This window comes from Aythya fuligula, chromosome 2 (genome assembly GCF_009819795.1).
Source record: "Aythya fuligula isolate bAytFul2 chromosome 2, bAytFul2.pri, whole genome shotgun sequence".
Taxonomy (NCBI): domain Eukaryota; kingdom Metazoa; phylum Chordata; class Aves; order Anseriformes; family Anatidae; genus Aythya; species Aythya fuligula.
In genome coordinates this window covers 63922138-63983085 of record NC_045560.1, presented here as the reverse complement: position 1 = coordinate 63983085, position 60948 = coordinate 63922138, and the positions used below count along the sequence as shown (strand labels likewise).

The following is a 60948-nucleotide window of genomic DNA, read 5'->3' as shown; positions in this document are numbered from 1 at the left end:
GCACATGAATTGGAGGGAACATTGCAGAAACCATAACTTGTATTTCCCCAAGGTAGTACTTATCAATAAGTCCAATTAATATTTGTAATCCATTCACAGTGGCAGACGATCTCCCTATTAATAGAGCTCCCACAGGTTCACCATTAATAATAATTGGTCCAAAAACTCCTGTCCTTACCCTGGTGGGTCTCGAATCCAATAAAGTCACATCGACTACTGTTGCCCAATCCAGGCCGAGGCTCCCTCTGGTGGCTGGTCGGAGAAAGAGGGAGCCACTGCAGATGGTGCCGGTGCTGTTGCTGCCGTTGTCGCAAAAGCCGCTTTTTGTGTCGTCGCAGGGCGGCTCTTCCCGCTGCTCCGGCCGTTTCCCGACGCACCTCGTCGGCATGCCGAAGTGCTATGAGTATTTGATTGGCAGTTCTGGCACCACACTGATTCTGTTTTACACTCCCGTCTGATGTGTCCCGCAATACCACACCGAAAACAACGGCGCTGCGGTGCCGATCCTTGGCCATTAGAACATCCTCCGGGGGTTTGCAAAGGTGCAAGGGCGGCAGGCACTTTAGACTGCTCGTTCATGTTGTCACCTAATTGTTTTACTGCTTTTACTAACATAGCCTGTGGACCTACAGGTACCTGAGACATTCTTTCCAATCCTTCCTCTATTGTCCAAGTACTCGGCAATGTAGCTAATATACTTCGAGTTGAAGGGTTACAATTTTGGAGTGCACATTGCTTTAATATAGTGCCTTTAAGATAATCGGGAACTCCCGCGGCTTGTATTGCATTTGCTACTCGATCGATAAACAACCCGAATGGTTCCTCCCTACCCTGTTTAATTCCCATGTAGGATGGTATTCCCCCTGGTTCTCTAATTTGTTCTAATGCCCTTCTGGCTAGATTCATGGATACCTTAGCTTTGTCCGGTCCCAAAAGTGCCTGCGCCTCTGTTCTAAAATATGGTCCCATACCCATTAATTCGTCTAATGTAACACCATACAGGGGATCTCCAGGCGCTCGTATCATCGCTACTGCCTCTTGGCAAACACTGTGCCAATGTGCATTAAACAAAAGTTGTTGATGCTGTGTTAAGATTAATTTCATTGTGTTGCGAATATCTCCTGGGAGTAAAATATTTGTTCCCCATATATAGTCTAACATTTGATGAGTAGGTTCTCCTTTTAGTCCAGACTCATTTACTGTAGATCGTAATTGTGTCAATAATTTCCAATCCAAATTAGTCAACTGAGCCTGTACATTTCCCTGTGCATCTGGAGGTGAGTACACCACCGGGAAGGCTGTTGTTATCTGTGCTGCTATCTCGATATTCCCGTCCTTCATTGCCTCATGAGCTATTCTTTTCCATGTCTCCTCCCTATCCTGTAAATTGGATTTAAATGGATTTGTCGAAAATGAATTTGTTCCCGATTCCCCACCCACCCTTTCTCCATTCTCTAATTGTGCGGGTGGGGCTGTCGGTGGCTGTGAAGGTTCTTCTTCCCCTGATACGGGTACAGACGTTTCCCAGCCACCCGAGGTCCCCTGTGGAATTATAACTGTTCTATATGATGGTGGAGAGGGGTAGGACTGTTCCTCAGCTCTTTGTTGAGTAGAGGAAGCAGCAGAAGTCCCCCCATTCTGACTGGATGATCCTAATTGCTCTGTTATGGCAGCAGCTATTTTTTGTTCAGCTTGGTGTGTTGCTAATGCATTAGTTACCGCCCTCCATGGCTTCATTAATTTTCTCGCCACCTTGTTATCACTAATCACCTCATCAAATAGTTTGTCCCCGAACTTCCTCCACTCTGCTTGTTCAAACACCATATCAGGATTTAAAAAACAACCCTTAGCTACCCCACAAGCTAATAACTCTGGCAATTCCTTTTTACAATATATACACTGTGTGCTCCGCTTTTCTAAAAAGCATTTGAGCAAATCATACGCCGCTTGCCTCTCCATACCTTTATATGCGTCGGTACCGTTGCAGCCTTTGCAAGACCTCGGCGGCGCTTTCCGGCGGGACCCTCTATGGGCTCGTCCCGGGTGCGAGGACTCTCTTTCCGAGCTGCGGGTGCGGGGATTTCAAGTTTTCGTCCCTTTCACCTTTCAGGCCTCGGGTGCGGAGATTCAACAATTTTTAATCCTTTTCACCTCCTGAGCTGCGTTGCAGGACCGGTTCCCGTATCCCGTCCAACCGTGGCTCGCAGGTTCAACTCCAGCCGAGTCCCTGTTCGGGCGCCATTTGTTGTCGACGGGAGGAAGACACAGACGCTCAATACGAGTGAACAGTGAACTTCGACTTTAATGGATAGCTCAGTCGCCTTTTATCTAGTTCGAAACTCATAAATATTCTTAAACTAAACTTAGGATTGGCTAACATTTTCCCGCGCTTTGCAGTTGCTACCGTCCTGCCCCAGGGGGTCTACCCAATCGCCCAAGGGCATCGTGTCCTTGATCCTGATTGGCTCTCAGCCACCTGTGTACAGTGCCCAGACCCATGTAAGCTAAGTACGGTACTTTATTAGCTTATTGCCTCCCAACTGCCCCACATTCACATGTCCCACTTCACTTAACCATTCCTCAACATCTCACTTACCCACAACTTGCAGAAAAACAATAATCATACAAAAACACTTCTTCAGGCCTGACACATTAGGTTAGTTAAAATACATCACACTTAACTCTATTCTGCTTATTAGCTCATTGTTTTTCTGAGCATAGCTCACGTCAGCAAAAATGTCAACTTTTGAGAAATCTACCCTGACAGCCAGTATCGTACGGTCCCTGAATAATTTCATTTGTGCTACAAATAAAAGCAAGTAGCATTTTCTGGGGACAGCTGGTACAAAATGACATACTGCAATTGAGGAAGGTATTAAAGTCACATCTAGATAAAGGTTATTTATAACATTGGAACTGCCAGCTAGCCCAGCTGCATTCTCATTGAGATTAATATTTGATTAGGAACACTCCAACACTTTCAAGTGACAACTTCTGCTTGTTTCTTCTAATGAGTTATTACCTGTGTCCTTTCCAACAGATTTTGAACATTCTGAAATCATGCAGCCAAGAGAATTAAAAAATTTGGGACCAATTCAACAGTCACATTGGAGAATTTGAGAAACAGCACACTGAAGCTAATTTAACTACCTACTGCCTTCAAGGCATAATGATCTCCCATGTGAAGGAAGATGGGATACGTCATTTTTTATTCATACACAGTTGCAGAACCGTTATTTGGGGAAAAAAAAGGTGATGTTTTTAATTGTTAAGCCTTGGTAGCAACCTAAAGTGAAATAAGATAGGTCTGAAGATATTCTCAAATAACATGTTTAAAGGTAGCTACCGAAGTATTACAGAGCAGTGAAGTGCATACATCTGCGGTAACATGCGAGGAAAATGGTGGTACCTGCTATTTGCTGCGCAGATTGCTATCTGCATGCTCATGGTATCAATAAGAACTAATGGCTTTACAAAGAAAGTGACAAAACTTACAATCCCCTTTTGGGAGAAATTAGGTGTTACCAACATTTTTTTTGATCAACAAAAAATTTGATTGGTTAACACTTAAAATTTGTATCTGAAAAAAAAACAAACACATACCTACACACCTATATGTAACACTTGATTAAAGCTTCCCTTTTCTACAGTTCACAAAGGCTCAACCCACCTCCAGTTTCCTCCTTGAACTAGCATAACAACCACCACCAGACAGGAGAAGGAACTAAATTATTTCAGAAAGCTCCCTGCGTCCTTTTGATACCACATACGCAACTGTCAAAGAAATGCTGTTCTGCTAAGCACTAAGGCTGCATCCCTACAGGCAGCCGTGAACACATTCTGTACAAAAACTAGGCAACCCAGAATCCCCATTAGCCCTCAAGAAAAAAAGGAGTGGTATATGCTGATTTATCTGCTGATAAAGCAACAAAACATCATTGCATTACCTGTGTTTCACATTTTTATTTTAGAAAGTGAACATACCATTAAAAAAGAAAATGCACAGAGTTAAAAAAAAAAAAAAGTAAACATAAGACTAATGACAAATTCTCAAAAACATAAAATAATTTTACCTAGTGAGTCCCAACTGTTAAATATACTTCCACCATAGAGAAGTTCTACTTCATTATATTACCAGTCTCTTGATTAGGTACACAAAGGCAACACTTTCCAGTAAATTACCTAGTCATTAGAAGATCAACTTCAGGAATCACTGAATAATACATCATGGACAAATATTTTCATACCACCCAGGAGGCAATCTAATATACATATGTCACAAGGTACATCTTTGTGAGGTATTACAGTACATGGGAACCATTCCCTTTGCTTTCTAAGGAATAAATTCTCCTTCAGCAGCTCCACCAGCTAGCCAACTACAGACTGCTGCCACAGCTTCCAAATCCCATCAACTTTTCTCAGGAATTTTCTTTCTGTAACAGATGACACAAATCAAGATTAAGATGAGTCAAGACAACAGTTACTGAAGACAGGGAGGCTCAAAAGAAGAAGCTGCCTGCTACTCCAAATGGGCACTAGACAATTCCAAATCAGAAGCTTCAGCTGCTCAAGAATATTTAATATATTTAGCTTGAGCATTGCCATTTGTGGCAAAATGAAAGCATACAGGAAAATAATTCTGAAAGAAAATTAATTTCTAAAATTTCTAAAAGTCATTTCTCATTTAACCAAAGTGCACTGCACAAATCTGAAGACACAGCTGGTATTACGCAACCCACTTGTATTTTTAAACAGACTGCGGAAGGGAAATATCAAGTCGTTCTGTCCATGTGATCTTCCAGATTCATGTATCTGTCCTAGACCTAAACACTTCCTACACCTCCTGCATTCTCATCTCCAAAGAAATTCCTCTCATTTCTTCCAAACAAGGACCTTTTACACTTCCAGTCCATCACTTTCCTTCCAGGAAGCAAGAGAAGAAATGTTGGAGGATTTTCATTCCACAAAACCTTTCATCCCTTTTTCACTGTACGTTGGAACAGGTACCTTGGCCCTCTGGGACTGGGGCTTAACTCAGAAGTCAAAGGCAGAAGAGCCTCAAAGATAAACTCCTAAGAATTAGTTCACCATTCAAATTATTTGGGAAGGAGCTAAGAAGAAATAAATATCTTCAAGATTATTCTGGTTCTATACAGAGGAACTTACCTGCTTTTCCATATTTGCTATACAACTGGTTTTTCACTGTCTTGTTTTTCTTCAGAGTCTTCATCAGATCCTGAACAGGAAGAAAGGAATGTTATTTGAGAGAACTACCAGTAATGGCTCATCAAAAGGTAATTCAAAGTAACTATTTCTCCAAAATATTTAATTTTAGATTGCTTATTTTGTTTTCAGATGTTTCATCTTGAAGGCTTCCTCCCCTCCAGTTACTGAACCCCCAAACCAGCAGTGGGATCATTCCTGAAATACCTATCCTTGTCAAGGGATTCAGTTAGCATGTGCTTCAAGTTTTCTCTACAACACAATCAGGACAATCAACTCCTAAATAGGAGCTCACTGGGAAGCAGGTTTTTCTCACTTGGTGTTTCCTGCCCTTCAAAAGACAGCTATGGAAAACATGTGTGAAACACCAAAATACTCTGCTTTACAAAATTAATAATTTCTGTAACTAGTGTTCTTGCAAGAAAATGTCTCACTCTAAGCTCACTCCTTTACCGTTTGTCTTCTCTCCCCTTTATGATCCCAGCTCTTTTCTGTGACAAAGTGCTAGAGGGCCCCAGAAAGAAAATTTAGCTGACCACAACACCACACGCACAAAGATGGCCCCTGCAGGTGGCAGGGCTTTGCTGGACAGTGATTAGACAGATCAGTCATTTCAGGGAGAGCAAGAAAGTACTAAGCACGTGCAGTGAGCAGTGCTGAGCTGCAGTTCAAGCTACAGTCCAGACTGCAGATGTCTCTGTCTACACCTGAGGTGGCAGTCAGCCCCATCTAGGATGATAGAGGAAATTCTCACTCTGTGCATTGAACATGCATGTCTTGGGCAGTTCAAAGGAGTAGCTGTTTTCAGGCTGACTTTCCACATGCTACACCTGGAATGACTACTTGGCAACGAAGTGTTACATTGAAGATGAAGGGTCAACCCATACAACCAAGTGGATAGAAGAGGATGCTTGAACATGTGTACCTTCAAAGGAAGCAAACTCTTAACAGCCTGTTGTAAACGTCACCTCCTGACAGCAAAGATCTGTTTTTAGATGTATCACTGCGCAAGTGGAAGGGTTTATTTAGCCTGCGTGATCATGAGGAATAGTTTACCTCTACATACTTTTCCAACCAATACGTAAATTGACTAAAAATTGTTCTTAAAAAATTGAAAGTTTGTCTTATATAAAAAAAACACCATATAATTTTGAAGAAATTACTATTTTCAAGCCATGTTACTCCCCGTGATCGTGCTACTGAATAAGGATTTAACAATTTCCATGTGGAAGAGATTGCAAGTTTATGTGGAATCACTGAAATGGTTCTTGATTTACATAGTATGCTGGTACAACACAGCGTTATACTCAATGTTGTCTTAATGCTTTCTCATCCCTAGATGGAGCTCTAAGTTCTTTATAACACCAAGACATTCAGCAACTATAGAGGCTGCCACTAAACTGTGCGGTATCGCCAACATTTGTATCTCTATCATGCAAGACTGGCAGAAGTCTCTGTAGCTATTAGTGGATATTTGTATTTTAAATATATTACATAGCACAGCAGAGCTTTACCAAAACAAATTTACATTTTAAGGTAAGAAGACTGACATGGAATCCTGGGGTTCATTCTGGGTCCACTTAATTCAAAGGAATTACTCATTTCCTTGAAATGCCTGCAAGCACATTCTTAAATCTTGGAGTATTTCAATTTATTTTTTGATCACCTCCATTCAGTTGCTGTGCCATTTTATTTCAGAATATCTTTTTTGTAACGACTCTGGGGCACGTCAGAAGACCCACCAACTACCTATATTGTAATTCATCTGATAGGTCATTACTAAACTGAATTACTAAGAAGCTTATGTTTTAGGATTGTAAAGTACACTTTCCATTTAAAAAGGAAAATAGTTTCCCCCTTCATCCCCCACCACTTTACACTTCAAAAGAGGGGTGGAGGGAGGAGGGAATATGCAGAAGTTTAATGCCAGTAAGAACAACCATTCATTATACAGACATAACTACCTGCTACAGATTCAGGAGGAGAATAGAACTGCCCATCAGAGAGGACCCCTGGGTGAAGAAGAGCTGCTCGTTCAGAGGCATCCTGTGCTATCAAAAACCCTAAAAGGAAGAAAAAAATCCATGTTATTAGATAGCATCTTAATGATCAAGTCTTGATCAAGATCAAGCACCTTAAAGACTGATGTATTCTATTACCACTCCTAGTAAGTTACATGTACTTCTATAAATTGCTGAGAAAAATGAAAACTGTTCGTTTAATGTGCCTTCTGTACCTTTATGCATCTAAAGAAGCACACTACAGCAAAACATGAGTACTGTACACAAGTTAAGGAATCCTTCTTTCCACTGTGTGCATTAGGATGCATTATGTAAATTTAAATTCATCAATATTCACTGGCTAAGTAAAATTCTGAAATATATTTTTTTAATGCTCGGTGAGCTGCTATGCATAACCAAATCAAGTTCCTCATTTACAGCTTGGTTCCATTTATTTGTCTCAACGCACCTAGTAACTCCAAATCCTTTGGCTCGATTTCACCCCAAATCAGGAAAACACACTAGATCCCAGGGCTATTCTATTGCGTAAAATACAGGACAAAAAAGGGATTGGGAAAGAATGGAATTCATCTCATCCTTACTGCCATCAACAGGTCTTCTGATAAGTAAAGGGGCAAAGATGACGTTTTAGACCAACATAAAGCTATTGAACTTCTATTGTTTACTCTCAGTCATGTAAAGACTGATTGGAGAAAAACAACGAAGTTTGATGTTTAACTGAATCAGGAGAGTTATCTGAGGTGGCAAGCAATTATGTTGGAAAGATTTATTTTTAGTCAATCAACTATTTTTACATATAAATTTATCTTACTAACCCGTTGGAAGTCTCCAAAGGAGATACTTCTTTTACTTATATTTCCATTCTGTCCAAAAGAGGGAGAACAGTCTCCATACTTAACAAGTCACAAGACAATGGAAGACATTCTCGGAGGATTTTAGCTTTAAACCCTGCTCACAGAAGGTAATTTTTAGAACTGGAAATCTTTATCAATGGAAAGACAGGTGGTTTTTTTGGTTTGTTTTTTATTTTTTTTTTCCTTTAAAGGCACAGACATAATATCTCCAAATTGTGAACACTAGCATTAGGTTTGCTGTTTTCTTTTTTTCTTTTTTAAAAACAAACATGAAAGATGGCAAAATTTCAACTTCCATCCCCAAAGACAGTTGAGAAAAGTACCCGGTTAAAAAGCAAAAGCTTAAAATCTTGCTTCCTTACCTGCCTCAGACCAACTTAAGAGCAAATAAGACCCTACATAAATACCATCATCCACCACAATCTGCCTATGCTGTTCATCACGTCTGACTTAATTCCCTAAAACCTGAATTTTCCGGTGAAACCCTTTCTTTTTTTAAAAAACAGAGTTCAAATACAACGCATGTCTAAGTAAATACCATCTATTTGAAGCTTAGTAAGAATGAAGAAAGAAAATATCACTGATTTCCCACAGGATTACGAATATCATCAAGTATCTACATGAGTCATTTTCTTTGTCTATGAATATTTAGTATAAAACATGGAAAAGTCTCTGAGGTGGTTAGATTTCTTATTTCAGTGTAATGTAACTGTATTTCCTCACCCCCTCAACAAAATTTAAAAAACACAAATAAACAATATCCTAAGTTTCCCTTTCTCTAGGCAAAACTGAATGTACTCAATTCAACCAATTTCTACCTCAGAGTGGTAGAAAAGAGGAGGAAAAAGACTGAAGTAGAAAGACTGCATTTCCGTGAACTAAGGAATGACAGCATCCATACCCATGTAAAGGTTTTGGTTTTACCTAATAGATTAACATCCTTCCAGTGGCATTTCAGACTGTATTTCTGATAGCGATGTACAAGTAAGAGGTTTGCTGTACAATTACTTGCCTGCTGTTGAAACTAACAAAGCATTTGAGGCAGAAATCTATGCTTTCTTTTCCTCACCAACCAAGAAACATTCTCTTTCAACTAAACCAGTGGGTTTCCTCCATTTATTTGAATACATTCAGTGTCAGATGACCTGCTGCCTCATCTTGAATTCATACTTGCTCTGGTCTCATTCTGTGCATGAAGCAGACTCTCCATAATACTTTGCTTTCCCTTTTCCACCTCAAAGGAAGAGTCAGTGACACATAGTTAATTATTGTGCCTACCCTCTGCAGAAGAGGGGCCAATTATTCTATGCATTACTCAGAAAGCAAAATTTTACAAGCCCAAGCCAATTAAATTTTCATGTCTTAAACATACAGAATTAGATATGCTCTTGAAGTGTTTGTCAACTAACTGATCTGTCCCTTGTAACTTTGCCTCCTTAAGTTAATAAAACCCCTACTTCTTTGAAGACATATTTTCCTTTACAGAAAAGGAAAAAAATATGCCATATGATTTAATTTTTCCACAGCTCTTCAATTTTTTTGAGAAACTGAAAGAAGCATTCTTCTGCCAGACAATATGGAACTAAATGCTGCCAACTTCAGTAACTGATGGAGAAATAACAAAAGCTTACTGTTTTCTTCTTCAGCTTCTTGTGGTAACACTTTAAAGTCTAAGAACCAGGTTTCAATCCAGGCAAGTATGAAGGATATGATGGGCAGCACATAGCCAAAAGCACCCTGTGAGAACAGCTTGAAGGAAACAAAACCAAGCAGCATTATAGAAATTTACCTGAAGAAATTTGCTTTCAAAAACCAGCAAAGCAAAGCAAACGTTTGATTAGAATATATACCTGTGAAATAATTACTTTTGCTAATAAAAAGGCACTGGTCACTGCTGTTGTAAACTGAAAGAGACAGGGTAAGAAAAGTTAAGATTAGTAATTGGATTTACTTCTCATTTCTGCCATTGTATCAGTTGCAGCTTTAAATAATTTACTAACAGCAAGATTATAAATTAATTATATTATATTTGATATGTTTTTTAAGTGTTATTAAAATAGCCTCATTAATATGGATAGTCTTTTTAATACAGACAGCTCCAAATACATATCTGACTTCTATATAGCAGACAGGCAGTTTAGATGCTACACAGATGATGCATTGTATAAATTGTGACCTTACTCTATAATGAAAAAACAGTATTTTATTCATCAACTCCCTTTAAAAAAAAAAAAAAAAGAACAGTAAATCCAACTATTTGGGGAAAAGTGAATAGCAATTGCTCCAAATGTTTTTTTCCACTACCATCCAAATCAAAAGATCCATTTCAAATATATATTTGCGTGAGGGAACTTGAACTAATATTTTAATTCACATTCTGATATTATGAAAAAATGAAATCACTTTGAAGACTTGATATTCCCTGACATGATTGAAAAATAGCAGGTGACAAGCTTTTGAACTCTATTAATGTGTTTGAGTGCAGTGATTCTTTAAATAGCAGAACCTAACCAGGGTCTGGTAAGCACGAGCAGAATTTTAAAGACTACCAGCTTCTTCAAAACCTTCACTGAAGCAATAGCTATATTCATTGTTTACCACCACGTCATTTTTGCCCTCGTCACCTCACAACCAACTGTATCAGGTTGGAGGATATAATTGGAAGAAATACTCTAAAGCTACACAACTACGGACAAAGGATTTTTGGATACGTGCACTTAATTTAAAAAAATAAATCACAATCAGAGCACCAGTAACTGTTATTTGTATCATGCTAATACCACAATTTCAAACATATCATGACAATCTCAGATTACTAAAGAAACCACATACTACTCACTTGAAGAAGGTTATACATGAATTCATTCCACATGGACCTACTACAGTGTAATGGAAAAAAGTCTGAGATTGCTGGATTTCTGGTACCATAAATGTCAGTTCTTTTTGAAATACAGTTCAATACTTCTGGTTCAAACATAGCTCAAGCAGTAAGTCAGACATATCAAATGGTTATGACCAGCCTTTCATGCTGGATTCAGTTAGTTTTCAATTTGTGTTAACATGATATCTAATAAGGAACACACTCACTATACTATTAAATTCAGGTCTTTAGGCTTAAAATCTTCCACACGTTTTAGTCTGTTACTGTAAAATGAATTTTTATATACAGAATCAAGATGTTTTTTAACATACAAACATTAAGAGGCATCTAAAAATGTGTTTGATCCATTTTAGTTAAAACTCCATTATGCTTGGCTACTACTCACAGCTATCGCCCACCAATGGCGCAGTCTGCACATTGCATATGCAAGTATTAACACCTTAAATCGAAAGACTGCCAGTAGCTATAGAGAAAGGAAAAAAAAATGTTGGTTAATTCAGGAACACAGAAGAACCACAAGATTCTCAGCTGACTGAAAACACAACTGCTCACAAAATAAATTATAACAGGGCAATCCAAGTTCTGCTATTGAGAAACAAATTTGGAGGTGGTTTTGCTTATTAAAACAGAAAAAGAATATCATTTCCCATTTTTAAAGCACACAGCTGATGCTACTCACACGCCTCCATAGATTCAAATATAAAAGCATGTGCAATTCCACAAATATAAGTTAGAAACATAAGAAAGCTACACAAAACATATTTATGATTATTTTACCTGACTGGAATCTAAACTGTTAAATCTGGATGCAGTTAATCCAGCAAATACCTTGAATGTCACTGCACATCTCACTAATCTTACCAGTGCACTGCTGTGCCAATAGTATCATTAAGAACTGTAAAGATTTAAAAAAATGCAACGGGAAGATGGGATTTTTTAAAAACAATTTTCTGCTTACTTAATGTTTAGATATTTACTGAAATATCAATATTGCAATGATCAATTATTCTTTATGGAGATGCCTGCAGAAACAAGCAGTTACAAATATTTTTAAGGTGAAGATAAATTATGCAATTTCTCAGCCAGAAAAAAATGAAATCAATAGCAGACGGATGAGATTACTGACCCTAACCTTCAGTTTCCCTGTTTATTCTTTCATATTAGATTGCATCCAATTTTAAAAATGTGAAAACAAACACTAAAAAATGAAGAGAGGTCAGGGACAGATAGTGCCAGAGTTACAATAAATACATTTAACATTATGCAAATATGTTTCAGACATTTGTAGCAGAAACAGAAGAAATCCTGTATAAATCCACAACTCATTTTGCAGAATTCAATGACCCAGTCCTTTCCCAGGCAATAGAAATCTGTTATTTCTCCTTAGAAGTTTTTAACCCTTGGTTCAACTACAGGGCAAAATAATCTTCGGAGAATCGAGATTTACAGATAATTTTTTTTTTTTTTCATTTCTACAGTAGGGTAAACATCATGGAAAGCAGCCAGCAAAATAATGATGAGAGAAAAAGAGAGGCAGTATAGTTTGATAGCTTATGACATTTTTGTATCCAGTATCTCATTACATTTGACATGGCAAATGGTAAAAAACTTCCTTCTGCATCAGAAAACAGTTTCAAAGAGATATTCTAGATATAGTAATCAGTATTAAGTAACTAAAACAATTTATCTCTACCAGGCAAACAAGATCTGGTAGAGTTAACAATCATGCAAAGGAAATGGGGCGCTTTACAAGAAGCGTAAAGATTTAACTTTCACTTAGAGATCAGTAACTTGGTCTATGCAGTGCAAAACACTTTACAACTACAGAACTATAACCTTGCTGAAAGAGAGAAAAACTTACTGAGGCAGAAGAGCTTTTTCCATGCACCTAAGAAACTTATACATAGGAAAGGAGAACACCATACTTCATGTCACCTGTTTTTAGTACAACGTTAAAACCTTGAGTTAAAACAGAGAAGTCTGAAAGAAACCTGACCTATACAGGCCAACCTGGTAACAGTCTCCCTCCTCACTTCAGACTTATTTATGTGAAAGGACAAAAATGTCAGTTTAAACAAAATGATTTTACAGCTGAAGGACTACTGGTCTACAACTCTTAATGAATTATCGTTAGATTAGATTAGTCTCACATGACTTAGTTTTTCACTTCCCCCTCCTCCCCAAAGCAGAAGCATGCCGAAGCATCTTTATCAACAGGCTCCATGAAAACTTGCTGCCAAAGAAGGACCAAGAAACCCCAACACAGGTGAAATTTGGCACAAGCCTTTCTGGTTTTAATTATCAAGAAGAGATCGACCCTTTCACAGGACTCAAACTTGGGAACAACTGGGGAAGGAAGAAACTGGGAAAACTCTAATTTGCTTTTCTCCCCCCCCTCCCCCCCCTTTTTTAAGGATACTTACAAATATATCAAAATATGAAGAAGAGTAGTCATATTGTAGAACTTCTTTCTCTAATGTAGTTTCAATACCTCCCTTCACCTACAAGGGAACAACACCACACACAGCTTCAGAACAGAAGATACTGAAGCCAGAAAATACACAAATGTGAAGTGTAAATTAATAGTTTCTGATGGATGTACAAACAATCATGAAATTAAACAGAGGAGACAGTATGCTAAAAATATAATTTTAAAGATTATAATCATGAAATACAATGAGAATGCTTTACAAAATCAAAACATTTAGGATTATCACTGTTAATAACCTGACCTACACAAGCTACATTTCAGACTGTCCTATAATAAAAGCAAATGAGTTGCTGAGGGAAAAAGAAATTAAATATAACTTCTCCTACACAGATTTACTAAGCATTTTATGTCTCAGAAGAATCTAAACAGCTGATCAGAAAGGCACCCAGAAATTAGCTCATTAGTCACATGCTAGCAAATAGGAAATACTAAAAATCTCTGATGCTTTAGCACTTGAATTCAAACAACTGAATTAACACTCCAGACCTTTTCCTTCACAGCATATATGCTATTTGTTTCCAGAGAACTGAGCAAAACCAAAGAAATACAATGTAAAGAACACAGAAGCCGTGATCATTAGTTATTTGTCAGAGAATGGTTTAAAATCCAGTCTTAATTCTTTCATTTGCTTGAGGAGATTCATAATTACATCTTCCTTAGCCACCATGTTTCTTTCACATGGAAGCACTCATCACTTTCCTGTCCAAAATGGGTTACTAAGAGAATAATTTAGGATGCATTGGCTCAGAAAACAAGAGTGTCTTAGCTGGGAGTGAAGAACCGTAGTGTTCATATCAGATTCCAAAGGCTGTTTGAATTTAGTATTAAATTAGATAATTAAGGACTGCATGAAATAGTTACATAAAGCAGTGGGAAATAACATCAACAAAAAGCTTTAATCTGAAGTTTGATTTCTGTTATCCTTTCAAAGAAAGGAGGTACACTAAAGCATCCCAATATATGCTCACCATCTCAAATCAGAACAGCGTAGATACTTCAACATTCTTTTCCCAACTACATTGCTGGATATTTTCGATTTTTTTTTTTTTTCTGTGACTATACAAGCCAACTCCAAATTTATTCCTTTTTTTTTTTTTTTTCCTCTTTCTCCCTCTCCCCTCTATAACTAGCAGACAGCTTTTTAAATATAGCTTCCCATTGTTTACTCAACTGCAGCTGGTATGGTCATTTATTTCCACCATAAATAAGGAAGATTCTAGAGTGATGGAAACTGTCTGTAGACTCATAAGCCTTTGGAAAGCACTTAGGAGGAAATGGAAGGGAAGATACATGCAAAGTAACACACAGAACACTGTTGCATGGCACTTGAGGTCAATTTAAAAGAAAAGACTAGGCAGTCCCTATTCTCTCCAGTCGCAGACATGCTGTCTCAGCCCTCTCCTCCTATAACATAAAACAAAATACACCACAGAATAAAAGAACACAATACATCAGCACCGGCTGATGACTGAGTTCTGAGACAATTCAGCAAACTGTTCAACATATGGTTGCATGAGCACCATATTAGCACAAGGATGAACAGAGAACCATGACAGCCTTGATGCAGGGTTTGCTCAAACTACCAAGGTAGCTACTCCCTGAAGTGCATAAAAAAAAAAAAAAAAAGGTTTTGCTTAAGCGCATTGGATAACAGGGACAATAGGAAAACCAGACATACAGGCACTCTGGAAGCAATTCTGAAGTCCTATTAGTTATGTACCAGTGAAGGACAATCCTAACACAATGCTATTTAGCTTCCCAACAAACAAAACTCAGTTTAAAAAAACAGCACAACAAACTGTGTGTCAAGATTACAGATAGCTCTGAATATTATCACTTATGAAAACAAAACATCATTTTTCATTCTTGCTGACATTTGACACTACAAGGCTTAGGGTTCATAAATTTCCCCTAAAGCAAGGCTTTTCACAAAGAACTGCTAAGATCTTGAGATCCTTTATGCTGCAGCATTCAAAATACCAGGAGTTTATGGCATTTTCTATAGTCTTAAATATACTGAGAGCAATAATATGAAAATCTGTGTTCTAAATCCCCAACAAGAATTACAAAACCAGATTCTGCTCCTCTTAGTCAAACGTGCTGTTAAGAAACTAGCCTAAAACTAGCCAAAATGAAGTATCGGAATTCTAGGTTTTCTTTTGAGCCAGCTGAAATAATGCACCAGATACAACAGACTTTCCACCTAAGGAGATAACAGAAGTCAAAGCCACAAAATTACAGCATTCAGGCAGGCAAAGTTTGCTTTCTCAAATGAAATCAGCAAACAGATTTTTCAGTATATCAAATTATTTGAACAGATGATTCCTAAAACTTCATAATGTCAGACTAAGGTTATTTATTTGTGACCAAATGATGACAAATGTTAACTTGAGAACTTTATTATCTAGAAAAGGGATTCCTCCTATTTTTTCATTTGTGCCCTTTCATAAATGAATTTTTAGGTTATAGCTTAAAACTGAACTCCAAAACTGGAATGCTAGTGATCAAATACTAACAAACCTTCTACCCTACTTCTTTCCAGAAATTTCCTAAGAACTAGTTTGTCTTTCAAATTACAAATGCTGCAGTTAAAAGGTAGCAACTGCAGCAGTTTATATTGTTTCAATGTATCCTACCACAAACAACATACTTATACTAGGTTTCTCAGAAAATATAGCACTACATAAGAAAGGTTTTTGCCATTTAAGTCTTTTTAACACTTCAGTCACTGAAGTACTCAGGAGAACGAACACTCTTAATACTGATAAAATTCACCCTATTTGCCACATTCAAACAACCATAGTAATACTTCTGTTTTCTTGCTGCCTGAGAAGTTCACTGGACTTCCAATAGTTTCCTCAACACTGTTCATAGACTAGAGGAACATCAAAAGGTTTAATTATATGAATAAAAACGATATATTCTAATGATAAAAGTAGGTATCAAGTTCATAAAACACTAAAAATGAAAAACTGCCTTAGTTTCAATGATACGAATAGCATACAGTTGGGATAGAAAGCTTGTTAACCACTCCTGAAGCAAATAAAGTCTAGGGGTACTGAAAAGACAACTCACATTTAATTCTATTATCCACAGCAAGGTTATGAATAAGAGATCAAATGTAACGAACAAACAGAAAGTCCTTCTGACATCTGATATGCCTTTCTTCTCTCGTCCATCGTAGGACTCAATCCTTGCCATCAGCTGTGCCGGGTTGATAGAGTGGACATCTCGCAAGGATGGACAGGATTCCACGCTGCTGCTGTGAGCATTTTCTGCATCATTTGGCACCCTATTCATCCTGGGTTTGCTTAAAGTAGTCTTCTTCCAGGCTCACCATCACTTGAAGGATGATTCATATAGGAAGAATTTCTAAGTAAACAAAGATATCTAATTAGTCACTAAAGCACCAAAAATCCACTACACAATTTTTTGCTTACCAAGTCAGTTTTTTGTTTCACCATAAACTGACAGCTAGGAACATTTGGTAAGTAGATTCTAAAAAATGTTTCAAAAAGAAAAAAGATACACCTATGCCCTCTTCATTCGCTAAGATTTGTGAAACAAGAGAAATAAACTTTCATATAGACAGGTGGGAATAAGAGAGCACTGTCTAGATGTAGAAGACTCCATTCTCTGTGCTGCCGTATTGACATCAAACAGGCATAAATAGAAATCATGATATACATCTTTAAGATTTCTGACTTAAACACTCAAAAGTAACCCAGCTTAAAGGAAGTTCCACACAGCATGCGCCATTCCCACATGCCCTGGCACTGGTGACGAGGACAAGAGACAGGTGCTTGTCCTCCCTCTGCACTTCCCCTCCTTGGGATGCAATGAGAAAAGAGCAAGGATGTGGAGGAATGGTTAAGAAAAGTAGGTCATGTGAATGTTGAGCAACTAGGAGGTCGCGAGCTAAGAAAGTATCGAACGCAGCTCATATGAGTCTGAGAAAGTACGTAACGTCTGGGAGCTAATCAGGCACAAGGACACGATATCTGTTGGTGGTCTGGGAAAGTACTAACTGTGTTATTTCGGTTGATGGGAGTGAGAAACTAGCTGATAAAATAGAGAAATGCACTAACCAATCATGAGCTTAGCTTCAGCAATATGTATGAGCTAATTATATTGAATTAGATAAAAGACAACTGAGCTATCCAATAAATCGAAGTTCACTGATCACTCATATTGAGCGTCTGTGTCTTCCTTCCATCGACAACAAATGTCCTCGCAACACAAGGAGGTTAGGAGGTTGCCTCCTGGCCTCCTCTTCTCCAGGCTACACAACCAAGTGTCCTCAGCCTTTCCTCATGGGAGAGGGAGGAATCCTCATTGGACATGCTATCAGCACATCCCAAACTAGCATTACCAAAAGGTTAAAAATCCATTAAAATCCCTAAATACTGTAGTAAATATTCTACAAAGCAAGTATACAGATATCTGTTCTACAGATTAATTCATCTGCAATGCCTCTACTGACTATAAGGCTTTTGAAAAAAAAGATTCTCAGGTTCAATTTCTTATAAAACTGGAACAGACTAATATGCTCAATTAGAAACTCAACCCCCCCCCTCCTAGAAGGAGCTGATGAAGGTTACAAGTTTCAAGGAAATGCATAGAAATGTTAATTTTATGCAAACACTCAGAAGATTAAGCTATACATCCCACAATACAAATCACATCAGTCAAGCTTCTGTAACTCTGGGGTAGTAACTTCTTGAAATTCAAGAACACAAATTTGTCTCTTCCTGTGTGGGCTGTCTTTCAGTAAACCACAAAATGGAAACAAACGCTTCCCACTCTTCTATCCCAAGTAACAACATCGTTTCAACTCCACTAGGCAAGAAAACAGGCATGGCACAAGAGGAAAAGCATACGTGATTTGTAACACAGCACTAGACAAACCAAAGGATAGACAGAGATGTAGGAAAAGGAAAGGTGGGAAAGGGGGTCTCCAGTGCAAACACATCACTGCTGAGGAAAAGGCAGATACAAGAGGGATGGTTGAAGGGATGGTTCCAACCAGATTTAGCACAGTGCATCTTCACTGTCCTTAACTCCCCCTCCTGTTTGCCCAGCTTTTTGTGTGAGTTACTGCAATGACTCTCCCCAGTCAGTACCAGCCTCGGCTCTGGAACACAGCTCCCTCCCCTCTGAGTCACCGCCAAATTAGAAATTATAAACACTTAAGCAAGTGAACAAACTTGGAAGTTAAACAAACTTGCAACACATTTCTGTGCAAAACACTTACAATGAAGTACTGAAAGCACTAAGAAGCTTTAGGTTAAGAACACAAATGTGGAATTCTTTCACAGTAAGAATCACGGATGAACCCGCTTCTCCCCAGCTCTACTGTACTGATGAACATTTTCAGCCAGAAAATGCTTTGCAATTATTTCTATACCTCTGCTTCAAATACCAGCCACTAAACCTTCTACAAGTCACATATATCAGTTAGCTTGATAATAGCCACTTATTTTCTAAAACATCTGCCTACTAAAACAAAACATTTCATTTAGCCACTCTACACAAGGAAACATTTCAGTACAGGAACATAGCAAAGGCGAGAGGAAACCAGGTTCTCTCATAACAGCCTCCAGTAAAGTCCGTGCTCTGTACCCAAGGGTTCGTTTTGCTCCTTTACAGAAAGGAACAAGATTTTGAAACCAACTAAAAACTCTGCAAAAAGCTCTGCCATCTGTTCTGTCCTCTCTTCCCTTGAACAGAAACAATACTCATTGCCATGAGTTTCCTCTGTGACACCAGACTCACAATCCTCTTATTGTAAGTTTACTGAAAGGTTGAAACTTTTCATAGGGAAATATTTTTTCCTGAGATAAGAATCCACACTAGTAAATTTGTGATACACTTTCTCCTCATGCCTTCTGACTCTATAAGAAGTAAAAGGGCTTTTTGTTTGTTTTTGGCTTCTTAACCAATACATTCACATTCACCCAACTCCTACTGCTAAAGTAAAAACTTAGCTAAGTCAATTTTTTATACAGACCCATTAAAAGTTAAACACTTTTATTTTTTCCTGAAAAGTAGCCAAGATTTAAAATACTATTTATTTTTTTTTTTTAACACTTCACAGTTATGGCTGTAACTTAAGCTTCCAAACAGATAACTAAATACCCAAATTTATCCTGGAGAACTGAAGATTTTACTTGATTAATAGTATTAACTAGTATGGGTGAAAAGTAAAGGTTTCTGTTAAAATAAGCCAGGTTAACTGCTAAGAACTGTACTCCTTCACTGCCCTCAAGTCTAATGAATATTTTCATAACACATGATGAGAAGTACCCCTTGATTTTAAGGCTACGTTTACAATTAACACAATTATTTTCCCTTTAATATAAGCAGATGGCACATGTTATACATCTGCTAGTTTTGCATGCATATTAGAGATGGACGATCAGGATAGTACTTCTCTTTTTTTACCACTATACTATCCTTATTCTTCCATTCTACCATCCTTGTTTTAATTTATTTTTATGATTACTATACTAATTTATTATTCATAAGCTACAATGTAATTTGTTACCTTTTTTCTTTACAAGTAAAAAAAAAAAAAAAAAAAAAAACATAGCAAAACTTAACTGAGATAACCAGAATTGAAAGCAAAAAAATTAGAAAATAGCTCACTCAAAAGGCAATTAGCAGCTCATCAGAACTGAAAGTGAAAGTATCATGTGTAAGTGATTTTAGGAAAAGAAATACTAGCTAAAAGTATCAGAGAAACTACAAGAAAAACTACGTTAGCATAAAAGAAACTATGCACATCAAGTAATGTGTTATGACTGCCATTGAAACCTATAAAAAACTATAGTATTTTCTATCTATGTCTCTGACAACACAGAACACTCCCAAGAATTCCCATCTTTAATAGCTTTCCTGTGAAGGTTAAAAAAAAACCTGAAAATTATTTCTTTTCAATGAGTAAAACAAGATGACATCGCCAACACAATGGTCAGGATGCCAAAGTAGCACAAAAAATACAGGGTTTTCATTAGTAAATTAAAGTTTTTCCCTTTCTTGATGAGAAAGCTGAGACTGCAACAGTAGTAATATTCATTCATAAACAAACAAAAAGTACTTATTTGCCAACAAGTTTTCTCATATACCAATAAGAAAAAAACATACCAGTTCTTTACCTCTCCATCTCCTTATCAAACTTCATGCTACTTACAGTCCCTGTTTGTCTCTAGGAACAGTTTGTGACATCAAAAACAGAATTCCTTGCAATACCAGAGCTTAATACAGTAACCAGCATTATAATCGTAACACTAAAGCATTTAAGTGACACCTCAAGACAATCTTGGGTAATTGTAACACACATTTGTGTAACCTCAAACAATGATGAAGTGTCAGCCAACTGCCAACCTATTACCTGCAGTAAATGGTCTTGAAGCCAGCACATCCCGAGTCGGCAGCTTTCCAAAGGAACCAGACCCTGGGGATCTTTCCAAAGGTCCAACCCCAGGCCCCACACAGGCAGCATCCACCACAGATAATGAACATTCCCACTGGGGCACTCTAGGATTCAATGATTCAGCACAGCAAACTGTGCCAGGCTTGAGTTCTCTAAATAAATTCTCCAGAAGGAATAAGGGACCTCAGGGCCTGAGACTTAACTGTCATCCCTATTTGCTCTCCTACCATCACAAACATCTCCAACATTATTCTTTTTCTGCACATGGAGAAATGTTACTTTAGCCAACATCTCAGACAGAATAAGCAACTAATTGTAAAGAATGCATTCCCATAATGCAATATACAAAGGCTAATAAACGAGGAATATAAGGATAAATCTGTTTTATCCTCCAGGAGTATCAGCAGAAATCTCTGATGCTGTCTTCTGACAGCTCCAACATCAACCCAGTTAAGAGCTACCCCAGATAAAGCTAACTGCTCTGAAGAACAGGTAATGCCAACTAAAAATTAAATTAAAAAATCCCAAAGAGACAGAGATTGCTTCCAAAGTTTACCCGGACACTTTTTTACACCATTCTCTGCTAGAAACAAACCAAACCCATCCTGCTGACAGGCTCTCCCTCTATTTTGTATTTAAGTGAAAGAACCCATTTTTGTGAAGTGGGCTTGTAGCAGACACATTGCTAGGGACCTCCTGGTAGCCATTTCCCCTTTTCTGAATGAGCACTTGGAACCTTTTCAAGCTGCACTCATTCTATTTTTATCTGTAACATATCACTGCCCTAGAAGCATCTTAAGGATTCAGTATCTTTGAAAATGTCTCAGCCTGAAGTAATGTCCCTGGTAAGTATTTCTTACTAGGCATGAAAACATATTTAAAAAATAATTAGCATAGACCTTTAGTGAAATACACCAACTTAATTTTAAAATTGATTCAGTTAATAGATATTATATCCTGATCTTTGAAGCACAAAATTTGGAAAATGGAAATATTTCCAGATGCAGTTCCCTTCAGGAAATCTGGAGTTTAGCTAAACAAGAGCAGATAGTATTTCAATACCACAAGACTTCACTGGACTGGTCAACAGCAGTATATTACCTCCTTCACATTGAGTTGAATCACATAAGCAGAATAAAAAGACAAATTTGTATAAAGCCTGGCTGACGTGAAGCAGACACATAGCTACAGAAAATGGAGAGAATGGAAAAAAAAAACAAAAACACGTGTAGCCACAGAATCACAGAAATGTTGGTTGCAAGGGACCTCTAGCAGGACTAGCATTGGACTACCATCAACATTTGGTCAGTATAGGCTCTGTTTTACTGAGACTTGAAAACTTTTATGTTTCTCTGGGTAACACTTACCAGTACCACACCAACTTTCTAGAGAAGTCTTGTGGAATTGAAATTCCAGGGCTTTATAATATCTGTTCTTATTTAGCTAAACTCCAAATTTGCAAGATGAAACTGCATCAGGAGATATTTCCATTTTCCAAAGGTTTTCCTATGTTCATCCCAAGCCTCCCGAGGCATAGTTTGTTGATGTTGCCCCTTGTTTTGGCTCCTGAAATGAGTTCGGCTATCAGCCACTGCTTTAAGCCTCATGTGTAGCTGCATGTATTAGTTAGACAAAATCCAAGCATAAAAGGAAGCCATAAAGAGAAAAAAAAAAAAAAAAAAAAAAAAAAAAAAAAAAAAAAAGATTTGACACAGCAAAAATTAAATAGCAGATATTTTATGGTGATTCCAGCCTTTTCTGGACTTTCAGTTTCAGAAAATTAGCTAACACTTGTTGGGTGACCTTACTGGCATAACTGATTCCCAAAGATGCTTATTTTCAAAGGGTTTAAATGACAACCTGAAGGTATCTGCCCTTAATACAGTAGTAGCCTTTAGGGTGATGAGAAGTTGCCCAAGTGATTTATCATGTAGTTTATAAGACTGCTTACTTCTTGACATGATAAATCCAAGACACATCATCTGAACTGTGAGACAGATGAAAAAAAAACTTCATCTGGGTCAGCATGAAAAATCACATCTGTTTTGCCATTAATTACTTCACAGCGCATTTGAGAATTAAGACTATTTTTCTTCCTTTCTCCACAGATTTCTTATTCCATTTAAAGAATAAAGTTCACAGAAATACACACTTGTTTTTACAAGCTCTGGTTTTAAAATAGGGAGGGAGGCAGAAGTTGTTAAGCTATGCAAGTAGATACACCCTAATACTGGACATGTCTATTCAAAACTAAAACCCACTTAGTAATACAGAACTACAAAATAACCAAATATAAGCTAAAAAAACAGTGGTTAACATTTGGAAAGGAGACTGAAATAAAAAACATACACAATTTTCATTGACATGAGACATTCTAGTTAGCATGCAGGTCATATGATATCATCAAAAGGTCCAAAGGCAGAACCATCATTTACAGAATTAAAAACAATTGCTTCAAATCGATATTAAGTGGGTTGTATTGAAGGTGAAGCAATACTTAAAATGCATGGCTGCACAGTGCACAAAGAAACTCAGGCTCTAAAAAGTGAAAACAATTAGTACGGACCAACATAAACATATCAAAAACTACCTCGAGTCTAATGCTAAAAAGATGGGACCATAGATGCCAATTCTAGGAACTGTTCAGCACAAGGACAGTATTCTATCTATAGGAAAGCACACCTCCCTTCTCTGTAGTATAGGGTAAATCAGCTCCACAGCAACTACTGCAATGTTCTCCTTCTCCATCAGAGATTTTGTGTACTTACACTTACAGATGTACTTTATCTTGCAATCTATCCTCTATCCTATCCAGTTCCTTAGTGAAAGAAAAAAAATAATAAAAGCTTTTAGATACTGTTGTGTTCTACCTATTCTACCTAGGCCAAACACTTTAATCAACATAAGACAGAAAAATTCCAATGCTCATGCTCAATGCCGCATGCTCACAAAATTCCCAAATATAAGTACAAGATACTGCATATAACTTTTTGGCATTACCCTGCATGCCCAATGAAGCAACACAGCAGGAATCACAAGTTACAAATACACAATACATTTAGAAACCAGGACGTCTTCGAGTAGGAGGTGCAGGACAGTACTTTTCAGCGTACAGACAAACACCTTAAGAAGGGCTCAGCTGTGTCTGAGCATTAAGAACTAGAGTGGTTCTGCATGACCCTGAGGTAGAAGCTCTTACCTACCCAAGTCATAAGGAAGTTTCTCATTCAACGTACAAAATGAGTAAGCACAAACTATTTGAGTGCAGCCTGTACAGCATACAAATTATTCTTGTACTTATAATGCACATCTGGTTTCATACTGATGAACCTTGAAATAACTTATTGCCAAGATTTGGAAAGATACATTACCAAGCAGATAATTAGATGTCAGACAAAAGACAAAGCAAGAAGAGCGATGGTTGTTTTGGTTGAAAAATGCTTCCCAATTTCTTATGCTCTAATAGTGACCTGACAAAACTGACAGTGCAGCCACACACATCCCACAGTCATACTGAGCAGTATTTTTCTCAGTGTGGAAGAGTGCAGGACAGTTTACAAGCTAAAAGGAGAAATGGGGACAAAAAAAGTAAGTCAAAATATGGGGTCATTAGGACATCTGAGGAAACAGCAAAGTCATCTTCCCCTGTCCCAGGAGCGATTCTAACTGATACAGAAAGTCAAATCAAAGTGCTCCAAGCATGGGCTAATTTTTCCCCTGCTAGTAAGCGCTGCCCTGCACTACCACTTCACTTCTTGCCCTACAAGAGCTGAAAAAATTGCAAACAGCCTGTAAATTTGGTATTGGTGATGCCTTGCTTTTATCCCCATTGCCATTTTTACCTCCAGGATCCTTCCTAACAGTACATCCCAAGCATTTTACTTCTAAAATGACCAACAACAGCTTTGTGCCTTTACATGAGCGTGCTCAAACAAGACATGGGAAATGTCACATGAAGGAACAGTTCCTCAGAGTTAAACCTAAGCAAATCTGTTTATTTGTTTAATCAAGAGTGTGTCTTTGAATTGGCAACTCTATTCTATTTTAAGAAAAATATAAAAATCTGACATGTAGGGAAGATGCACTGTAACATACACTGAAGTTGTGGCTCAGATCTCACCTTCACTTGACATTTAACCACTTCAAACTACAGGCCTGACCTGCATGCATTTTGTCCCTGTTACAGTTAAGTCCTCAGAACATACAATGAAAAAGCACTTCAGTTACAGAATTGTTGATGTATTCTATTTGAAACCAATACATTTTGGTTTATAGTATTCACTTATTTAATTAACTAATTAGCAAAGCTAAATTGTTGCTTTCCTTTAAAGAAAAAAAATCACCTCTTTCTTGGTTTAGATGTTTTGGACTAGTTTTACCAAAGAAATGAAACTATTTCATTGTATGTTAAATGCAATCAGCTCACAGTTATATTAATTACATATATATAAACCATACAAAAGGTACTATATACATACCATATGCTGGTAACATACAATAGCTGTTGGCAACAGAAAACTCAAAAAAGAAAAACAAAAAAACCATCTGATTTCTTGGAAAAGGAGGGAGGGAGGAAGGGGGGAAAACTGACCTAAAAGGGAAGTAGTACAAGGATAGAGCAAAGACAATTAACCTCCACCACATCTTAACTCTTCTTCTCAACATTATCCTGTTCTCTGAAGCTGATGTTGCAGCCCACCCAACATCAGCTCTCAAAAATAAAGATTTCACTGCACACTTCACCACATTAAGCATTAAATAATAAGCAAAAAGAGTTTATAATACGTTCAGTTTACCAGTCTTATAACAACTGTAGGCCAAATAAACCTACTTCTGAGTTATCAATACCACATACAATTTATCCTGTCAGCATTTCTCTATAAATATAAAACACAAATCTTTAGAGAGGCCAAACATCTTACTGAGGTATCAAACATAATACTGGTTTACCACATAGAGAAAACAAGCAAATATTAGTAAGTGTCCTAACTGAACAACAAACATATGCCCCAAGGCTGCAATCTAGGTACTACTGGAACAAGAAAAGCTCAGGCATTTTATATACTAGTGAGAAACCACCAGGATTCCTTCACCCTCTCAAGAGCTATTCAACAAAATGGTGCGAAAGTTTTCTCAATGTGAATTTGATCCCTGGGAATTCCTCAGAGCTCTTAAGAAACACAGTATTTTAAGAACTTAATAACTGTGTTAAAATACAAAAACTTTTGTAAGATTTTTCAGTTTTAACTCTGATTTTATAGGTCATGAACACATTTCAAAGCAAAAGGAAGCATCACATTTTATGTTACCTCAACTTTTCTCCTTATAAGGCTTAAATGACACTGGAAGAAAATGTTACCTAGTCCAAGCTGCAGCAAACTCTAGCAGAGATCTACACCTGGGCCTTCAGCATAGAATATTTCTCCCAGCAAACTTCTGCATAATTTGTCTAGTTTTTCTCTCAGTGCTAGACAGAATTTAACTCCTGCTACCTGAGGTGACATGATTTCAGGACTTTGGATGATGACTGAATAGCTAATCTTAATATGTGAAGCACAATGTCATTATAAGATACTTGGTTATCTACTCAGATCTTTTTTTCCAACCTTTATTTCTAATCTCATACCTAGCTGAATTTAACCCAGTGAGGTGGAGAGGTGGGACAAAAAAATTGCCTTTTAACATGATCACTAAGAATTTCAAATTAAAAACAGATTTTTATCTGATAGTAAGATCAGAGAATATTTGACAAGCAACACACCTGTAATCCTTTAAACATTAAGCTGTTGGATGGTGCTGGCTAACCATCTGACATCACAGTCTGCTGATGCCACAATTGTCATTTATCATTACTTCACCAGACCCTTCTGCAAAAGCACTGATAGCATTTCACTTGTTGACTTGATTTTTGGATGAAATCCATTAATCTTGCTTATGAGAAATTTGGGGAGCCAGCCTCAAGAGGGCCTATAAAATATTTCAGTAAATATTTGGGCCTATGAAATATTTCAGTAAATGATGCTATTAAAGCATACGTTTAGCTATGATGCTATTAAAGCATACGTTTAGCTATGATGACCCAATGAAGTTTCAAATGGGAAAATCTAAATACATTCTTTCAAGCATATTGAAGCCTAGAATAACTGCAGAGTTAGTTTGGAAATGGTTGTGGCTAAACAATTATTTGAGAATTCAAGAAAATTATAACGCATTCTCGTCTAAATGCATCAAAAAGAAAGCCTAACGCATCTAAGAGTGAATCAAGCCCCAAATTTCAGTATCATTAGAAAGGTCGAGCATTTCTTTCTCCAAACACCAAGTCTACACAGCACATCCCCCCTGAAATAAACAAACAGATGGGCAGAAACACACGTGAGTTATTACAAAGATTCTTAAAAGGGTTTTATCCAAAGCGTCTGGCGCTGAACCCTCACCAAGAAAAATAACAGGTGAGCAAAACAGAGAATGCACCCTGCATCTGGCCTACGTAAAACTGCAACCACAACGCCCTGTGACCCCTCTTAGCCTCTCCCGGCCCCCGGGAAGAGGGAAAAAATATTGTAAATATTGTAAACATAAATATATATATATATATAATAAAGGAAGAAAACCCCGCCCTGCTGCTGCTGCTGCTGCTGCTGCTGCTGCACCACCACCACCACCACCTTTTCCCTCTCCTCCTCCATCTTTCCCCCCCGCCCAGCCGTTACCGTGGCCGTTGGCACCAAAGGCCTCCGCGCGCGCTGCCCTCCCCCCGCGCCCTGCTGCTCCTACCCCGCGCGCAGGGCCCCGGCCGTAGACACCCAGCGCCGCAGGCCCGGCCCAGCCGGGAGGGGCGGGGGCGGGGCTCGGGGGGCGGGGCCGCTGCGTGGGGGAGGCGGGGTTAGCGTCAGGGGGCGGGGTCAGGGGCGGGGGCGGGGCTGGGCTCTCTGGAGCCCCGTCCCCTCCGAGGGGAGCGTCTGAGGGGAGGCAGGGGGGCGCCATTTTGTTCTGTGGGAGCCGTGGCCTCGTGGCGGTTGGGAGAGGACCTCCAAGATCACTTGGTCCAACCGTACCCCTCCCACCACTGTCACCCACTGACCATGTCCATAAGCACCACGTCCAACGTTTCCTTGCATGTCCCCAGGGACGGTGATGCCACCTGGGCAACCCCTTCCAACACCTGACTGCTTTCTGAGCAGGAATGTCTCCTCTCTTCCCACCCGACCCCCCTGGCATAACCTGAGGCCACCCCCTCCCATCCTATCAGTTCCCCAATGCGTATCCTCAACACAAGAGAACTCCTCTACAAAAAAAGTGTTTGTAGTGGTGTTGCTTGTCTCACTGCTCAAGGCAGCTTCCACCCTCCAAGCAGCCTTTTTCCTCATCAGTACTACTTTGATTTCATCTCTTATTGCAGTATTCCAAGTGAGGTTTTCCTCCATAGAGAACATTGCCCGTTGCCCAGTTGTGCTGGAAATAACAATACAAAACCCAAGCTGGCCTTAGGAGCATTTCAGACACCTCACTGCAGGAGCTGATAGTCACCCTGTAACAGCTACTACTCATGCTGATTCCATGTTACAGACTATGCATTTATAGCAGGATTTCCGTGCTAATTCCTCATCGCCTAAGAGTCATGTATCTCTGCAGTCTTTAGGCAATTAGGTGTCAACATACAATGATACAGGTAAGAGTCAAAAACTGCATTGAGACACTAGCTTACCCACGTTGTTATTAGAAGATGTACTATAGTTCAAGATAACAAATTGCCTATGATCTTGGTTCAGCTTGTGCATTTCAGAGATAGCTTTATTTACAGGTGAACACCCCTAAATGTTAATGAAACAATCAAAATACACAGTAAAGCAGATTATCTGTCATTGGCCTAAATTCTGCAATTCTGCTTAAGCTCATGTTTTATATATCATGTTATATGTATATGTCTTGTTATAGCAGAGTCCTTGTATCTACACAGATGAGAGGAAAAAAAAAAAAAAAAAAGCAGGACTGGAGTTCTTGTGGAAATGACAGAAACTCAACCCACAAGGCAGTTAAGGAAACTATCTCCTTGTCCTGGTTTCAGTTAGAACAGAATTAATTTTCTTCCTAGTAGCTGGTGGAATGCTGTGTTTTGGCTTAGGATGAGAAGAGTGCTGATAACACCCCGATGTTTTAATTGTTGCAGAGCAGTGCTTATACCAAGCCAAGGACATCTCAGCCTTTTGCTCTGTCCTGCCAACAGGCAGGCTGGGGGTGCAGTAAGAGCTGGGAGGGGACAGACCCAGGACAGGTGACCCAAACTAGCCAAAGGGGTATTCCATACCATCTGATGTCATGCTAAACAATATCTAGGGGTGGTTAGCCGGGGGGAGGGGGCCGGACTGCTCGGGGTTAAGCTGGGCATCGGTCAGCGGGTGGTGAGCAATTGCATTGTGCATCACTTGTTTGTACATATTATTATTACTTTTCTATTATCACCATTGTAACATTATTGTTATTATTGTTATTATTATTTTGTTATTATTATTTTCCTGTCTTATTAAACTGTCTTTATCTCAACTCACGGGCTTCACTTTCCATTTCTCTCCCCCGTCCCAGAGAGGGAGGGGGGAGGGTGAGTGAACGGCTGCGTGGTATTTAGCTGCCAGCCGGGTTAAACCATGACAGTCTTTTTGGCGCCCAACATGGGGCACGAAAGGTTGAGATAACGGCAGATCTGACCACAGTGTGTTAAACTAAAATTGGTGTAAGTATTAGACCTGCTTAATAGTCACTTGTCATAATGCTGATCGCTTTAATCTCAACTCTGCTGCGCCTGTTTTCCAAACTGAGTATTATAGTACATTATTTTCCGTACTTGCTCTCTGTCATGTTGTTTATCCTCTCCGGGCCCTGGTTTCAGATCATTATGGTACTGAGTGTTGTAGCAATGGCTTATGAGACGATGAGATATCTGGTCATGACTCTAACTTGGTATTTGTACTCAGTAACATCGTCGACTCTGTATTTTGGAAACTGTATCTTGGAAACTATTAGCAATTATACCTATTGTTTTTTTCCATTAGGGAGTCAATCTGTGGAGGGGAAAGGGGAAGATATTTTTTCTTACTTGATTACTCTCCCTTTCTCCTTCACCACCCCTGTATCCTCCTGGATCACTATGCCTTCCTCCTTCACCACCCTCTTACCCTCCGAGCTTGCTACAATAGCTCTCCAAGATATTGAATATCCTTGGGATAGTCAGACCAGCATAGTCCTGTTGTTCTGCCTCCTGAATGCACTTCAGGTTCTGCTTAAAGTTAAACAACTACTTAGGAAGCTCATCCGGAGATCTGCCCGGAGGCAGTATAGTTGTGGGTGGCAGGGAGTATGGGAGGATATGGGCAGGCATCTAGAGCAGTTGGCACCCCCAGTGTTTTGGAAATTCACCCCTGAACAACTGCAAAATCCTCAAAAACTGGCAGAATGCTTGAGAAAAAGGTGTCATGATTCTGGCAGTTCCAAAGTAACACAAATCATTGTAACATGCTGAGGCCTGGCTCATGCCTATCGAGCTGCCATTGATACTGCTATCAACTTAGTGACAGACCCTGCGGCCACTCCAAGCCCTGTGACAGATCCAACGGCCACTGTGACCCCTACGGTGGACTCTGCAGCCGCTCCAGTCCCAGCTTCTGCAGATGCTCCAGTCCCAGTTCCTGCAGATGCTCCAGTTCCAGCTCCTGCAGCCACTCCAGTTCCAGCTCCTGCAGCCACTCCAGTTCCAGCTCCTGCAGCCGCTCCAGTCCCAGTTCCTGCAGATGCTCCAGTTCCAGCTCCTGCAGCCACTCCAGTTCCAGCTCCTGCAGCCACTCCAGTCCCAGCTCCTGCAGCCGCTCCAGTCCCAGCTCCTGCAGCTGCTCCAGTCCCAGCTCCTGCAACTGCTCCAACTCCAGTTCCTGCAGCCACTCCAGCTCCGGTTCCTGCAGCTGCTCCAGCTCCTGCAGCCGCTCCAGCTCCTGTGGCTGGGTCAGAGAAAAGAGCTGTAGCAGTGCAAGTTGACCCTGCAGAGGGTATTCCAACCCCTGTGGCAGACCCTGTAACAGGGTCAGAGAAACGAGCTGTAGCAGTGCAAGTTGACCCTGCAGAGGGTATTCCAACCTCTGTGGCAGACCCTGTAACAAGGTCAGAGAAACGAGCAGTAGCAGTGCAAGTTGACCCTGCGGAGAGTATTCCAACCTCTGTGGCAGACCCTGTAACAAGGTCAGAGAAACGAGCAGTAGCAGTGCAAGCTGCCCCTGTAGAGAAGGTGAAAAAATGGTATAGAGATTCAGGTCGTTTAGAACGCAGAGAGTCTTCTGCCAAATCTAGGTATAGAGACGACGGAGACGACGACGACGCTGGGCCATCAAGGGTTCAGGAGGAGGAAGATGAGGATGCCGAAAAATCAACAGTAACTACCCGAAGCCTAAACGAGCGTGAGTTACGAGATGTGCGAAAAGATTTTGGTCGCTGTATAGGTGAGCAACTTGTCACCTGGCTGCTCCGATGCTGGGACTCTGGAGCCAATTGTGTGGAATTAGATGGCAGGGAAGCCAAGCGACTGGGATCCCTTGCTAGAGATGCAGGCATTGACAAAGCAATTGCAGATGGAGCACAATCTCACAGCCTCTGGAGGCGTCTCCTCTCAGCTGTGAGGGAAAGGTATCCCTTCAAGGAAGAACTTTTATGTCTACCAGGCAAGTGGACCACTATGGAGAAGGGAATCCAGTACCTGAGGGAATTAGCCGTACGGGAAGTGATTTATGAGGATCCAGACCTCAGACAAACATCCAAAGATCCAGATGAAGTCAGGTGTACACGACCCATGTGGCGGAAGTTTGTACGGAGTGCACCATCATCATATGCCAGCTCATTGGCAATAATGGCCTGGAAAGAGGATGAGGAACCCACAGTGGATGAAGTGGCTAAACAACTCTGGCAGTACGAAGAAAGTCTCTCTTCTTCCTTACAGGCCTGCGTCTCAGCTGTGGAGAAACTTTCTGAAGAGTTCCACCAACTTAAAGAGAATCTATCTTCATCCCCACCTGAACCAACCGGTGTCCACCGACCAAAAGAGAACACTGTGGAGAAACTTTCTGAAAAGGTTCACCAACTTGAAGAGAGATTATTCTCCTCCGTACCTGTACAGAGCAGTGTCTCAGCTATCAGGGGTAGGCGTTCATCCACACAAGGAAGACGATATGGTGGGTACTCACCCCATGCCACCCTGTGGTTTTACTTACGAGACCATGGAGAGGACATGAGAAAATGGGATGGAAAATCTACTGCGACCCTAGAGGCACGGGTACATGAGTTGCAAAAGAAAACAATCAAGAAAAAGGGATTCTCTGAAAAGTTTGCTGCTCCAACTTCCAGCAGACAGTCCTTCAAACACAGAAATGAAGAAGATTCTGACCAGGATTAGGGGAGCCCTGCCTCCAGCCAGGGGGAGGAAAGGGACAATCGAGTTTATTGGACTGTGTGGATTCGATGGCCTGGCACGTCAGATGCACAGAAGTATAAGGCTTTAGTAGACACCGGTGCACAATGTACTATAATGCCATCGAGATATAAAGGACCAGAGCCCATCTATATTTGTGGAGTGACAGGCGGATCTCAGCAGTTGACTGTATTGGAGGCTGAAGTGAGTCTGACTGGGAATGAGTGGGAAAAGCACCGCATTGTGACTGGCCCGGATGCTCCATGTATCCTTGGCATAGACTATCTTAGAAGAGGATATTGCAAGGACCCAAAAGGGTTCCGGTGGGCTTTTGGTATAGCTGCCTTAGAGACAGAAGGCATTAAACAATTATCTACCTTGCCTGGTCTCTCAGAGGACCCCTCTGTTGTGGGGTTGCTGAGGGTCGAAGAACAGCAAGTGCCAATCGCTACCACAACTGTGCACCGGCGGCAATATCGCACTAACCGAGACTCCCTGATTCCCATCCATAAGCTAATTCGTCAATTGGAGAGCCAAGGAGTGATCAGCAAGACTCATTCACCTTTCAATAGTCCCATATGGCCAGTGCGAAAGTCTAATGGCGAGTGGAGACTAACAGTGGACTATCGTGGCCTGAACGAAGTGACGCCACCACTGAGTGCTGCAGTGCCGGACATGCTGGAACTTCAGTATGAACTTGAATCGAAGGCAGCCAAGTGGTACGCCACAATTGATATCGCTAATGCATTTTTCTCCATCCCTCTAGCAGCAGAGTGCAGGCCACAATTTGCCTTCACTTGGAGGGGAGTCCAATATACTTGGAATCGGCTGCCCCAGGGGTGGAAACACAGCCCTACCATTTGCCATGGGCTGATCCAGTCTGTGCTAGAGCAGGGGGAAGCTCCTGAACACCTGCAGTACATCGATGACATTATTGTGTGGGGTGACACAGCAGAGGAAGTTTTTGAGAAAGGGAAGAAAATAGTCCAAATCCTTCTGAAAGCCGGTTTTGCCATAAAACAAAATAAAGTCAAAGGACCTGCACGAGAGATCCAGTTTTTAGGAATAAAATGGCAAGATGGACGTCGTCAAATCCCAATGGATGTGATCAACAAAATAACAGCTATGTCTCCACCAACTAACAAAAAAGAAACACAGACTTTCCTAGGTGTTGTGGGGTTTTGGAGAATGCACATCCCAAATTACAGTCTGATTGTAAACCCGCTCTACCAAGTAACCCGTAAGAAGAATGAGTTTGAATGGGGCCCTGAACAACGACAAGCCTTTGAACAAATCAAGCAGGAAATAGTCCATGCAGTAGCCCTTGGGCCAGTTCGAACAGGACCAGATGTAAAGAATGTGCTCTACACTGCAGCCGGGGAGAACGGCCCCACCTGGAGCCTCTGGCAGAAAGAACCTGGGGAAACTCGAGGTCGGCCCCTGGGGTTTTGGAGTCGGGGATACAGAGGATCTGAGGCCCGCTATACTCCAGCTGAAAAGGAGATATTGGCAGCATATGAAGGAGTTCGATCTGCTTCGGAGGTGGTCGGTACTGAAGCGCAGCTCCTCCTAGCACCCCGATTGCCAGTACTAGGCTGGATGTTCAAGGGAAGGGTCTCTTCTACGCATCATGCAACTGATGCTACGTGGAGCAAGTGGGTTGCACTGATTACTCAGCGGGCTCGAATAGGAAACCCCAGTCGCCCAGGAATATTGGAAGTGATTATGGACTGGCCAGAAGGCAAATACTTTGGGATATCATCCGAGGAGGAGGTGGGTCGTGCTGAAGAAGCCCCACTGTACAACCAGTTACCAGAGAATGAAAAGAAATATGCCCTGTTCACTGATGGGTCCTGTCGTATTGTGGGGAAGCATTGGAGATGGAAGGCTGCTGTATGGAGCCCTACACGACGAGTTGCAGAAGCTGCTGAGGGAGAAGGTGAATCGAGTCAGTTTGCAGAAGTGAAAGCCATTCAGCTGGCTTTAGACATTGCTGAACGAGAAAAATGGCCAGTTCTCTATCTCTACACCGATTCATGGATGGTAGCAAATGCCCTGTGGGGATGGTTACAGCAATGGAAGCAAAACAACTGGCAGCGTAGGGGCAAACCCATCTGGGCTGCTGCTTTGTGGCAAGACATTGCTGCTCGGGTAGAGAACCTGGCTGTGAAAGTACGTCACGTAGATGCTCATGTGCCCAAGAATCGGGCTACTGAAGAACACCAAAACAACCAGCAGGTGGATCAGGCTGCTAAGATTGAAGTAGCTCAGGTGGACCTGGATTGGCAGCATAAAGGTGAATTATTTATAGCCCGATGGGCCCATGACACCTCAGGCCATCAAGGTAGAGATGCAACATACAGATGGGCTCGTGATTGAGGGGTGGACCTGACCATGGACGCTATAGCACAGGTTATTCATGACTGTGAAACATGTGCTGCAATCAAGCAAGCCAAACGGTCAAAGCCTCTTTGGTATGGAGGACGATGGCTGAAATATAAATATGGAGAGGCCTGGCAGATTGATTACATCACACTCCCTCAAACTCGCAATGGCAAGCGCCACATACTTACAATGGTGGAAGCAACCACCGGATGGCTGGAAACATATCCTGTGCCTCATGCCACCGCCCGGAACACTATCCTGGGCCTTGAAAAGCAAGTCCTATGGCGACATGGTACCCCAGAAAGAATAGAGTCAGACAATGGAACTCATTTCCGAAACAACCTTATAGACACTTGGGCCAAAGAACATGGTATTGAGTGGGTGTATCACATCCCCTATCATGCACCAGCCTCCGGGAAAGTTGAACGATACAACGGACTGTTAAAGACTACATTGAAAGCAATGGGCGCTGGAACATTCAAAAATTGGGATACGCATTTGGCAAAGGCCACCTGGTTAGTCAATACTAGGGGATCTGCCAACCGAGCTGGACCTGCCCAATCAAACCTGTGACGTACTGTAGATGGGGATAAAGTTCCTGTAGTGCATGTAAGAAATATGCTGGGTAAAACAGTCTGGGCTACTCCTGCCTCAGGAAAAGGCAAACCTATTCGTGGAATTGTTTTCGCTCAGGGACCTGGATACACTTGGTGGGTGATGCAAAAGAACGGAGAGGTCCGGTGTGTACCTCAAGGAGATTTAATACTGGGTGAGAATAGCCCATGAACTGAATTGTACCATGTTAATTACTATATAATACTGTATGTTATCACTATTATGACTACTGTAGGTGACTAATTAGAATGTATGGAAAAGAGTGTAACCTGAGCATGACATAAATGGCATGGAATAAGCGGTGGATAGGTGTCCTGGTTTCAGTTAGAACAGAATTAATTTTCTTCCTAGTAGCTGGTGGAATGCTGTGTTTTGGCTTAGGATGAGAAGAGTGCTGATAACACCCCGATGTTTTAATTGTTGCAGAGCAGTGCTTATACCAAGCCAAGGACATCTCAGCCTTTTGCTCTGTCCTGCCAACAGGCAGGCTGGGGGTGCAGTAAGAGCTGGGAGGGGACAGACCCAGGACAGGTGACCCAAACTAGCCAAAGGGGTATTCCATACCATCTGACGTCATGCTAAACAATATCTAGGGGTGGTTAGCCGGGGGGAGGGGGCCGGACTGCTCGGGGTTAAGCTGGGCATCGGTCAGCGGGTGGTGAGCAATTGCATTGTGCATCACTTGTTTGTACATATTATTATTACTTTTCTATTATCACCATTGTAACATTATTGTTATTATTGTTATTATTATTTTGTTATTATTATTTTCCTGTCTTATTAAACTGTCTTTATCTCAACTCACGGGCTTCACTTTCCATTTCTCTCCCCCGTCCCAGAGAGGGAGGGGGGAGGGTGAGCGAACGGCTGCGTGGTATTTAGCTGCCAGCCGGGTTAAACCACGACACTCCTCATTTGGGGTGACGTAGTGTCCATCCTTCTTGAAGCCCAAAGCTTGTCAAATGCATATAAATGTAGGGTTTGTCTGCAATAAAATTTCTGAAAAGAAATGTAGAGTGAAAATCTGATGTGCTGTACATATCTGCAACTATCCATTTGCCAAAAAGGGAAAAATAGGCTTTCCTCATGGTCGTCACCCTGCTCACTTCTCCCTGGCTCAGCAAGGCACCACACATCTTCAGGGTGATCCATATGCAGCACCTGCAGCAGTGTGAGGACTGCAGTGTTCAACCCAGAGTTGGAACAGAGTTGAAAGCAAGTACCTTAAGCACTTATAATAAAAAATAAAAATAATAAAAAAACTTATGGTGGATGATAGCTGAGGTGAACCACTTCACCCATGTTGCACAAACTTGGAGCTTGCAACAAAACAGCCTGTTCAGTAGTGCTTGTCATTGAAAAAAAGGGAGAGGAATTAATTTAGCTTGGAGGAGAATTTTACATGAACTTTGTGATGTTCTTTGTTTTTTCTTAATCAAAGTCTGTAAACAAGTTGTGCACTTTTATGTTTCTTTTATGTGAGTTTACTTTGATTATCTTCCTGTAGTTTTTATTTCAGTTATTGTATTGATGATCACTTCAGGCTTTCAGGCAGGTAGTTACATTTATGAATTATCATTACTTGTAATGCAAATGCAAAGAAAAAGGCTTCTGAATCTCAGTAGCAGCCTGTATTTGAATTACAGTTCTCCAAAGCATTTTGATGCAAGTTGTTTAACACGTTACAAAAGCAAACCCAGCAGCCCTCTGTCATTGCATACACTGAAATAAAAGCACATTTGAATAAAGTGTGGTTGACATTTAGCTGAACAGATCAGTAACATAATTTATGAAAACATGTGAAAGACACTGTTAATCGGGCCTCATGAGCGGTTATCAAACTAGAAGAAAGCCCAGTTCTACATCTTGAAAATATAACCAAGCCAAATAAATACAACATACCCTTCAGCTAGCTAAAGCCTGTGTAGACTGTGTGTAACCATTAACATTACAAGTGAAGAAGAACTCACAATATTCCTACACACACCTGACCAAATTTTCTAAGGGAATAAATTGGTATAAAATAAAGAAATGTAATAATTATAACCAGATGAGACTCAGGCGTATGTTCACAGAACCAGTCATCTACCCAGGTAATGGTCAAAAGGCATTCTGGCAGCAAGGAAAGGACTATGTAGGAGGACACCAGATTATAGCCACAGACTGGCTATTCTATTGTGTAGTTATGATAGATGTAGAATGAGAAAAACAGAAAAAAAAAAAAAAAGGGAAAAAAAATATGTAAAAGTAATGTAAAGTCTCACCAAAATTAATCAAGTTTCTTTAAGCTATTCATAGCATGTAGTACAACTTGTCTCTGTCCTCAAGTTTCTTGTTGACATGCTCTCCCTAGTCATGTTGAAAGCTCTTCTAGAGTACTAGTGATATCTGGGAGAGATTAAATTATAAAGAGGTGGAGAGCTGGGATGGTGGTTGGCTTCCAGAGAAAGGCATGAGGCAAGTATAGAAGTCAGGAAGGGAGGGGAAAAGGGTATCTTTGATCAGAAGACGGTGGGGGGAATCTCTCTATTAAGGTAACAAGTCAATGTCTAAAGACCTGTGAGATTAATGTTGGTGTCTCTGCCTCCTTCTGGGTGGCCTACCGCTTCTCTTCTGCTAGCTTTGTCACAATACTTCCTTAGAGAATCTTGGCTGGGAGAAAACAGTATTTATTTTGCTTTTCCTGCTCTTCAGGGTCCACAGAGGGGGTCCAGATGAGTGAAGAACTCTTTCAGTTCCTGCTGTATGGATTCAAAGACATCACTTTTCAAATTATTCAAGGAAATCCAAGAAAGTGTTTGTTTGTTGGTTGTTTGTTTGTTTGTTTTTTGAGAAGGCTTTACTAAGCTTTTCTAAAAATACTGAGTTATTAAAGTGCTTAACACAATATACCAAGGCTATGTTTTCAGATCTGCTGACATTCTGAGAACAAAAATATCTTCTTTTGCATCTCACACAGTATTATTCCTGTGCGCCTTCATTTCAGATCACAGTGTGCTAAATGACACCTACATTTGGGGAGCTTATAATCAACTTCTGCTCCTGGATAAGAACTTGAGAGATTTATGGTTTTACATTCAGTAAACACTCTGGTAAACTTTGAAAGAATAAATTATGTAGAAGTTGGCTTTGAAATTATTTATTTATGAATAGGTTTAACTGATCAATCTCGTGATTGCAGTGTTGTCCAGAGAGAGGACATATAGCAGTGCAGATATGGAGCAAATGAGCTGAGTATAGGCTAATGGCTATTTTTTTCCAGGTTGTGCAGAGGTATTTTCCTAGCCTTTGGGGGATCTCAATGCAGGGAGGGACAGACAACGTTAGATCATGTAAAGAACTATGCAGTTTCTTAATAGTACTTTGCTAATAGAGGCATGCATGTATGCAGATAATGAAGTTCCTGCCCCTCCTTCCAGAGGCGTAAATCAGGTTGTACCTATGTCTCAGACAACATTCCACTTAAATTGTCACCTTGGATTGTGTTCATGTTTGCTGGGCATTAAGGAAGGAATGTCTGCAATCTTCTGGAGCAATAAAAATCGAGAGAGAAGCACGAGGTCAGGACTCATCATTTATATCCTGAAACCTTCCTCCTTTAGTTTCCCTATGCTTCTATTTATGTTCCCATTTTCAGTCCTTAGGTTTGCTTCCCCAGTAAAAAATTTATGGCAGTAATAGTTTCCTTGTAAGAATATGTAGCCAGCAACCAGGACTGGTTAATATTTGTATGTTATTCTTTACATATTTATTGTCAATTTTATATTCTTTCTGTGGGAAGACAATTAGTGTTCAGTACTTCTCTGAGGGATGAAAGAATTCAGATTTTGTATTCAGAAGTGCTATGGATACTTGACAGAAAGTAGGTGAGATCTAATTAAAGACACTGATTGTAAATTGCTTTCTAAAGATCTCTCACATACAAGCAGGATTCCTCAGCCTTAGGCTGTATGAAGGGTAGGGCAGGAAGGACACAAAACAGAGGCAAATAAACCTGGGCTGTCCTTAATACTGCCCCTTAGGAAGAGGATCCATCAGTCTGCAGTAACAGTGGAGGGGAGACTGGGAAGGGAGTAAGAAGGCTTTACCAGGTGCTGTGCTGTAGAGCTTCCAAGGCCAGTGATGAACCTGCAACATTTCAGTGTGTTACTTCACCCTGGGCAATCATCAGGTCTAAAGGCAAGGTTCCACACATAAGGCATGATACTACCCTTTGCTGTCAATGTTGGCTTTGGGGCATCAGTTAATTGTTCTCACACCAGCTGATGTTCTAACATGAAGGATGGGCACTGCAGCGGTTATCTCATCTCTAAGGTGCCTCATTGCATCAAGCAGATAGATGTCAGATGAGCCACTCTCTGATGTAAGGTCCTTCAGTGTTCCTTCATGTTCTTTCATGCTGTGGTAAACAGCCAGAATGTGTTGGTCAGTGCCTGTAACAGAATGTCCACAAATAATCCTGTAATTCAATGTAGCTTCTAAAGAGAGACACAAAGATGTACAAAGTCACTACACCCCCAAATCTCATTTGAATTTAAAGGAATTTATCTGCTTAAAGGCATTTAAGGACATGGTGAAAGGCTTATTTTCCTGTGCATAACTGATTCTCAAACCTAAAGCTGGAAACCCATGACCAAAGACATCCCTGGCTAACTCTGAGTGAACACCTCTGTTTCTCTTGCTGGCAAGCTCCTAATGTCTATTACTCCTTCAAGAAAAGTGAAATAAGTTGCACCTGGTGATCAGATAGCAGTCTAGATTTATTACCTGTTTGGGAGGCAATCAAATACTTCTGCAATATGGCAGAAAGAAAAAAATCTCTAGGCTAAAAGATTAGTACTAGTAGAGAATGTAGAGTTAGGATTGTTATATAATCTGAATTAAGATAACATACCTATCACACTTCAATATTATAGATGATGTTAATGCCATTTGCCGAGGCGATCGGCTCCGGGGCAGACGCGTTCTGCAGCGGAGCGGGGGATCGGGCCAGGCAGGGCTAATTTTTTCCGGCATCGAGCCTACTTGAGGGCATCGAGCCTACTTGAGGGAGCCGCCAGGACCCGGCAGCCCTCGTGAGGGAGGCTGACGAGGCGAAGGCGGAGCCAGCAGCGCCCCCTCCCCAGCCATTCAAAAGCAGCCCTTAGGGAGCGCGAGCGACCAGAGAGCGCGGCGACCAGGGCGGGCAAACAGGGCGTGGCGCGTCAGAAGGGAGTGGCGCGGCAGTTCGCGCAGGAAGGGCAGAGCGCTCCCCCTACACACAAACAACACCTCGTTAACAACAGCCGTAACTAGGCGATAATGGTCGCCACCAGGCACGGCGCGCTCTCCAGAAAGTCGGTACACACGCAGACCGACTACCCGTTAAAAAATGCCGCAGTTCAGGTCACCGGATGCATGGAGTGTCTGAGCCTGTTGCTGCCATCGGCGGGAGGCAGAGAAACTGCGTGCGTGAGGTGCGAGCAGGTGGATGATCTGGTCCGCATGGTGGCGGAGCTCAAGGAGGAGGTGGAGAGGTTGAGGGCCATCAGGGAGTGTGAGCGGGAGATAGACTTCTGGAGTAACTCCCTGCAGGGCCTCAAGGGGAGGTGCCGAGGTGAGACTCCCCAAATGGGGGCGGACCCCCTGCCCTGTCCCCGTCGGGCAGAGGGAGGGGATCTGGGAGCTGAGGAGGAATGGAAACAGGTCCCTGCTCGACATCGCAGGCGATGCTCTCCCCTTCCGGCCCCACCTTCCCAGGTGCCCTTACACAACAGGTTTGAGGCCCTAGAGATTGAGAGGTCGGTGTGTGAGGAAGAGGTAGCAAATGTTCCCAGGAGGATGCCTGGGGCGAGGAGGTCGACTCCGCGCCTCAGGACTGCCTCCACCAAGAAAGACAGGAGGGTTATTGTTGTTGGTGACTCGATTCTTAGGGGAACAGAGGGCCCTATTTGTCGGCCTGACCCTACCCGTAGGGAAGTCTGCTGTCTCCCTGGGGCCACAGTCAGGGACATTGCCAGGAAGCTTCCTAACCTGGTACGCCCCTCTGACTACTACCCCCTTTTGATAGTCCAGGCGGGCAGTGATAACATCGAAGAGAGAAGCCTCAAGGCTATCAAAAGGGACTTTAGGGGAATGGGTCGGTTAGTGGATGGAGCGGGAGTGCAGGTGGTGTTTTCGTCCATCCCTATGGTGGCAGGGAGGGGTTCAGAGAGGACACGGAAAGCCCACCTGTTAAACACGTGGCTCCGGGGCTGGTGCCAACGCAGAAATCTTGGGTTTTTTGATCATGGGGCACTTTACTCAGCACCTGGCCTGATGGCCGCAGACGGGTCCCTATCTTTTAGGGGAAAAAGGATCCTGGGCCAGGAACTGGCAGGGCTCATTGAGAGGGCTTTAAACTAGGTAGGAAGGGGGATGGGGCTGAGGCTAGGATTGTTGGGGCTGTGCCAGGGGGAACAATGGCAAGGCCGGAGGATAAGGCAATGGCCCAGCTGAAGTGCATCTACACCAATGCACGCAGCATGGGTAACAAACAGGAGGAGCTGGAAGCCATCGTGCGGCAGGCAGGCTACGACTTGGTTGCCATCACAGAGACGTGGTGGGACCAGTCTCATGACTGGAGTGCTGCAATGCCTGGCTATAAGCTCTATAGAAGGGACAGGCAGCATAGAAGGGGTGGTGGTGTGGCTCTCTATATTAGAGAGTCTTTCGAGGTTGTAGAACTCGAGGTTGGGAATGACAAGGTCGAGTCCCTTTGGGTTAGGATCGGCAGGGACAACAAGGCTAGTGTCCTGGTCGGGGTCTGCTATAGACCGCCGAACCAGGATGAGGAGACGGATGAGGAATTCTACAGGCAGCTGACAGAGGTTGCAAAATCATCAGCTCTTGTACTCGTGGGGGACTTCAACTTCCCTGACATATCCTGGAAGCACAACACAGCCCTGAGAAAGCAGTCTAGGAGGTTTCTGGAGAGCGTGGAAGATAGCTTCCTGACACAGCTGGTTAGTGAGCCTACCAGGGGAGGTGCCCCGCTAGACCTTCTCTTCACAAACAGAGAAGGACTGGTGGAGGACGTGATCGTCGGGAGCTGTCTCGGGCAGAGTGACCACGCAATGGTGGAGTTCACTATTCTTGGCGAGGCCAGGAAGGGGACCAGTAAAACCGCTGTATTGGACTTTCGGAGGGCTGACTTTGAACTGCTCAGGACACTGGTTGGTGGAGTCCCTTGGGAGGCGGTTCTGAAGGGCAGAGGGGTCCAGGAAGGCTGGGCGATCTTCAAGAGGGAAGTCTTCATGGCGCAGGAACGGTCTGTACCCACGTGCCCAAAGACGAGCTGGCGGGGAAGAAGACCGGCCTGGCTCAACAGAGAATTGTGGCTTGATCTTAGGAGGAAAAAGAGGGTTTATAAGCTTTGGAAAAGTGGGCAGGCCACTAAGGAGGACTTTAAAGAAGTAGCGAGGCTGTGCAGGGACAAAATTAGGAAGGCCAAAGCTCATCTGGAGCTCAATCTGGCTACTGCTGTTAAAGATAACAAAAAATGTTTCTATAAATACATCAACACAAAAAGGAGGACTAAGGAGAATCTCCATCCTTTACTGGATGCGGGGGGAAACTTAGTTACAAGAGATGAGGAAAAGGCGGAGGTGCTCAATGCCTTCTTTGCCTCAGTCTTTAGCGGCAATACCGGATGTTCTCTGGATACCCAGTACCCTGAGCTGGTGGAAGGGGATGGCGAACAGGATGTGGCCCTCATTATCCATGAAGAACTGGTTGGTGACCTGCTACGGCACTTAGATGTGCACAAGTCGATGGGGCCGGATGGGATCCACCCAAGGGTACTGAGGGAACTGGCAGAGGAGCTGGCCAAGCCACTGTCCATCATTTATCAACAGTCCTGGCTATCGGGGGAGGTCCCAATCGACTGGCGGCTAGCAAACATGACGCCCATCTACAAGAAGGGCCGGAGGGCAGACCCGGGAAACTACAGGCCTGTCAGTTTGACCTCAGTGCCAGGAAAGCTCATGGAGCAGATCCTCCTGAGAGTCATCATGCAGCACTTGAAGGGGAAGCAGGCGATCAGGCCCAGTCAGCATGGCTTTATGAAAGGCAGGTCATGCCTGACGAACCTGATCTCCTTCTATGACAGAGTGACGCGCTGGGTGGATGAGGGAAAGGCTGTGGATGTGGTCTACCTTGACTTCAGCAAGGCTTTTGACACTGTTTCCCACAGCATTCTCCTCAAGAAACTGGCTGCTCTTGGCTTGGACTGGCGCACGCTTCGTTGGGTTAGAAACTGGCTGGATAGCCGGGCCCAAAGAGTCGTGGTGAATGGAGCCAAGTCCAGTTGGAGGCCAGTCACTAGTGGCGTCCCCCAGGGCTCAGTGCTGGGGCCGGTCCTCTTTAATATCTTCATCGATGATCTGGACGAGGGCATCGAGTGCACCCTCAGTAAGTTCGCAGATGACACCAAGTTAGGTGCGTGTGTCGATCTGCTTGAGGGTAGGAAAGCTCTGCAGGAGGATCTGGATAGGCTGCACCGATGGGCTGAGGTCAACTGCATGAAGTTTAACAAGGCCAAGTGCCGGGTCCTGCACCTGGGGCGCAATAACCCCAAGCAGAGCTACAGACTGGGAGAGGAATGGTTGGAAAGCTGCCAGGCAGAGAAGGACCTGGGAGTGATGGTTGACAGTCGGCTGAATATGAGCCAGCAGTGTGCTCAGGTGGCCAAGAAGGCCAACGGCATCCTGGCTTGTATTAGGAACAGTGTGACCAGCAGGGCTAGGGAGGTGATCGTCCCCCTGTACTCAGCTCTGGTGAGGCCGCACCTCGAGTACTGTGTTCAGTTTTGGGCCCCTCGCTACAAGAAGGACATCGAGGTGCTTGAGCGGGTGCAGAGAAGGGCGACGAAGCTGGTGAGGGGCCTGGAGAACAAGTCCTACGAGGAGCGGCTGAGGGAGCTGGGCTTGTTCAGCCTGGAGAAGAGGAGGCTCAGGGGTGACCTTATCGCTCTTTTTAGGTACCTCAAGGGAGGCTGTAGCTAGGTAGGGGTTGGCCTGTTCTCCCACGTGCCTGGTGACAGGACGAGGGGGAATGGGTTTAAGTTGAGCCAGGGGAGTTTTAGGTTAGATGTTAGGAAGAACTTCTTTACTGAAAGGGTTGTGAGGCACTGGAACAGGCTGCCCAGGGAAGTGGTGGAGTCACCATCCCTGGAAGTCTTCAAAAGACATTTAGATGTAGAGCTTAGGGATATGGTTTAGTGAAGGGCTGTTAGCGTTAGGTTGGAGGTTGGACTCGATGACCTTGAGGTCTCTTCCAACCTAGGAAAGGAAATTCTGTGATTTCTTCTGTGATGTTGTTCAATTTAAGTGAATGAATTCCCAGTGTAGGAAATGTAAACTCACCCTGTGGCGAGAAAAGTACCTAAGCAAAACTGAGAGCCAAAGTCCAACCATTTGTCAGACATTTATATAAAACACATTCTTTTCTAAATCTGTGTTTAAGATGATGCTATATGACTCGTGCAAGCAATAATTTCTGCTTAATATTCAGTGCACTAGCTGTTCAGCATATTTCATAACAGTGCCTCATTTAAAAGGCTGATGCCACTTTGGCAGGCACCTTTTGGCACACCATGATGTGTTTGTTGCACATATTTGTTGTCTCAAATGATAACAGTCCCTAAATTTCTAATATGCTCATGAATCAAACTTTGCAGCCCTGGGCTCTAAAGAGAACATCTCTTTCCCTGGAAAGCAAACAACCCCCAAACCCCACTCTCTGATGTTAATGGGAGTTTATTTGACCAAAATGCACAGCAGTTTGCTAGTCAGCTCTGTGACAGCAATGCTCTTCTCTGAGCTCTTGTCCACCATCAAAATGAGACAAATCCCATCTTAAAGATAAGAGCTTATTCACTTAGGAGGAAGAAAGAAATGCTTGTTCTTTACTTTCAGACAAAAGACCACTTTGAATTTCTGTTAGCTTTTGGAAAGTGCTTTGACTGGGCAGAATGCTAAGGGGCAATTTCACAGCCATTTTGTCATTTTTGGCCATGCTCACTCATTTTCTCTCTCTCTGCAAACTCTTGTCTTTTCTACTTCTTCTTCCTTATCTTTGTAACAAATATATTATTATTTTCTATTCTCCTCCCCCCCCCCCCCCCCCCCCAACTCCTCCCCATTGCATCTACAGAGACCCCGTTTCTGTATGTGACTTTTCAGATTGTTCCCTTTATCCTTCATATCAAATTTCCCTGCCCTATTAAAAGTTCTTCACCCACAGTTAGAGTTGCTAACTGGAAGCTTTCAGCAAGACTAAAAATGAGCAGTTTCAAGCATTTAAGTTCTTACAATTTCTTTTCCTAAAATGTTTACATGAAAAAATGAGAACTAGAAATGAGAAAAACTAAAAACTAGAAATATTAATCCTAGGCCTGAGGTTTTAAGTATGACCCTTTGGTATATTTTATTCTGCTAAAAGAGGAAATACAACCAGATTACTGTACAGAAACTGTCCTGTAAACAAGACAGGTGTTTCACCAAACTAGACATTACCCAAAAATTTATCATGCTAATCCTCCAAACCCTGAGACAGCAGACCAACAGAGTTAAGTACACTTGCAACCTTCAATAAACAAATTTACAGATATGGTATTATCAGTATGACTGCCATCACCTCCATAGACAGTCAATGCCCCCCTGTTTTTAATCTGACATGGTTAACAATGTAATGTTAACAATGTGGTACTAACAAGATAGTAACCATTTCCTGCGTAGTTTGCATATGTGCAGCAAAGTATTTTGGCCCCGAATTATGTTGGATAACATTTTCTGAATGTAAAAATTCAAAACTCTATTAAGGAAATTATTGATACTTGAAGTGTTGGCAGTTCTAGATAGGCTGAAAATGCTGGTGTTGTTTCAGCAAGGGAGTTACTTGAAAATGGTGTTTTGGCAAAAGCTGTTCACACCATTTGAAAGGAGTGCTGAAATAGCTGCAGTCCATTTTTTAGTTCTTGAACAGAGTGAGTAGGGCCCTCTTGCCCTTGTTTCCTCCATTTTTCTCCTCTCCATTTTGCTCTAAGAATATTCTAGTGGGAACAACACTAATGTGAAACACGTTGTTCCTCTCTAAGTGACAAACATTTTTCTAAACAAAATGTTTGGGGAGGATTCTGGGTAAGTGGAAAAGAAGTACTAAATCATGCAAATAAACAAAGGAGAGAAGCAGAATTAAGCAGGTGACAAGGAAACCTGGAAAATTCAAATCACTAAATCTTGTATTTTATTTTTCTTTTTTCTCCATTCTAAAGCATATGGTCACATAAGCAGATATCAGATTTTAAAATATCTGCTGTCCTTCCATACAAAACAACAATGGAAAACAGCAGAATGAACTCCAGAATCCACTTTTTAATTGTCTCTGACCAAATTTAAGGAAGAATAAGTTCTCACTTTTTCTCACTCACTATAAGAATATTCTATTCTTTTAACTCACTCCTGCTGAATGATGTCATATACTCCTTTCCATCTCTTTCACCATCCTCCCAACTGCAGTTTCATGTGAAATTCCTGCATGGTTTGGGCTTATTTTCTAAAACACCACATATAGGCCTCGTGCAAGGTGTCAGATTCATTTCCGATGGGATGCAGAGAGATGAGACACTCCAAGCTGAGATTCTGTTTCTAAGGTTACTGCTCAGGACTGCTGCTGGTGGGTCCCCTGCAAAGCCCGTTTTGGCTAGAGGTGGACATAAAGCCTACTGGAGCAGTGATTGGGGTGCACAGGGAGGGTCTTGTAAGATGGAGCTTGGTGGCCTTTAACCGTGTGGTGGTACAGCCAAGTCTGTTGCAGTAGCAAACCTCCCAGCCCCACCACCCAACTTTTTTGCTGGTTTCTGGCAAGTGCAGAACAGAGACCAGGGCTAGGGGATGGATGGGTCCCCTGCTCCCTTCCCCTCCTTTTCCCCCGCCGGCCAGGAGCTCTGCTTTGGGGCGTGCAGCCGTCCCCCTCTCCTGGACAGCCGGCGCTCTGCACCCGCGGCTCCTGGCTGGTGGATGGAGGCGGCTCCTCTCTCGCACTCATCGGCTCTGCCTCGGGAGAGACGCGGCTAGGCAGCGAGCAGCACGCCTGAAACATGCCGCATGTCATGCAAAGTCCTACCCGTGTAGGTTGCTTGGATAAAGCAACTCACGCAGCAGCTGTTGAGGGCGTTATCTTTTTTTTTTTTTTTTTTCTTTTTAATGCACATGAAAGATGCTTCATACATAAGAGCAGAGAGCAAATTTTATTCTCTTTTATGCTGAGTTGCATTCAGCAATGATTTGTGACAAAAGATACTGCAAATTTAAAAGTCTTTCAGATTTTTATAGTGATATATTTTGCATAATCTTGTTCTGGCAAGAGAAAACCATTTTTAGAGACAGTATATAAATGCAAGAATACCAGTTAAAGAAGACGTAATCAATCTTATCATCTTCAGAAATATAACCTTAGCTTTGGAAAATGAAATATTTCAAAAGAAAAATCTTGATAGCAGCAACTTGTATTTTTACTAAGTATTATTAAAGCTGATCAACAAAGTTCCTAAGAGAAACTACTTAGTTTGAAGTGACTGTAAGCATAAAGTGTTGACAGTTTGAGAAACTTCATGTAAAAGCTAATTATATTTACATATAAAGCTAATTATATTATTACACAATATGTAGCACATTGCAAAACAGTGTGCTGTGTCTAGCTGTTTAAAAATGGGAAGTGGCTGCCATTCTAATGCTGTGTTAAACTCTGCCCTGCACTGGGGCAGAAAATGGGGAAGAAAATTATCTTTTCTTTTTTTTTCCCAGTCTATGATAAGCAAGCCCACGGCCATCCTTTGTTATGGTGGGAAATCCCTTCTGTCATGCTGAGAGCAGAGTGGTGCAAGCAGCTGTGGGCAGCAACATCCATCACTGACTCCATGGGAGCTGAATTTGATTTTTGAGATATGTTTTGACTGGCAAATAATTTAGGTAACACAGAGAATAGCATTTCCAGCACACAGGAAAAATTCTTGAATCATCACCTTGTGGCACTGAGCCCACACCACTGTGTCCCCTGAAGGGACAGGCTTTGAATTTGAGTTTGTATCTTATTAACTAATGGCATTGATGCCAGGGTTGTGACTTCATTTGCACAAGGCTTGTGTGCTCAGGAATACCTCATCAAACTTTTCCTTGTAGCCCTCCTACCCGGGCAGCATTGCGTCTTGCTGCACACGAGGGGACCAGGGGAGACATGGTGGGTCCTGCCTCTGCTGACTTCTTTCCTCTTGCTGCAAGTAGGGCTGTGCTGCAATTATAACGTATTTCCCAAGTGCGTTCACAGTTGTGTTGTTGTTTCCTTGCTGGGAAATATTGTCTTGTTCTCCTTCTTTGATTGCTCACAAGGGAGAGAACCTTGTGTGCAATTAATGGGGGATTATTCAGCTCAAATCTGGCACCTGCTTCTGCACAATGGCATTTGTAGCGCGAGCCTTTCCCACAGTGAGCAGTGACTGCCAGAACCTGATTATCTGACTTCATGTGGCAGCAGGTGCTGTCTGCCAGCACGCTGGGCACTGGGACTGTGTTACCACCAAGCCTTCAGGATTCTGGAGATGCATTGGCCAGGGAAGGGATGTGAAGGGCATTAATCCCATGCTAATTTCAGACCTTGGGAAGTTCTGGAAACCATCTACACCTCTGTTTTGTTAATCACTGTGTTGGCAGTAAACACTCCTAGGAGCTTCTTCAGGGACACAGGACTTAAAAGCTTGTTGAGCCTAAAGGTGCAGACAAAATTAACACATTTGAGCACCACACCTTGTGGTGAGTTCAACATGCTGGAGGGAAGGGATCCCATCCAGAGAGACCTGGACAGGCTTGAAAGATGGGCCTACGCAAACCTCATGAGGTTCAACAAGGCCAAGTGCAAGGTCCTGCACCTGGGCCAAGGCAATTCCAAGCCAAAGACAGGCCGGACAGATAATGGATTGAGAGCGGCCTGAGGAGAAGGATCTGGGAGTATTTGTTGATGAGAAGCTCAACATGAGCTGGCAACATATGCTTGCAGCCCAGAAAGTGAACTGTATCCTGGACTACATCAAAAGAAGCATGGCCAGCAGGTGGAGGGAGGTGATTCTCCCTCTCTTCTCTGCCTTCCTGAGACCCCACCTGGAGTGCTGCGTTCAGCACAAGAAGGACATGGATGTATTGGAACGAGTCCAAAGGAGGGCCACAAAGATGATCAAGGGGATGGAGCACCTTTCCTATGAAGACAGACTGAGGGAGCAGGGATCGTTCAGACTGGAGATGAGAAGGCTCCAGGGAGACCTCATAGTGACATTCCAGTACCTAAAGGGGGCCTACAGAAATGGTGGGGAGGGACTCTTTGTTAGGGAGTGTAGTGATAGGACAAGGAGTAATGGCTTTAAATTAAAAGAGGGTAGATTTAGATTAGATGTGAGGAGGGAATTCTTTACTATGGAAGTGGTGAGGCAGTAGAACAGGTTGCCCAGAGAAGCTGTGGATGCCCCATCCTTGAAGGTGTTAAAGGCCAGGCTAGGTGGGGCTTTGGGCAATCTAGTCTAGTGGGAGATGTCCCTGTCCATGGCAAGGGGTTTGGAATTATATGGTCTTTAAAGTCCCTTCCAACCCAAACCATTCTATGATTCTATAACATTTTTTATTTTTGTATTCTTAACTGCTGACTATATAGAGACAGCTCAGGCAGTGATTTAGGACCTTTCATTTGAATTATTGATAAAGTGCAAATCATGATTTTCTGTGTTTACATTGTCTCTTCAGAGTGAAAGACCTGTTGCCTTCTCTCACTTTTTGTTCAGTTCTTGTGGGCCTCCACTTTCTGCAAGCCCTGTTCTCAGTCCTTTCACCTGCAGCGAATAAAAAATCCATGATGTAGTATGACACTTTCTAATGCTATTGTGGTAATAGTATCGATACTATACAGGTACTTTATACTTATTAAAATACCAATATACTACCTCAGTTTTTGAGACAAAACAAAACCAAACCACCATAAAACATTACATCAGGTGCAGCATGTATCTACTTTAACAGAGATCAGAGTAAAGGAGGCCTAAAATCAGATTTCCTCTGTGGCTTACGCCCTGTGGCATTTTCAGAGCTAAAAGAGCAAGGCAAGCATGCCAGAAATGTGTAAGATACTTTTTCAGAAGACAAACATAACAGTTCATGTTGTCCAAAGCAAGTTTCAAAGGTGGTCTGAAATAGTCTACAATCCAGTTACTACCTCTAACTCTCACATTTCCATTATCTTATGCAATGTTTCTCTTCTCCTGCCCTCCCTCCACCCAGAATCCTCAAACCCCAGGGTTATCAAGCAAGAGGAACTCTGTTCTAGCCGAGGCACGATGCAGGAATAGCCTTGGGAAATGACCCACCTTGTTGGGCTTGTGTTCCTGGGTGGCAGAGCCAGAAGCAAGTCAAGGAAAAAGAAAATGTCCTGGGGAAATATCTTGCAGAAACATCTGCTCAGGAACGTGAGATGACTCATTTCAGGTATGGAAAGCAGAAATTGATTTCCATACCATCATGATGAGGAAAGCAGTGCTGTAACAGCTGAGCTCATCTGTGACTAGAGAGGTGCAGAGACATACATACACCTCTGTTGGTAAATGCTTTCATACACATCTGTACGCACGTGGTACCATTCAGAAGGTGGCAAAGTGCTCCCATGGCTGCAGTAGGAAGCATGAGGTTGTGTCCCAAGCACTAGGGTACAGCCTTCAAAGGGAAGACCTCACCTTCCAAGGGAAAAAGTCTTTCTTAAACAAATGTTTATTTTAAAAGTATTAGCTGCCCGAGCTTCTGTGAAGAAGGACCAGGGTTGGTTTTCCTCCCAGCCTTTGGGATCTAAGCCTAGAATCATTATTATTATTAATTTTGCATTGTACAAAGAATGAGAGCAGTTCTACTCTGGTTAAAGCTAGTGTTTGCTTTTAGAAAGAGACGTCAAATGAGGCAAACAGTAACAAACACTAAAACAGGGCTTAATGTCCTTGTAATCTAGGCCATAAGTGTAACCAAGACCTTTTCCAGTTTTTCAAGACAGAACTTATAATACATTTGGGCTAATTAGAGAAGTAGTTTAGTTTCTTGAACCTGTGGTGGTCTGAACTAGTTCCCTTGCACTTTGAATTATGTTATCTAATTCTGAAAGTCACTGAGAGCAGCTCACTCGGCATGACCACAGCAATGCTGTTGCTTTCTGAAGGGGAACCAGACTGCATCAGGCATGAGGTAACGCATGTGGAAGACGAGAACAGTGACCGTGAGAGTGCAGGTGAAAGAACAGAGAACAGGATGAGTCTCCAAAGGCTGTTGCTACTACAACAGTGGGATACTAAACTAATTCCTCAAAGTCAGTTAGTTCATGCATACCTTACTGCTCTTTGACCTGTGTGTAGCTCTCCCAGAGTTTATTCTTGGCATCACTCTGATACTAAAAATTAAAGCATCACAGTATCATAGCAAAATCTGATATCTGTACCCTAATATCACAAAGTTAACAAATTCAGCTGGGTGACTGTTTAAGGATTGTAAGGTTTCCAGATGTACAGATAGAAAAATAAATAAATAAAAAATAAAAAAAGAGAGAGAGAAAATGATAGTATGAGTAAATGGAAATCTTTAAGAAAATGTTCTATTTAATAGGTACCTTAATAAAGAGGAATTCAACTTAACATTTTTCATCAGATAGGTGCCATACAAAAATAAAAATAAATAAATAAATAAATAAAAATGAGGAGAGGAAGCTTTAGAAGAAATGGTCAAGTCAGAAAATTGTCTTCTATTAGTGTATTAGTGGTATCCACTATCAAAGCAGACTAAGCTAAGCAGGCCATGTGTTGATAGAATTATGGCAGTATGTTTTTAGACTGTTCTGCTTGCAACCTAAAAAGAAAAGCAATAAGGACTTGAAAATATTTATTTTTACTGAATGAAATCCTGTGTATTAAGCACCAGTGCAGAGTTACGGTAAGCCTGAACTTTTCACATCTCATTCACAAGTGATGGGGTGGGATAGAAAGCTGATGCTTCAGTTGTGGCTTGGTTTTATTATAATTACACTGGTTTGAGAATGAAATTACTGATGAAGTGGCGCATGATTCCCATGTCAACATAAAACCTCTACAAACAGGGATTTGGTCTCTAAAATACACACATCACAACATAGTATCCTATCATTTATATCTGACAAGACATATCCAGTGTTTTGGTTGGCCCTCAGCTAGGAGAGAAAAGCCAAGTTTCCAATAGCTTCACTTTCCAAACTCTAAATGAGACTTTAAAATCTGTAGAAATGCAATACAAGACCATGAAGTCCTATACATACAATATCAAGTCTTTCTAGAAGGAATAACTGTGGGTGCAATTATTGTTATGCTAACTTTGACATAGTTTCTGGAAATTACTTGGGATTTCTTACAAAGGCTTTAAAAATCTTTTCCATCTGTTCTTTCTGTTGTTTACTTTAGGGTGTATTAATAGAGCTACATTCACAATATATTGTGGTCACTATATACAGATAATATTTGAAATATGCATTCCCCCTATAAAGCTATGTTTGAAGTGATATGAACATTGATTCCCCTAAAGAGGCATCCAAAGAAGTGCTAGGACTGAGTGTGACGAAAGTCTGATAGTCTTGGGTAAATAACAGCCTGAGGGCAGGAAAATTCACTTGGTCATTAGCCTCAGAAGAGTGAACATTGTCTTCCTGTTCAATGCAAATCTCAAGCCTGGGAAAGGACTGAGTTTTTCTTCACACGGACATACTTCAGCAAAACAGAATCCAATCCACAGAAATACCCATCCTCAGAAAGCTGATCATTTATCCCCAAAAAATTAGGAGGCTGCACATCCTGTGGGGAGAAGAGGATAGTTATTACAGGTTAGTTATTAGCTAGCCAACATGCTGACACTACGTAAAACACTCTCAATGCATAAGTCTTCCATTGTGGCCCAGTTAAGGACATACTGACTTGGTTGTATGAGAGATAAGGCACACCAGACCTTTCATTCAGCTGCTCTTTTCTGGATAGAAGTGCTTATAATACTAAAATGTAAGTGACAGTCATGCAAATATTTGCATATTTTGGCTGAAGACTAAGGACACTTTTCCAAGGCAATGACTGCATTTATCAGATAGTTTTTTTAAGTTTTGGCAGATTCTCAAATGTGTGTTACCCCATGATGGTCAGCAAAGTCTCATGATGGCAATCTACCTCTGAAATTTGACAGAGCTTTAGTCTCCAGTTAAATAAAACTACAGTTTTCTCCATAGTTGTTGTAGCTGAGCTATCCCTAGTTAAGACTAGGGATATATAGGAAATATATCCCTATACCCCTTGGGAATAATTTCTAGCGTATGAATGACAACTAGATTGTGTTTGATTAGAAAGGCTTAAAAAAGTGTTAATAACATGTTTTCAATAAAAATGGCAAGTTGGTGTTGCAAATAATATACATGTAGATGCAGCATGTGTCTATTAAAGGACTACATTCCCAAATGAAAATATCTCAACTAGAGATAAAACTTGGTGGGCATCATTGGTGATCCAGAACCCCCAAATTCATTAAAAAAAATTTAGGCAGTGATGTGGAAAAAGAAGTGAAGAAATCAGAATGTACCATACCACCTTGGTGGGGGCTCATAGTTAGAGGGCTGGTGCTTTCAGAAAGCTTTCTGTGGGTACCCACAAAGGAGGTCTAGACAAGAAGATGACTCCATCGTCAGCCTGTGCAGTATGCCACAGGGGTGCTCCTGGTAATACAGATGCTGGGCTGCTGTCCGGAAGGAGGGCTAGGGCTCCCAGTCATGGGTTAGGCAGTCGGAGTCTGAGACATCTTATCTGAGACACACAGTCTGACAAAGACTGTAGAGCAGGCTGAGGCTTAATACAGTCTCTCAGTTGCTACAGCCTCAACAACAGGAAACCAATCGTGTGACTGAGTGGTCAAGGAGTCAAAAGTAGAGATGCACAGCTGTCAGCTCTGGAAAAAATATATTATTTTATGTTTATTTGTGTGCTATCAAGAAGCAGTTGCTAAGTTTCCATCACAGAAGAGGGGAAGTGGATTTGCATCCACAGGGAAGTTGCATTTGAGCACTCTTGAAGAGAGAGAGACAAGTTTTTTCCTTCTGGGTATGAAAGCCTTGAAGAACTTTAAAGAACCTGAATGTTCCTATGGATGCTGAAGCTCCTGCAGAGCTGTAGTGCCAGGAGAGTATATGTATCTCCATACTTTGAAGAAATTTTCAAAGTAGGAGTGGCAGGTTGGCACAAATCCTTCTTAGGCTACAGAGGATGAATATTGTTTCACCTGTCTGAAGGACTTCTATTAACAAGGTAAATGTAAAAATAAAATATAATTGGAAGTTGGCTGGATCTTGAAAAAAAATCCCATTCTAGTTTACCAAAGTTTGCTTTTACAAAAATGTACATACAAGGAAAAAATTGTGTTCCCTGGCTTCTGCTTTTAGGCCCAGGACTGACATCTTCAGGCTATGTGTAGGATGTGTTTAATTGTTCACTTCCACGACAATGGTTGTTTCTCAGCATCAACTTCTTCTTGTCCTCTCTCATCTCCAAATATAGTGTAGCAAATTGTTATTTTTCTTTTTAGACACCAGATGCAAATCTAGGCGTACAGCCAACTTTGTGTACCCTTGAGCAGAAATAATAAGACAGACCTTCTGGGAAGTGCTAGTGGGGAGTTCAAAGGGCAGATGGGCTTCCAGCTGCATTTATGTTATGCTTACACAAGCATCATCACCCACAGGAAAACTAAAAAAAATTGGAAAGTAAAGTTAAGCACAACTATAGGTATTTATACTGTCAACACTGAGGGGCAAAATGTTACCATTGCATTAATTACCAAAGAAATGTCAGCAGCTCTTGTCTTTGGCCAGTCACATTAATCACAGCATTAAGTGCAGCATCACGTAGGTTGGACGGTGATGTAGCATGCCCACAGAGCATGTGAGGCCCAGCAAATGGCTCTCGGGCTGCTGGTTTCACTCCATCCCATTGATCTGCGAGTAAATATCAGGCCTGGAGGGAATTGAAAGAAAAGGAGAGCTTACTTTGCTCCTGCATGGGCTGAGAAGAAATGCAGACATCTCTGCTTGTGAGAGAAGCCCTGTGGGAATGATGAGGACTACAGATGCTGCTACCAGTCTCTCTGAAGAAATGAAATGCACAGTGTATTTTTAATAAAGTGTTCTTCATTGGAGCTTCTCATTGCCAAAACTGATAGTGATAAAACTGTTTTCCTGAAGAATGTAGAAGGCCTTTCTTCTTTTTATACCAGCCTGGGAATTTTCTAGTGGTTTGTAGAGGTCATGGTAAAGCCAAGATAAAAGGCCTACTTGAAAAAGAAGTAGGATGAATTCACTGTGTTTATGCTAGTTAACATTATTGGTTAACTAATCCTTATTTACTTGTCCTTCTGCAACATCTGTCAGGGTAGCAGGTATAATTTAGAAACACGGTGAAACCTCTGGATAGCAAAGGGGTTGACAAAAACTTTTTTTTTTTAAATGTGATTATGATTGCAAAGATGGAACTGTCTGTAAAAGAAGACTGGAAACCAAACTGCCCCTCCATATACAAAGCTGTTGTATTGGCAGTCCTTAATGTTGCCTGTTGCCCAAGCTGGATTTGTGTTATAGCACAAGCTTGGATGGGTGGGGGACAAGCAGAAAACATGAACCTACATGTGAGAAAGGTGGTAACCAAGTGGCTGTGGGTAGCAATGGGATTGTGACAATGCAGAGGTCAGTGACAGGCTAAGAGGACAGTTGATGAGCCCGCAGTCACATGTAGGGTTTGGCAAACACCAAATAGTGGCTTTTAGAGGTGTTAGTAGAAGGATGCAAAGGTAGCTAAATGCCCATTGGAACAGCAAAAATGGTTTTGATAGTGATTTGAAAGAGTTATCTTTCCCCATGTTGCTGATCCCTCCCATTGCACCAAAAAGCTTAGTTCTGAGGCTCTTCCAGCCTGCACCTTTGCCAGCATTTTGCTGCCTGATTTGTTCAGATGTGCCTCAGAAGGGAAATTGTCTGGAAGACTACAAGGAAATATTGTGTATGATACCTTCTGTGAGCCTGCTTAGTAGGAAAAGAAATGCTAACCAGTTTTGATGCACACAAAATCAAATGACCAAAATAGTACTTGATGGATGTCCACAGACACTTGCATACTGCAGCATTATTGTACCTGGCTCTGAAAGCAAATGAAGTATGACTGGTGCGGCAACAGCTGTGGCCACCAGAAAAAAGTGACATTCAGGGAAGCCAGCTGGACTGTTCGGACCTGTAGCGGCTTGGTTTCCTCTACGACAACCACCATAATCACAAAAGTCTTGTAAGAGCCTGAAGCAAAGAATAACATCATCATTGCAATAACATTCTAAAAGCAATGGGTTTTGTTTGTTTTCATTTGTTTGTTTGTTTGTTTCCCTCCTGGAAGACCTACTGACAGGCACAACTGAACCATGCCAGAAGGAAAAGCGCAAACCCATGAGCAGTGCATATATTACATCAGAAGGACACCAAGTCATTTTTACTGAATGCAGCACTTGCTTTATTTTTATTTTTTGAGCAATAGGAGAATACATTTAGCAGGGTCCGTTAATGTATTTGTCTTCAGAAAGAACCTGTTGGGAAATTGAACATTTATTTACAGAAAATTTGGCTGTTCTTTAAGACATAAGACTATTTCAGATATTTATTTAACTGAAAATAAAATGATGTTTATCTGAAGGATAATATTTACTGAAATGATGCCTGTCAGATTATTTACTATTTCTTGTTTGCAAACCTTTTAGTGATGCACTGACCTCTAGGATGGAAATTATACCTACGTCTCAATGAGTCTGGGGAAGGTTTGGTGAATTTGGTTTGAGTGGACTGTCATTGACTAAATGAAGCAAGTCCATGACCATGAAGTTTATTTTGACCCTGTGGGTTGGGGATGAAAAAGAAGGACTTCAGTTCTTCCAAGTCTTCTTCTTTTTACATCTTCTCTGGGACTGAAGAATCTGAATTATTTATTTCTAGCAGCCACGTCTGACTAGTCTTTAGGAACAACTCAGTTGTTAAGTTTTTAAGCCAGTTCTCCAGATTTTGCTTTCTGTAGCCTTCCAAACTAAGAGTGCTGAAGGTGTCTGCTGTTTCCACAATATATCTTAGTGTTTTTTGTAAGAAAACTGAGTTTTCTCTGTTGAAGAAACCCATAGGGCAAGGACTACTGTCATACCTAAAACCTGTTGGTACTCTTGAGATTTGTCATTTGTCTTGGCTAAAAAAGACTTCATCAGTTTTGTATATTTTAAATACATATATATATATTTTTTTTTTAAGGCATATATTCAAGAACCTCAAATTGTTTAATTCAGGAGAATATAATGCACAAATCTGTGTAAACCTGTGATAAAGCCAGTGACTATAAACATGGGAAATGTTGCAGTGAGAACAGTGTATTTCCTTTAGATTTCTAAATAAGGGGCTTGGGCATACATATCTGAACCATATGTCTGTAACTTCCATGAAGTCTAATTAGCCAGCCACTCATATGTTTTAACCCTTTCTACATTAACTGTGTTTTGGCCCATCATTTGCTGTGGAGGAAACCAGAACAAAATGTCACAGTGTGGACAAAAGGTCCTGTTACAATGATTATGCATAAAATAAATACATTGGTCTTTTAGTGGTCAAAGTGAGGTTTGAAACTATATTACTTGTGGCTGAAAAATATTTCTGAGAGGATGTTTGGTCACAAGGGAAGACTATATATTCAAATGGTTGGTATGGCCTGTATATACAATGGAGTGTCCACTATAATCCATTCCTTAGCATATTAAAAATACTCAAGCATTAAATGCATTAATATTTATTAGTTTTATAAAATTAAAAACATTAGATGTTACAAAGAATTACTTAGCCATTTTCTTGTTAAGTGGTATGTAATGATTTTTTTAGTACAATACAATGGGATTTGTGAAAAAAGGATTGTATGGCATTACAAAATCACAGTGGAATCATTCTAATATTACGTTAAAACCTGTACAACAGAGCTTTTTATGTAATGAAAAGTAGAAATAATAAAGTTCTTTAATGGGTTTATAGATTCAAACTTGTGCAATTGACCCCTAAAATATGCACTATGTTTGCCTGACAGACAGCAGTAGCCCAGGAAGCTGCTTCCTCAGGTAGACGTATCTCAGTTCACCAGAAAATTGCAGGGGGATTTTCTGAAATGACTCACTGGGAGAGGAGGATGTTGAAAGATGGGTGGGAAGACAGACAGCAGAGTCATCATTAAATTTTAAGCAAGTGGTAGATAAAAGCTGTGAAATTGATGGTCTTCAGAAATAATTGTTACCCCAGACCACAGAATAACTTGTTTTAATTAAGATAGGCAGCTCCACTTCCCCTGAAGTCAGCAATACGAATAGTAAGGCTAGGATTTTGTACTGTATCTTGGCATAAATAGAAAAGGGCTTGAAACAGACTGCAGTAAAATTCTATAGAAAAGCAAAGCAAAAATAAAAAGCCTGAAAAATAAAGACATTACAGTAACTGATTAATTATTATTAACTTAAGAAAAAAAACTGTAACTTCATATTGTATGCTTAGAGGACTAGCTATCGGGCTTTGTGATTTTTGACCATCATTTGCGAAGGAAGTTATTGCTCAGATTCCATGAAATTAAATATTAAAGCCAACAGTTTAACAAAACAGGCTTGTTGACAGGGAATTTTAATAGTGAGTTCAAGAGCCTGCTTGTGTAGTCTTCTAATCATCGGCAGAGTGTATGGTGTTTATGTCATGCAGTGAATTTGCCATCTTTTCTTTGCTGCCAAAAAGCACTTCCTTTATTCAAAGTGTTCTCATAACAACTAAAACCCTGTAATTTGGAAAAGTAAGTATGGTCATTGCAAAGCATCAGTGATGCCAAGTATGAGACTCAGATTCAAAGCATGCCACCACTAGTAACTAAAGGACTGGACAACCAAGAAGGAGGAAGAATAGAAAAATTGGGAGGATTTGTAGCCTGTAACCACCAGAAACGAAAAGACCAAACAGCATAACGCATGGACAGAGGTGCACTTAAGCTTGGATTTCTTTCGGGTGGTTATGGGAACTGAGAGAAAATGGAGAAAAAATATTCCTCTTCTTGTTGAGATGCATACCCAGCCTACATGGAGGGAGGTCACTGAAGGTGACCTCCTGTCACCCTAAGAGTGAACAGTGCTCTCTTTTTCCAGCTCCTCTACCTCTTATCTTGGCTGGTGAACAAGGTTCCAGTGTGACAGTGCAGGGCAGCATTAATTGCAAGCAACATGGAAGCAAGTTGTCCTGTTATCACACCCAATTCTGGAGGACGTATGTTTGTAAAATACTCCTTTTTAACTGTAAGTAGGGATTTCTTTACAGAGGGTGCAGTGACATGCAGGATCCACACAGAGTCCTTGCCACATAAAAAATGAAGACTTTCTAAGAGGAATATTTTCCTTTTTTTTTTTTTTTTAAAAAAAAAAGCACCCTTTCTCCAACATTTTGCTACTCTAAGGCTATAGCCTCTAATTAGGATAGTCATTTACTTTGGGCAATCTTGCACGGTGGAGTTGCCCATAGTCTTCCCCACAGGGTTATAAATGTCCAGATTTCCCCACCTGTAGGAACTCAGTTGTTTTTAACTGAAATACCCCCCAAAATGGTAACGAGGGACATGAATTAAATGTGTACAGGGCCATCTGCCAGTCCCACTGCATCAGATCTCTGAAGGCCTCTACATGAGCCAGGCAGGGCTGGAGTGGACATAGCTGCCAGCCACCCTAGGCTCTCTTGCCCCAGGCTATTAGCCAAGCCACTGCAAGGCTGCTCAAGACAGCAGTTCTGAGAATTACCCAGTGGTGCTAGATGCAAGCAGGTTAAGAATGTATACATATGTATTTGCTTTTGCATACTTTACAACAACCAGTACATATTTTTGGAAAAGTTGTCACACAATTTCAGATAATAAAAATAACTGCTCATATCATTTCATGTTAAAGAAGAGGGTAAGCAAATTCACTCTTTATTATATTAGGAAAAACTTCCAAAGCACATTGATGCACTATCTGAAGTGCTGTTTTTCTTTGTTCCTGGGATTCAAATGATAACCATACATTACATTTTCAATAAGTTTTATTTTGTTAATAACTATTATGGTGGTGCCTTTAGTGGATATTTTCACTGAAGCAGCCTGCACCTTGCTTTGCAATTCCCCCACCCCCCTCCCCAAAACCTCAGGGTTGCTTTCAAGCATCCTTAAAAGTTATGAAAGAATGTTTTCCTAGTCTCCTGTTATAACATTTTGGTCTCTTTTGGTCATTGTATATGTGTCTCTCAGGATCCATATGCAGGATCCTGAGAGACACATATACAGACATTTATATGTCAGCACATCTATATGCAGACACACATATTGACCTGCTTCACAAGAAAATAAAGCATACCTGGGATATACATGGCTTTATTATTCCACCTTTTTTTTCTTGCACAA

General features: G+C 41.4%; 2 protein-coding genes across 3 annotated transcripts; both read right to left on the bottom strand.

Moving 5' to 3' along the window:
• Positions 1-213: 213 nt before the first annotated feature.
• On the bottom strand, positions 214-1824 carry LOC116485585 (endogenous retrovirus group K member 7 Gag polyprotein-like). The gene has a single exon (XM_032181074.1). It carries the CDS (start codon positions 1822-1824, stop codon positions 214-216), a length of 1611 nt encoding a protein of 536 aa, XP_032036965.1.
• Positions 1825-5166: 3342 nt separating this feature from the next.
• On the bottom strand, positions 5167-27740 carry STARD3NL (STARD3 N-terminal like). 2 transcript variants are annotated; one of them, XM_032182545.1, is made up of 8 exons: positions 27680-27740; positions 16546-16842; positions 13403-13480; positions 11365-11442; positions 9949-10002; positions 9730-9847; positions 7188-7286; positions 5167-5236 (listed from the first exon to the last, which is right to left on the bottom strand). In XM_032182545.1, the coding sequence occupies exons 2-8, from the start codon at positions 16768-16770 to the stop codon at positions 5184-5186; spliced, it is 705 nt and encodes a 234-aa protein (XP_032038436.1). In that variant the 5' UTR covers positions 16771-16842; positions 27680-27740; the 3' UTR covers positions 5167-5183. The 2 variants fall into 2 exon arrangements, with proteins under 2 accessions (XP_032038436.1, XP_032038437.1); XM_032182546.1 differs by having other exon boundaries at positions 27616-27680.
• Between the last annotated feature and the right edge of the window lie 33208 nt (positions 27741-60948).

Excerpts from the sequence above, each read along its gene's own strand:
- STARD3NL (XM_032182545.1), bottom strand. The coding sequence starts at position 16,770 with ATGAATAGGGTGCCAAATGATGCAGAAAATGCTCACAGCAGCAGCGTG. Across the intron at positions 7,287-9,729 it reads AGAAGCTGAAGAAGAAAACA|GGTTTTTGATAGCACAGGAT; the intron begins GTAAGCTTTTGT and ends TCTTCCTTTTAG. Across the intron at positions 5,237-7,187 it reads TCCTCCTGAATCTGTAGCAG|GATCTGATGAAGACTCTGAA; the intron begins GTAGTTATGTCT and ends CTTCCTGTTCAG.
- LOC116485585 (XM_032181074.1), bottom strand. The coding sequence starts at position 1,824 with ATGGTGTTTGAACAAGCAGAGTGGAGGAAGTTCGGGGACAAACTATTT.